The following is a 72,089-nucleotide window of genomic DNA, read 5'->3' on the forward strand; positions in this document are numbered from 1 at the left end:
GCATTCAAGGAAGTAGTCAGCACTGTTACCACATGCTGGTGGATGTAGCACTAGCCCTCTACCCCAGGACACAGAGTCACATATCTACTGGTATGATTATAGCGTGTGATATCCACATTATACTTGAGTGGAGTGTCTGATTCCTGATTCAAAAGATCCCTCCATGTGTCTCATCAATGCAGGTGTTGTCATGACTGTGACATCAGTCTCTGGTATGTGTTGATTCTATCTGTGTTATACTAATATCACAGTTGGAGTCAATGATTGCCCACAAGCTATAGTCCTTCAGGCAACTGTTTGGGTGCAACATATATATTTCATCCATGATGTTCATCATTTAATAATGGGCAGGAAAGGACCTCTGATGTACCAACCTGGTCATTGGACCTGAGATATAGGTCACTTCATGCATTTCGACATAGTGAGATACCACATATGTCATACACTGGTCTACCCATTTGGTGATATAGCTGTTTATGGCCACATATGACAGCCTTGATTGAATACCTCCATATGGATTTGTGTCAAATGCCTTGACCTGTTAAAGTTCCACAAGATGATACTGCTGTCATCATGCATGCCCTCAATGAGCTCTTTGAAGATATCTGTAAGATTTAATGGACTTAATACAGCAGTAACAACTCATAAAGGTTTGTTGCACACACGTGGAATATTACTAGTGGAAATGTAGAAGAGGTCCATGATGACATGCTGGTCTACCTCACAGTCAAGAAGAGTCAGGATATCTCCATACATGCATGCATCAGGTGCTGTCCCCAACTCAGGTTGATGTATGTTCATGTATAATCTTGTATGGGAACATAGGGTATGTGGAGGGTATGTTGAACTGTGTATTCAAGTGTATCAGGAAGGTGTATGTGCTGAGTCACACCATAGTCATAGCACATTGATTCCATGTGATAGACCTGGATGAAGATAAGACAGTGCATACTGCCTATCATGATCTGGACTATGGTTTTAACAATTGCACATGCAGGTTTCATTGAGAAACCTCCCAAGTTCTGGATTAAACCTAATGCCAGTTGATGGGTAAACAACTGGCTCACTGACAGAACACATTATGTGAAAGTTGGTAAATCAACTTGTACCAGTAGAGCTGTCACCACTGGCAAACTCCAAGGATCTGTGCTTGGCCCTTCACTGTTTGAAATGTGTTTCTTGACAGTTCAGGCTAAAGTATATGGCCTTTGGCTTACCATGTTTGATGATTCTCGCATATTGTGTACAACCATTGTGTCCACCAGCAGTGATAACATAGTACAGGAGGAGCTAACCCACACAAATGAATGGTCACAAAGGCACACAATGTACAAATAAATGCAGAAATGTGTGTTTGTAGTGTTGGCTGTGTGACTAGTGGAGTTCCATGTTAATCACATCATTGACAACAGTCCTACTACGCAGAAACCCAGAGATGCAAGCACTGGGATCACATGTAGATAGCAATTTGAACTTTGACCACCAAGTGTACACACTGATATTGAAAGCCTATGTTAACGTATAGGAGATGACATCGGCAGGCAATGTGGGAGACAAGACGTCAGGAGGCCTGCATGAAATGATAGTGAAGGCATAAGCAAGTATTAAAACACTGTCATTGTATGGCATTGAAGCAGTAATTGTGGGAAACCTACTTCTGCTTTGCTGTCTAGACACACACACACACACACACACACACACACACACACACACACACACACGCACACACACACACCAAGTTGGCTGCAGTGAGAACAGAACCCATACTCATCTAAGTACACCTACTACAGAACACAGTACTAAATGCAAGCACCATGGCACAAATCTGATTTACACAGGCCTGCAGGTGAAGTTATAGTAGATGACACGAGCAGGCCATGTGGGAGACAAGAGGTTGGGAGGCCTATATGAAATGTATATGTAAGCATGAGCAAGTATCAAAATGCTGTCATTGCATGGCATTGGAGCAATAACTGTGGGATGCACACTTCTGCTCTGCTGTCTAGACAAACACACACCAAGTTGACTGCAATGAGAACAAATCCCCTACCTAAGTAGACCGACTACAGAACATGGTACTTAATACAAACACCATGGCACAAGTCTGATTTATATAGGAGTTAGGTGAACATATAGTAGATAACATCAACAGGCCATGTGGGAGACAAGAAGTTAGGAGACTTATATGAAATGGATGTGTAGGCATGAGTAAGTATCAAAATACTGTCATTGCATGGCATTAGAGCAGCAACTGTAGGATACATGCTTTTGCTCTGCTGTCTAGATGACCACACACCAAGTTGACTACAGTGAGAAAAGAATCCCTGCCTAAGTCCACTGACTGCAGAACACAGTACTTAATACAAACACCATGGCAAAAGTCTGATTTCTATACAAGTGCAGGTAAACTGATAGTAGATGACATCAGTAGGCCATGTGTGAGACAACAGTTTGGGAGACCTGAACAGGCACATAGCTTCACAGGTCCATATGATGCGACTAGCCTAATAGTGCCAGCGTGTTTAGAAGCCTAGCTGAGTAAAAACACATATACCCTTATTGAGCATAGTTGGATGGTCATTTTTAGCAGAACAATTTTGTGACTAGCACCAACTGGCCATGAGGAACATTAGTGCCATTGCAGAAGTGACTTTACAATCACACAACCAGTTGACAAGGTTGTGCTTGAACAGGGTAACTGAGGAGCACTGCTTCACACTCAGTGGGAGCCTATTAGAGAGTAGTGTGAATCACTGTGGGATATATCTGTCTCCCCAGCATGTTCTGTTTGCATCACAGGTAGGTTGAGAACTCTGGAGCAAATTATTGTTGTCCAATTTGAATTGCAGATATCTATCATTTACAGAAGGCCAAGGTCTGAGACTGCTCTGCAGGGCAGCCACAGGTCACTTTTCATCAGCCTGTATGATACTGAGTACAGTGACAGGTATGTCAGCTTTTCTATGTATGTCATGTGTGGAGGCCTGGGAGTCTCCCAGGCACAATCCTGTGTTCTCTCCAATTGTGGCAGGTGTCTAGTGTGGTACAGAGAGATGTGAGCATTGTACTCCACTATTGGTGGGTAGAGTACAGCATAGGTATGACTACCCTGATCTTGAATATGATGCCCATATGTTTGATGTGCGCAATGCAGATTGCGTGTGTCACCACTATGGGCACATAGCGATGAAAATGTAAATTGCTATTAATTTGTGTTCCCAAGTCTCACAACACTGTGTTTGAGCTTGGGGGTGCTATGTATATTATAATTAACAGGGAGTCATTGTATGCTTAAAGTTCAGTCCGTGAGTTTGTCACCAATCATCAGTCTGTGCTGGCTCCTACTGTAGTATATTAACATCACTGGGGGGACACTATATGAGTGTGTCCAGTTAACACTGTTTCCTGTGCTTCAGGGAAGTATTTTTCTAAACAGTTGAGGGCCCAGCAGAGATGCTTGTGGTATTCCACTGGCGACTGGGCTAGTGGTAGAGATGCAGTCCCCAACTTTGAGCATGTGTATTCTGTCATTGAGCTAGTTGGCTATCCATATAGTACTGTATGGCCTAATTCCCAGATAGGAGATCTATACTATGAGACATGAATGGAAAATAGCATCAAAGGCCTTGGATAACTCAACATACGTGGGACGTCCTGTCATCCCTCATCCAGATCTTTGGGGTCAGTATCCAAGAAGTTCACAAGGGTCAATAAGCAAAACATATCCTTGATAAAACCAGAAAGGGTAGGGTCAAGTGTGTTGAAGGTCACTTATGTCCCTGTGAATATGGTCCATGCTGATTCCTACACTAGCCTTGCAGATAAGGTGTATGGATCAATAGTTATTGTTCTACGTGTTACCAGACTGATGTGTGTTGCATAACAGACACCATTTTATATTACATTTTGTAGTATGGTTGATATATGTGTGAAAAGAGTACTGAGACCATAGGGATGTAGTGCTTGAGGAGGGTGCCAACACATGGATGTATTTTAAATATGTGACATACAGTTAGATAGGGCCCTCAGTTTGTAATGTTTCTATATGTAATTTCATGTCATACAAAGGAAATGGACAGCAAAGAGCAGCAATGCGGTGTAATATATACATTTTCATAGAGAGGTGAGCAGCAGGTTTGAACAACATTGGTAAAGTGCATATGCATGGGAGATACACATGTATATCACCTACACTACAGAAAGTAATGTCAAATGTTGTGTTACATGCAATGTACGTCAATCTGGTAACATGCAGAACTATAACTCTTGACCCATAAGCCTAACAAGGCTTGCCTGGAATGCTAGGGAAGGGATCAGCATGGACCATATCCACAGGGATGTAGGTGACTTTCAACATACTTGAGTCAACCCATGCTGTGTTTGTCAAGGACAGATCTTGCTTATTGAACTTCATGGACTGCTTTGATCCCAAAGACCAGGATGACAGATAACAGGACATACCACCTATGTTCAGTTATCCATGGCCTTTGACAATATCCCCCATTCATGTCTCATAGTGCAAAATGTCCAATCTGGGAATTACGCCGTACAGTACTAGCTGGATAGCCAACTGGCTCACCAACAGAAAACACACTCTCAAACTTGAGGACTGCACCCCCTCACTAGCCACTTACCAGTGGACTACTCCAAGGATCTATGCTTGGGCCTCAACTGTATGGAAACTACTTCCCTGAAGTGCATCCAATGGTAGATGGCCTGTGGTTTACCACGTTTGCAGATGACTGTTAATTGGACACACTCATATAGATTCGCTCTGTGATGGCAACATATTACAGAAGGGGCTGACAGAGACAAATTATTGGTGCCAAACTTACAGACTGAATCTTACAGCAAACAATGCCTCATTGTCCCATTTGGCAATGAAGTAACCCTGCTAATTAGGATATATATATAGTACCCCTCTCAGCTCAAACACAGTGTTGTGAAACTTGTGAACACATGTTCATAGCAATCTACGCTTTCATCAGTATGTGTCCGTAGTGGTGAGATACAAATTCTGCATTGCGCACCTTATACATATGGACATTACATCCAAGACCAGGGAGGTCATAGCTCTGTTGTACTCCACCCTTATCAGACCACTAATAAGTACAAGGCTCCCTTCTGTCTGTACCTCGCCAGACAACTGCAGCATTTGGAGAAAAAAAATAGAGGTTTGTGACTGGGAGAATGCAGGTCCTCCAAACATCAAATACATGGAAAGACTAAGAGACCTGCCACTGTACTCAGTATCTTGCAAGCTGCTGAGAGGTGACCTATCGCTGACCTACAGAGAAGTCTCAGACCCTGTCCTACTGGAAATGCTGTACATCTGCAAATCAAATGGGACAAGAATAACTTGCCCCATGGTTCTCATCCTACCCTGTGACATAAACAGAACATGCTGGGGAGACAGATGTATTCCCCAATGACTCACACTCCTCTGGAATAGGCTCCTACTGCGTGTGAAGCAGTGGTCCTCAATGACCTTGTTCAAGTGCAACCTTCACTGCTGGTTGGGTGATTGCAAAGTCACCTCTGTGATGGCACTTATGTCCCTCACAGGCAGGCCCATTTTTTGCTGCTCACAAAATCACTCTGCTAATGGCCATCTATATATCCTTAATATGGGTACTTGTGTTTTTACACAGCTAAGCTTCTATTGCCTCATGTATAGTGATAACCATGTACTCCTAAAACTTACAAATACAATATGTGAGAGATGCAAGTATACAATGAATCTAGAATATATACTCTCACTCTCTCAGGTAACAACAAACCAGATATCAAACAGGTTGTCAGCACAAACACTTCACCTTCTCAACAAACCAAGTGCACAACACATAAACCCACGTACGCAGAGGTATTCATTAGACGCTTACCAAAAGAGCAGAGAACTTGCAAATGCAAACCTTCTTCATACATTACAGTCCCAACGGAACCCACTGCACATAAAAACAAATATATCAGCACCTCACACATTAAGCCCTTAAAGCAAAACATCTCAGAACCAATGTCTTGGTCATAGGCAAATCCATACTGAGACACACAGATGTTCTCTCACCAAGCTGTACAAGGAGAAAACCACAGTCATCTGCTTGTCAAGTGCCAGGATCCACAAAATCATGCATACGCTCAAGTTTGTCAACAACAAGCACAGTTACACTTCTGTCGTACTCCATGTTGGAGTAAATGACTTGAGAAATACCTCACTGGACTATACGAAGGGAGATATGACTGAGCTCTCAGATTATGTGTCCCAGACAGGTATGTCTGTAGCCCTAAGAAGCATTCTACCTTCACCCAAGATGATGCCTCAATACAAACAAAAGAATTATCAACTTAAACAATTGGCTTAGCTACTGGTGTCGATTCAGGGGGAATCCAGTATTTGTCAGCCTAGGATGATATGGTCGACAGACCATGCTGCTTTGCTAGGGATGGTCTTCATCTGTCACCTTTTGTCTTTCAGTTACTGGTCAAGGTGCTTGCCTCCCCACAGTGCCTTTTATAGGCAATGTCATAAGAACAAAATTCCTGGTGTAAAAATATTCTCAAAAGACAAATGCAAGGTTATGTTGCTTAATGCTAGAAGTCTAAATCAGAAACTACACTAAGTGGAGGCACTTCTTACTTTTGAAGATGTTGATGTTTGTGCAGCCACACAGACATGGTGTAGGGCCACAGAGACTACGCTAGCCATAAAAGACTATAATGCCTTCCACACAGTCAGGCCACAAAATGAATGAGAATGAACCAAAGGAGGAGGCTATCTATCTTCATAAAAGACAAATACACCTCAAGACTGTATAAGCAGTATGACTCCCAAGAGTTATTCCATGTCCAACTAACTATAGGAAAGACCTACCTCCATGTCATTGTTAACTACAGGTCTACCAACATGAACCATGAAAACCACACAGTGCATCCCTGGACCTACTTGAGTTACTCATAATACAGCCAAACACCCTAGGCATGGGTAACTTTAACTATCCTTCCATTGATTGGGATACATATATGAGCTTAAACATGCTCACCCTAAGGTTCCTGCACTTTGTAAACAAGAATACTCTGGAACAGTTATTTTGCACCCTCACAAGGGGCTCTTGAATGTCCTTGACCTTGTACTCACCAATGTGAGAGATCGCTGCACCACCCCATGTGTGAGATCCTCCCAGGTAAGGTCTTATCATAAATAAGGCATGTTCAATGCAACAATCATATCTCACCCCCCCCCACCCACACCCCAGGATCTAAAAGGTTGAAAAATTCCTTCAAAGCAAACTATAGCCTCCTAAGTGATGAGCTAAAATAAATCCACAAACGATTGACAAAAGAAGGATCCCAAAAACAATGAAGAGACACACGTTGTCCTGAACGCAATTTATTTGACTCAAACAGTAAAACGGCGTTTTCGCCACACTCATAAGGTGGCTTCATCAGAGGAAAGAGGGCAGCCAAAATCATACACCTTAAATACAAAACAGTTAATTAAGTGCAAATGCAGCCAATTAACAATAAAATATTAAACAGGGAAGAACTTTTATACATAATGAGGCACTAAAACACCAGGCTTTGACAAGTGCCTCGCAAACAAGAATTTTGCAGTTTAAGAATATTATAAATATACCTATAAAAGTATGTTTATAAAACGGTGATTAACACACCAATACCCAATTTTTCAGCAAGAGAAAAACAGAATAAAAAAGTACCTAGGTGTAAAGAATATAACACACACCTATGTACTAGTAATAAAATTTAAATAAAAAATCAAATGTTACAAAAAATGACAATCTCTCACTGGACATTGTATTTCTTTAAAATACAAAATATATACTATTTAAATACAAAGTTTTAAAAGAAAACCCTGCTCATGAGGAGAAGAAGTAACCCCATGTGTAATGTATTAATTTAAACATCTAGATATACATACTAAAAAAGTAGTTACATACTTAAGAACCAAAGACACTGACAAAATGCTTAATACTGCTCAAGCCCACAATGTAAACTGCTATAAAGAAGCCTTAAAAAAGGTATCATAGGGATTGAAAAAACTTATGCTCAAAGCACAAAATTAATAAAATACATTCTTTTCTCATATAAGATTTTAATTTAAGGTAAGGTGCAATATTGCAGCTCTCATTCAACCCCGGAGGGTTGAAAGCATTAAGCTTGAGCTGCCAAAGTAGCTCACATGTTTCAAGCATAAGGGCAGTCAGCCCTCCTCGAAGTGGAGTTGGGAGATGGTCGATGCCCATAAAGGAGAAAACATGCCCAGGGTAGGAACAAATGTGCTTAGCTAGCGCATTTTCACACCTCTTGTTTCTGACAGCATATAAATGTTGGTACATTCTGTCCTTAAGTCTTCTATCCGTCTTACCGACGTAGAAGACTGGGCAGCACGTGCAAAAAGCGATATAAACCACCGATTTAGTGTCACACATAATACGGTGGCGGATAAAATATTTCCGCCCTGCTACACAAAAAGTGCTGCCTGTTTTGATATATGTACAGAAATTGCAGGCACCACAAGAATAAGAACCACTAGATCTAGCACTACGTGCACTGGAAGAACTCTGTAAGAGTTCTTTAATGTTCCTACCCCTTCTGAACACTACAAAGGGCTTATCACCCAGTTTGTCACCTACAAGTCCATTACTGGTTACAAAAAAACAGTTTTTAAAAAGAATATTTTGTATTTCATATGAATTCACTCCAAACGTAGAAATGAAACAACAGGATGTAACCTTCAAGGGTGTTAATTCAGTAGAGGAGACAGGGACAACAACCAAGTTATCATTTACACTAAGGTTGGGGTCAACAACATTACTAGTTGAAACTTCTAAAGAAAGAAGAGGTCTATAAAATCCGCTGTTTCTTTTATTAAGTACCTCTTCTATTAATTCAGACACTAAACCTCCTGGGTAACCTCGGTTCGCAAAAAGGTCCCCCAAAAATTGACATTCAAGATTAAAATCTGTCAGTTGACTACACATCCTCACCGCCCTCACTAATTGCCCCTTAACTATAGCGTTACAGAATCCTGAAAGCCCAAAATCCTGAATACCAAAATCCTGAGACCAAAATCTCAAAAGTTCAAAATACTGAAAACTCAAAATACTGAAAACACACAGGATACCAACACTTACTATATTCCAGCACAAGTACATACAGAAACAAATAAAACACAAAACATATTACTCTTCTCCAAGTATAAGCAGGGGGACAAGCCCCCCTGATTCCCCCCATTCGGGGGGGTGCGTACCCCAAACCCCTGTTACTTAAATATATCAACTCCAGGATTGTACTTAGTGTAGTGAAGTGCAATCTCGGAGTTGATACATTTAAGTAGCAGGGGGTGGGGTGGGGTGCAGCCCCCCATATTAAGGTGCAGGGAGGCTTGCCCCCCTTTGCATAGTTGAAGGGTAATATGTTTCTGTATGTACTTGTGCTGGAATATAGTAAGTGTTGGTATCCTGTCTGTTTTCAGTATTTTGAGTTTTCAGTATTTCAACTTTCAAGATTTTGGTCTCAGGATTTTGGTCTTCAGGATTTTGGGCTTTCAGGATTCTGTAACGCTCCCCCCTCATCAGACCAATAATAGAGTAAATTGATGCCTTTTGAATGTACCTCACCAGATACCTGCAGCAGCTGGAGAGACCTCAGAGGTTTCTCACTAAGAAAATCCAGTGACTTCCAACACATTACCTACATGGACAGACTGAAGGCCCTGTCACTGTACTCTGTATCATACAGACGGCTGAGATGAGACTTGTGGCCAGCCTACAGAGCAGTCTCAAACCTTGCCTTAATGGAAATGCTGCACCTCTGCAAATCAAATGGGACAAGACTCACTCACTGTAGATACATTAACCTAGCCTGTGACATCAATAGGCCATGCTGGAGAGACAGATATGTCTCTCAGAAATTGTCAATCCTATGGATCAAATTGCCAGTTCACATGAAACTGAACTCCTCAATGACATTATTTAAGTATAACTTGGATAACTGGATGGGACATCGTAAATTAACCCTGGTGATTTCACCTATGTCATTCTTAGACAGAGACAACCAGTGCTGATCATGGATTCACGAATATGGAATACATATCTTGGTCTATAAGGGAACAATGGTACAACTTGGCTAGGTTTGAAAAGGCCCTAGGGCCATTAGCCTAGTAACTATCTATGAACCTATTACCCTAGGGCCATTATGGTAGTAGCCTCATATGACTATATGAAGATATGAACCTATGAAGGCCTGCCAACATCTTGTCTCACACATGGCTTGCTGATGTTATGTGCTATAAGTTCAGCTGCAGTCTTGCAAAAGTCAGACTTGTGCTGTGATGCTTGCATAAACTACTGTGTTCTGTAGTCTCTGTACTTAGGTAGAGGTTCTATTATCACTGCAGTCAACTGTGTGCATGTCATCTTGCTTGCCATCACAAACAGCATTTTACTTCAGCATGTGGAACACTGTTATTACCATATTCTCAACAGACACTGCTGATGTTATCAACTATATGGATATGCAGTCATCCCACCAAGGCATGGTCAGACACTGGCCTGGAGGCCAGACAGACATCACCTCAGTCTTTATCAGACAGATTACAGTAACATGGTTTCTAATCTATCCACATACATCATGGCATGATTTGTAGGCCCTGTGTTATATTGCTGAGAAAGCCTTATGATCTCTCCAGCTGTTGCTTATATCTGTTGACGTACATGTAAAATAGAGCATTATACTATACTACTGTTCTGATGAGTTTTGACTACAGTGCTGTCATTCAAACCTAAGATCTGAATATGATGGCTTGACTTATGATGTGCACCATACATTTGTCCTGGAAATCATTAAAGAGAGAAGTTTGAAAACAATGATACACATTGCAGTTTCTGACTTCACAACCCATACAAAAGCATTCACTAGAAAGTTGCGAAATATTAATGCTATCAACTGCCTAACTTTCCAAGGCCAATATAAGTCAAAGGTACAATGACCAGTTCAGCAACAGAAATGCAACTATACTAAGCACTAAGTTAGCTATGCACCCTGAGCATCAGACACAGCTTTTTTATTGCTGAATCCAAAAGATAGAAAACAGGGATATGGCACAGTTATCATCCTTTGCACAGGGTGTGGTGTAAGGGCCATAACGGAGATAAGATACAAAATAATGATACACATTGCAGTTTCTTGACTTCACAATCCTTACACGAGCATTCACTATAAAGTCATGACATTTTGATGCTATCAACCATCCAACTTTCCAAGGCCAATATAGGTCAAGTAAAGCAACAAATGGTCATTGAGACAAAATGAGTAGCTGCTTTGTATGTCTCTTTAGGGGTCCTCCATGTGAAATTGTTGTGTGAGTGTCTGCATGTACACTGCCAAGCTCTGTGCTAGGTCTGTGTCTTGGTCTGTCTGGCTCTGCCTGGAGTTGCACTAGGACCTCCACACCCAAGGTCAGATGCAGTGTTGCTACCTGACTGTGACTGATATCTACTGGATGATCTCCCTTCATGGTGATGCCCAGGACCACGACCCCATGATCTGCCACATCTGAGTGTGGACTGACCAACACCAATGATGATGCCATTCTTTGCTCAGTAGATGTTCCATCACAGATACTTTTCATTCCATGACAGACACCCCTCAGTCCATTACAGACACCCCTTGTTCCAACATGTCATTCATCCATTCCAGTGAATCGGCAACATGGTGGAGGCAGTCATGCATGTCAGACTGTGCCACATCCACAACCATGAGCATTTGTCTTGAGCACCTATGGGAACACACTTGTGCCTCTGTGATGGCCCTAAACATATGTTGCGTGGCACAACAGCAGGTGGAGGAGGGACAGCAGGCCCCCATACGAGCAGCCCTATTAATCCTCCTGTGTGTCACCTTGTCCACACTTTGGCTATGACCAGACTCAACAGACACTGAAGCCATGGTGGCCACACTTCCCTGACCAATGTCTTCATCCTCCACCTGTCCAATATCTGTGGGCTCAGTGGACTAGGTAGGTGTAGGTCTAATGGCTGTGTCTGATGGAAATGCAGGGGATGGCTGTATGTCAACCTCTGTGTCAGATTTAACCTCTGTACCCCCTGACTGTGCCTCAGTTTGGCCACCATCATCATCAGAGTATGCTGATACAATGGTATCAAGTGAAAGAGGGCTCACACTCCCACTGTCATGATCACCTGTGATAAAAAGCAAGAAACACAGGAATACATTAATACCTGCACTACCATAGTGCAATATATGCTAACAAACTAACAGTGCTGCTACTATTATAGACAGTACAACAAAACACACAACAGGCCTGAAATCTAAATCACACACTACAATATTTCTTTAAATTGCTCAGCAGTACTGATATAAAAATATTTGACTTACCATCTGCAGAAGACATACTGTGCTGTAGTCCAGATGGTCCTGGAAGAAGTTAAGCAAGGGGTAAGGACAACATCATCACAATTAACACTAACACAGGAGGTAATACATTTACCCCTTTATATGTGTATTAACTCTACTTTCAACAAGAATGCGGCTGATAACTCCAACCTAATCTTATAACTGTAGCAATCTTCAATCCCCCACATAAAAAAGACATGTGACACAGAATTAACTTATTAATTTCAATTGTTTCACTATACAACAGTATTTAACTGTTCAGATAACAAAGCCTACCTGGAAGCTCTTCCTGAGATATGTTTGCTGTCTCGGAAAGTGTTGCATCCACATCCAGGACATACTGTATTGCAGTTTCCTGGGAGCTGTCTGGATCTCTGATATTGGCCAGAAATTGTTCACTGGGGTTAGTGGCAGTTTCCTAGCAGGCCCTCCCCTAGTAACCATTTGGTAATGGCCCACCACAGCTGCTCACCTCCATGCAGATGTGATCATGTCAGTTGCCCTGTGCAGTAATTGTTCATATGTTCTTCTGTGGCTTCCCGCAGCGCTGACATCCTGTACAATCTGCTGTCATATTCATATCCTAAGTCCCATATCTCCCCATCCTCTTTCCAGGAGAAAAGTACCATGTTGTGTAAACCCATCAACAATTACTTGTTTTTTGGCATCAGTGAAAGGTGATCTCTGTGGATTGACACACCTGAGTGGCATACTCATAGGTGTCCTGAAAGACAAAAGAAGTATAATACTACAAAATAACTGTTTCCAGATAAAACAGACAAGGTAGCCAGTCAGTATTACCCACTGGAGAAACATAAAACAGTCTAGAGATGTGAAATACTAACAGGGAGGATGCAAAACTAAAGCAACATATATTTGTTTGTGCCATAACAATAACCATCTTTGCTCCCACCCAACAAAAGAACAGGCACCAAATGACCCATTTTGCTAACATAAGATCTCTGAAATGCTAAAAGTGCTATCAAAGGACATGTCCCTGAAACATTTGTACATATTTATCACACAGCATTCCATTTTCATGTATTGGCAATCATGTGTACCTCTGAAATGGCTTGACAAACATGCCCATGCCATCAGTACACTTCTAACTAATGCATACAGATAAAAGTGTAAAAGCCTTTGCTTCTCATTATACTTAAATACATTTCAGCATATGCAGTATGTAGGTGACAAAATGGGAGCATACTTGCTGAAGGTCAGTACTCCTCTGTATAGACATATCCTGAAGAAAAAGCATTTTTGCAGTCTTCCAAACATATACAGCTCTCCTCATTATCAATTTGGCTAGCTACGCAGTTGCCTTTTTATATGGTGTAGATTATTAATGGATTGCATCTGTCTTTGCCTGTGTTTTATATATGCTAATTACAGCATAAACAGATGAATTGCATGTTAATTAACAAATCCAACACAGTGGAGCTATTCAACAAGCTATAAAGCATCCGTGTAGACTCAGTGCTGGTTTTTCCTAAGGATTTCAAAACTTTTGGAGTTTACATGCAGAAAGTCTATGTAGATAGAATGTTAGGGGCTGCTGCTACTTTAATCCATTTGTATGTGCTACAGGCTGAAGCCAGTGCTGCTGCTACTTTAATCCATTTGTATGTGCTACAGGCTGAAGCCAGTGCTGCTGCTGCTGCTTTAATCCATTTGTATGTGCTACAGGCTGAAGCCAGTGCTGCTGCTGCTTTAATCCATTTGTATGTGCTACAGGCTGAAGCCAGTGCTGCTGCTGCTGCTTTACTCCATTTGTATGTGCTACAGACTGAAGCCAGTGCTGCTGCTGCTGCTTTACTCCATTTGTATGTGCTACAGACTGAAGCCAGTGCTGCTGCTACTTTAATCCATTTGTATGTGCTACAGGCTGAAGCCAGTGCTGCTGCTGCTGCTTTAATCCATTTGTATGTGCTACAGGCTGAAGCCAGTGCTGCTGCTGCTGCTTTAATCCATTTGTATGTGCTACAGGCTGAAGCCAGTGCTGCTGCTGCTGCTTTAATCCATTTGTATGTGCTACAGGCTGAAGCCAGTGCTGCTACTGCTGCTGCCAATAGGCTTAGACCAAGAAGGAGAAGACTTTTCAGGTTCCGTTTAACTTTTCACAACCTACATGACAAAGAAATTGTAGAGTGCTACAGGATGGACAGGGACACACTACAGGAACTCTGCAACATCTGCCACCCCCAACTCAGAGCAAGAGCCAACTGAACGGAACCCATCCCAGTGGAAACTAAGGTATCTGTAGCCCTTAGAATCTTAGCTACAGATACCTTTCAGAGACCAACAGGGGACATGCTGGGGGTGTCACAGGCATCAGCATCTAGGATCCTCTACCAATTCCTAGATGTTATGCTCCAACATGCCAGTGAGCACATATATTTTCTCCACATATGCTATATAAATGTTCTCTAATTCTATCCCTCAAGGTACTATCAGTTGTATTGTGTCGTTCTTATATAAGTCAGAAGCATGGGTCTGCAAACAACAGATTGCTTTTGCAGTGGCATAATTATCAGCTACGCCGAAGGATGTGTCATAGTTAAGGACATATGCTGGACATATATGGTTTCCACACTGGCAGAGATCATCAGCTGCTTGTATAACCAAGTGTTAACAGATGCCACACAGCTCCTTGTCTGGGACCTAGGGGACCATGAACATATTCTGTGCACAGGAGTAGAAACGTTTTGCCAGCTTTGATGGAACATTGTTTATTGAAGAGGGTAGTACTGCTGGAATGCTTGAAGAAATACTTGCAGAAATGGGTATTTGTAGCTAAAAAGGTGGCAAAGATAATTGCTGAGTTACTAAACACAGACTACAATGCCAGCCATCAAGAAATGGTTTATGAGGCAAGACAATATGCATAACTTGAAGAATATTTTGTACTAAACATAAAAATAAGGAAGGCACTTTAGAGAGGGTATGGGATACTTTCCTAAAGCTAAGTAGAATTTAGAAAGAATGCATTATTTTAATGAAAATGTCTGCAGGAGGGCTTTCCTTATCTTGGTTAAGAGACCATCTAGTCAATAGTATAACAGCGATAGGTGCTGTTGAACAAGTTAACATAGATGCATTCAGTGCCTGAATGGTAAGGGGGTGGGTGAGGATTTGGAGTAAGAAAGTTGTTGGTTTATGTGATATTATGATAGGGCACATGTAATTCGAAGACTGCTCCTTTCTCTTGTATGTGTGTGTGTGTCTGTGTGTGTGTGTGTGTGTGTGTGTGTGTGTGTGTGTGTGTGTGTGTGTGTGTGTGTGTGTTTCTGTGCAAATGGAGCACATGGTGTTTCTAGTGTGTGATAGCTGAAATATTACCACTGTAGGTTTTGGGAATTAATTCTGTAATGTATGGTGAAGCTACTTGCGAAACAAGTTGCTTAGTCAGACACCATAAGATATATTCATGTATCACAAGACCCTCATAACCAAATATTCTATTTAACTTTTTTGTTTGTTTGTTTGTTTTAATTTCAGAATGCTGTTGCACTTGATTTCTGTGAGCTAACTTAAGGTAGTTTCTCTTAGTTTTTATGAATGAACTGCCCATGTGAGTGCTTTTCCTACTGTAGTTCTGAATTACTATCAATTTTATTGATTTACCTATGTCAGTTCTTGTGTCTTTTAGTCATGTAGTATACCTGGATTGTGTTAAGAATTGTCAGTTTTATATTTTAGCTCTATATTTAATTAGTTTAATCTTAGGGTGGTGTTCATAGTCTCACTTCACATCATCCTAACTGCAATCTGTGAATAGTTGAGCTGTTCCTTTATTCAGTGACAGATTAAGTGTACCTTGGACCGTAGGTTTTCAAGCCATGATCCCCATATACACTTTTTCTTCCAGACTACATAAAAATGCATATGTTCTTTTGGATGCAGCTTTTGGATTGTTTTAAAGCATAAAGACCATTGAATGGTTGCCATTATAACACTAATATGAGTACCTATCAACTACAATAAATTGACAGTATATACTTCAAAGCCAAACTAATGGCTGTTTAACTTGATCATTAAAGTGGGGTTAGCCATCAATTACATTCTAATAGTTGACTGTGCTCATCATAGATATCTGATTTTAGTAAAAAGTAAATAATTAAATGAACACAATTATTAATGCATTTCAAGTTTTGTTTCTGTTTAAACTAAGCAAACAGTAAGATGATAAATTATTTTCTTCCACAGGGAACTCCCAATCAACCTAGCAGTTATAACCACTTAACTGTGGGAACACTTCATCTGATTATAACAACAGTTAATAACTCTCAGCCTCTTAGTACAAGAATCATGAAGGTGAACGCACCAAAATTAGGAACAGACTTTAAATAGTGCTTTTGCATACTTAGAGAGTTGCTGTAATACATATTTGCATTAACATGCATTTTCTGGAGAACCTGAAGTCTGAAACTCAAATGTCTGCCATGCTTAATGGCTGCAGTCTTCAGTGATTTGCCAGAAAAGTATGGCTTTTTTGTGAGGAACAAACCAAAATATATGAGGCAAAATCAGAAGCATTCTACAAAATCAAGAAATCAAAAGCTATGTAATTTTTACTTTGTTTCAAACAGTAGCAACACATATTCTAACTGTGTGTACACAAATGTACACTAGTCCTGCAAACTCAGGGAGTTAACTGAGCACAATAAGAGAGTAAGTTGTTTCCAGTCAGAAATAGCCACGCCTCCCCACTCCGCAGTTATAGTTACTTTGTTGTCTCCAGTCAGAAATAGCCACCCCCCCCACTCCGCAGTTATAGTTACTTTGTTGTTTCCAGTCAGAAATAGCCACCCCCCCACTCCGCAGTTATAGTTACTTTGTTGTTTCCAGTCAGAAATAGCCACCCCCACTCCGCAGTTATAGTTACTTTGTTGTTTCCAGTCAGAAATAGCCACCCCCACTCCGCAGTTATAGTTACTTTATTGTGTACATGTCATATGACTGCAAAAAAAAAGAACAAGAGAAAGGAAAAAATACCCATCAGCCTCTTATTGCAAGAATCGGGGGTAGCTGAGAGTTGCAAGTTATATAATTTCAACTTTGCGTCATGCAAATTAATAGCCACAAGTATTTCAACTTACTTCACATAGTTGCTCATTATACTAGTCCCAAAAATAACAAACAGTGAAATGAGAAAATGCTTTCATTCACAGACAGCTCCCACTCTCCTCCTTACTCTGCAATAACAAACAATTTTGTTTTGCTGGGTACACCTCATCTGACTGCGATTTAAGAAAAGTACAAAAAGTGTTTAGCCTCTTAGCACAAGAGTCAAGGACAAAGTCAAGAAATGAAGAAGGGCAAAGGCATTAAAATGGGAAGCTGCTTTAAATATTGTTTTTATATAATTAAAACATTTTTAGAATTACATGTTTTGTATTGGCATGCATTTCTATTGTGCAGTTCCCACATTATGTTAAAAAGGGGTGTAACAACAAGAACAGCTTCACAGAACACAGATCGTATACTTGATCAAATAACTTTAATAGAGGACAAGCTAAAAAAGCTGTCATAAACTGTGTCATCAGGTCTAATACAAACGAATTTAAAAGCAACAATTTAAAAGTTTTTAGGGTCACATGTCCAGATGACATCACATTCACATTTAAAGAGGAAACATCATTTCTGTTGTAGTAATTTCAAAATAGATTTCAAATTCACTGCTTCATTTAAACCAGGCAATGCATCAGCATGTAATTCATTAATCCACTTATATTCCAAATGTTCTTTTTTATTTACTAAATCACCTCCTCTATCCAATTGATTTACTATCTCAATGCTCATAAAAGTAAAAGAGTGCTCTTAACCTGCAATATCTAGATGTATAAATAATGCATTAGTTTGAATCTGTCTCCTTATATCAGATACATGGTTGCATATTCTGTCCTTCAATCTACAATTAATTTTACTCACATAAAAAGCTTCACAGGCTATACAAAGGGATAGGCATACCATATTCTTCATGTTACAGGTTGCAGTCCCATTTACCAAGTATTTTTTTCATCTCACTGAGTTGAAAAGTTGAGATTCCTCATCAAATCCTCTAAAGCTAGCTATGAAAACAGAATTTCAGCAGATAGTAAAGACAACCACAAGGCCTTCTATAGTTATGTAAAGAATCTCCACGGAAATACCCAGATTGCTCGGAGCTGTTGCATACTGGCACCTCCTATACTGAGCCAACAGATATTGCCAACATACTGGCTGACAGATTCAGTGCCAACTTTACCCCTCTCTCACCCACCAAAGGACCAATCACAATATCAATAGATTGCCAGGAACCCAGTATTACTGTTGCACAGGTTAAAACAGCACTGTCCAAGGTCAAGAATACAGCTTCTATAGGACCTGACAATATCTCTGGCTGTGTTCTACATGAACTACAGAGTGAACTGGCACCTCACCTGTGTGCCCTGTTCAATCACAGCCTCACCTCAGGCTTTGTCCCTATCAAATGGTGCACTGCTACAGTCATCCCTCCCCACAAAGGAGGAGTGACTACAGACCCTGTGAACTATCGCCCCATTAGCCTGTCAAGTCTGATATGCAAAGCTATGGAACGCATCATCATGGACCTAATAAAGATATAGGGAACCGCCATACTCTGGATCCCACACAGTTTGGTTTTGTAAAGGGTAGATCATGCCTGCTCAACCTCGTTGACTTCTTTGAGTCAGTCAGCAGAGCTATGGATGAAGGCAAGGTGGTTCATACAGCCTGCATTGATCTGGCCAAGGCCTTTGATACCATTCCCCACTCAGGAATCATAGAAAAACTCACTAAGCTAGGCATCAGCCCCTATATCATTAGGTACTGCAAACTGGCTCACAGATAGAACCCACAGTGTAAAAGTAGCTGAGTCCAAGTCAGACTGTTGATCAGTCATGAGTCCCACGGGGTTTGGTCCTGGGTCCTCTTCTGTTTGGTATTTTCTTCTCTAAAGTCCAGGCAAACACAAAAGGACTCTAGCTGACAGTGTTTGCAGATGATTGCAAGTTGGGAGCCATAATTAACTCCCCAAGTCATGTTGACATCCTACAGAAAGGCCTCACTGAGACCAATGACTGGTGTCAGAACCATGGGCTTAAACTCAATGCCAAAAAATGTGTCGTCAGTTCCCATGAATTATCACATCGATGGTAGTCCACTGATCACAGAAGGCATCATAAGAGATCTGGGAACACAGGCTGACAGCAACCTCTCTTTTCACCACCACATTGCTACTGTGGTCAGAAAGTACTTCTATACGGCACATCTCATTACTAAGGGTTTTGCATCCAGGAAGAAAGAGGTCATTGTCTCCCTCTACTCTTCCCTCATTAGGCCAATCATCGAGTACAATGCCCCATTTGGCATGTACCTCACTAGACACCTGCAACAACTGGAGAGGCCACAAAAATACCTCACAAAGACAATCTTAGGCTTTAAACACTTGTCCTATATGGACAGACTCAAAAAACACCAACTATTCTTGGTCTCATATCGCCTACTTAGAGGCGATCTCTGCTTGACTTACAAAGCCATGTCTGACCCAGCTCTGTTAGAAATGCTGCATCTAAAGAAATCCCAATCCCTCCACACTACATGCTCCAGAGATCTCAACCTCATTACTGCAATCAACAGAACAAGCTGGAGGGACAGGTTCATAACCCAGAGACTGCCCATGCTATGGAATAGACTTCCCATACATGTCAAGTGGAGCACCTCACTGGCTGTCTTCAAGAGAAATCTTGAAGAGTTGATGGGAAATAGAAAATTCTACTTGACAGAGGCACTGGAAACTAAGGTCAGGCGGCAAGATGCCAGGGTAATCCTATGGGCTAGGCTTGTAAAGGCTCCAGGTCCATTAGCCTAGTACACACCTATGAACATATGTTAAGGAACATAAATGGTGGATGCATACTAGAGCAATGTAAAAATGTGTTCTTTCTGACATCTTTTCTGAACTCTGTAGTAGCTAATTCTTCATTATTTAGCTTAAAATGGGGAGAGACATACTTTTTGTTTCTCCTCTTACTCATAGCACTCAAACTTCTGTCTTCAAAATATGGATCACTTCTGCTCATAATGTGGAAAATATAGGCAAAATGTGAGATATTTGCTAAAAACTTCAACTAGTAAGCTCACAGCATGATTAAAATATCACGGATTATATTTATACAAGTCATTTTGATGTAATATGATTTAGCATTATTTATCATCATGCCTCTCCACTTGTGTGCTCAATAATTCCGGGCAAATGCAAAAGTACTGGAGGACAAAGGGCCAAAATCAGGGACAACTTTAAAAAATACTCTAATGCACTTAAAAAGTGAATTGAAGAACAGATGTTGAATCAACATGCATTTTCAGAACAATAAGAAGTGTGAAACTAATGTCCAACATTATTGACTGATTGTAATCTTATCAGAGAATCAAACATTTTACAAGCAACAGGGCAAAATTTTAAGGCAAAATCAGAGATGTTCTGAAAACATTAGATACAATTGACAGGTCTATAACATCAATAGCAATTTTAAAAAGTTAAATATTGACTTTTTAAGAATCAAAACGAGGAACACTACTTGTAAAATTGAGATGTATGCACATATAACAGTGAGTGCAATCCACCACTATTTGCCACAGAACCATACTTTTTGAAGGGATGGACAAGCTAACATTCTCTGAAATCTGGAGCAGCTTACTTGACCACAGCCAGGTCTAATACTCACAATTTCTTGCCAGCAGCTCCAAACACAGACTGGTCTCATCTTCCCTGGGCTACACATGGTTGCATGTACTGAATGTGTGCAAATAGCAGATTCAGGCATTTGAGTGTGATTAGATATTAGTGGTGAAGTTTAAGCAGTGTATTAAAAAGTAGAATAAAACATATGTATAAAGTTATAGAACCATTACTTTCAGCACATAAGCTGAATATGATGAGTTAGCAGTGCTGAAAGTAACAAAATTACTTAAAATGATTAGAAGCCATTCTGAATTGCATGTTGTTTATTTCTGGTGTGTGCTTATGAAGCTATGAGTACCCAGCAGCTTCCTGATTCATCTCTATTATAATCCATCTCTGCTGAATTTAAATGAGGTATGTGCCAACAAGCAGAATTGAATTCAGAAGATCTCAGTCATACAACAAAATGCTCAAAACAGTTTTGCACATCTGAAGAGCATAAAATGAGTAGAACCACTCTACGTATGTATGGAATTGGTTGCATAAGAGTAAAATCACAAATAGTATCTGGCATTTTCTGCAGAAGGCTGCAGGTTTGAGCTTGCACAGATCTCTAGTGAACTTTCTTTAGAAGTTGTGCTAAGCAGAGCTGAGTGTCACTAGCCCACAGCTTACCCAAACTGTTTCAAGGCTTCTTCTGTTTACTATAAATGGTGTCCCCCAATCTCCAGCTGTTGGCCATACAAATTTACCAAAGTCCATACTATGCCTCTGTTTACTCTAAACCTGTCCAAGATTGCCTGATCAGAAAAGTTCAGATAAGTCTGCCTTTGCCTATATCCTTACCTTCTTGGAAAGAGAAGACCATTGGGGGCACCTGGTTTTGGTGAGACCAAGACAAGCACCTCATAATGGGAGGCAGCTAAGCTGGCAGCAAATGCAAGCATCTTCACAAACTGCAAAGTGGATGCAAAAGGTGTAACCTTGCATTTTGTAATATTCAAGGCATAGATGTACATCAAAAAGTGACTATAAATTACACAACGGCAGAAAGAGCTGCTCCTAATTTCCATAAGGTAGTGACAGATTTTTCACATATTCCTCATTTACATTTCAATATTACCTCATTTACATACTGCTTTCTCAGACTGGTTCAAACATGTCTCTTTATCATGCAACCAGTACAACTTCACCTTGCTCATAAGAGCATTGACTATTAATGTTGCCTTTACTTTCAACAGTTAGAACCAGACATGATCAGATATATGCAACAGTTGGAAGAAACACAACATGTTGTTACCAGGATCTAGAGTGTAAACACATTGTCCTATGTAGATCGCCTTAAAGTCCTATCTCTATACTCAGTCTCATACAGGTTAATGAAAGGTGATCTATGCCTGGTATACAAGGAATCCTCGGATCCAGCAGTAATGGAATTTTTGTGCATCTGCAAAATGAATAGCATCATAACCACTAGATCCAATTGTATCAATTGTGTTTATGACATATATAGGTTGGTAGGACAGATATATGTCTCAGAGGTTCCCCATGCTCAGGAAGAGACTCCTCATGCTTCTGATAAACAGAAGCAGAAGGTAACACCCCCCCCCCACAAACATAACCTCTAGAAACTTCCTAAGTAACATACCCCCCTCCTAATAAACCCCCATGTTACATAGAGGCGCAATTGGGTTGGGTTACAAGACTAGGCTTATTAAGGCCCTCGTTGTCATCAGCCTATAATATAGTTATGAACCTGTGATCTGGATCTATGCAGCTTTATGACTGGCAAGTTAGAGTCAGTTTTCTATTTTATATTTAATTCTTTCATTATTATTATTGTTCTGTTGTTGTTTGTTTCAAAGATGATACATTTCATTTCTAGGTGGATGATTTAGTTGAGAAGTTTTGTTTTATTTGGGCAGGAGAGTTGTGTGTGTATTTTATGTATCCAACATTCCAAGTTTTGCGTTTTATAGTGAAGTGAATGGAAAATGAGGCTTGTGTCTTACCTTTCTTTTCTTTCTAACTTTTACATTTAAATTAAATGTAGATTTCAGTTTAGCAAATAGCATAAAGATGGTGGGTTCAAGGAAGTTTCATTAAATTTAATAATGTACAAATTATATATATATGTGTGTGTGTGTGTGTGTGTGTGTGTGTGTGTGTGTGTGTGTGTGTGTGTGTGTGTGTGTGTGTATAAAAACTTGTGATCTTGTACCAATACTGAGGACAAACAAAAAATATCTATTCAGCGTACATGTATATGTTACTGTTCCATCCTTTATCTAGAGTTTACTTTTGGGATAAATACATATTGATAATACAAGTTGCCTGGTTGTCATTTTGTAATCATTTTCATATTGATCTCATTCTGCTTTCATGGGACATTATAAAATTCCACAAACTACTTAAATTAAAACAAATTTAAATCACACCTGCACAACTGGCTAAGTTTTATTCGTCTCTACCGTAGAACAGTGAACATCAGAATTCTGAAGAACCAAAATGTGAAAAAAAAACAGTGCAGAGCTCAAAAGATGGAAAAAATAAAATACAAGTGTTCTTTCTCTAATGTGGATATCGTACTGCTGTACATGCCATGAACTTTATCAACTCCATGGACACACTAACTCGAAGGAAGAAATGTTCCAAAACAAAGGATTCACTGCCAGTCCATAGTTAGAACTTCCAACAGCAATGCTTTCATATGGGAAACAGAAATTATTGTTATTGTGTTCCTTGACATCTTGTACTTCAAGCAATTGATGCTCAGGTAATTTCTCCTTGGCCACCTATAGATATACCATTTTATTAATTTTCTTTTTTAGCTGCACCGTCCCCCACACTGCCACCAAAAACTTTATAATGAAATGATTCTTGCTGATAAATGCATGCATCCACACTGGTCAGCACTTGACAGTATATATTAGCTTTAGAATTACCACAGTTATCCAAGTAACAGTGGCATGATCAAAGGAACCATACCTGATTAAATGAGCCAATCAGAGTTTCACTGTACAATTCATTTGCATTGAGATTTGCATGGCTTAATCGCTGAGGCAACCTTATGCTACTGGCAGGATTAACCATATAGAAGCATCTCTGAGTGCACATTGATGTGGGGATAGAGCCTGAACCTCTATGACTGAGGAGACATTCTCTCTATGCTGGTTGGAGGCCAGCCGTGTACCTTGGAGAGTTATAAGGTGCTCATCATGCAAGTGAACCTTATGGAGCATAGTAGCAGAGAGAGTGAAGCTCCCAAACACAGGGAAGCCGGCACAGAGAGGCACAGCTGTCAGGAACCACATGTCACACCCCAGTGCATGACATGGTCACTTCGCTATGGCCTGGGATAATCAGTCTTGCCTTGAGTGCCAGTAGTGTGTGGATTGCTCTGCACCACGACCCATTGATCACTCCCTGGGTGGAGAAGCCTAGCTCCATGTGCAGCGACCCAGAGAGCCATGCCACAGGGTCTCTCTTCCAGCAAAAGGTATTTGGCCTTATCCATATGAAATAACTGTCACCATTTTAAAATGAATGTATCACTTGTTTTAACTTAGCATACAGAAAATTAATGGTGTGATTATTTTTATTGCATTGCTTAGGTTTTGTGTAATTTTTTAATGAATCTATATTATAAATCATATTTTAGCAATGGCATAGTAATTGGATCCAATCTGTCAGGTGTAAACTGCTACAATTGTTGTCAATTTACTACTAATAACAGTAAAGAAATAGTTTATTTATAACAGTAATAGTTCGCTTCTGCATACAGAGTAACCTTTATAAGATATAATGAGTGATTTTTCAATCAGGCCTCAGATTCCTGAATATTAAAACATCAAAATGTATCTTCATCAGACTTGTGAATGAACATCTAATCAGAAGATAACAGTGAGCACTTTGTCAGAGATTTCTTTTGCATTATTACAGAGTAATTTTGAGATGTTCATGTGCACATCTGTATGTGTGTGTGTGTCTGTTTCAGATGTTCATGTGCACATCTGTATATGTGTGTGTGTGTGTGTGTGTGTGTGTGTGTGTGTGTGTGTGTGTGTGTGTGTGTGTGTGTGTGTGTGTGTGCATCCATTATTCAGCATTGTAGAGTAAATAATGCAAAATGCATATCATTCCATTAACTGAGCAATGGCTGTGATAGGGTACATGAAATCAGCTTTATTGATTTGATGGCTTAAGTACCTTTCTGTTATGAACATCCATCCTTGTTGACACTTGTTGACGCACTTAGCACCCATGTTTTTCTCAGTTACCTTGAAAGATTTCTCAGTGGTATCAGGCTGCATAGTTTTATTCAACTTGATGAAACATTTCCTATTCTGGAGAGATGAAGTAATTTATTTTTCTTCTCAAAAGATAAGGGACAGGTGTCTTATTAGGGATACAAAAATGCAGTGTAAAACACTTGATAGCAAAAACTTTATGTAGGAAACATACTGTGCAAACGTGAAATACAGCAGAACTGTGATGAGTGGAGGGGGTGATGTGATCTCCAGACTGAATTATTTAACTCACTTCCTTTCTTTCACCTTTTCCCATTTCCTTATCACCATATGCTACTGTTGTCTACACACATCTGCTGTTCTCCAAACTCTTATTTTCCTGTCATTTTGTGTTGCACTTCCTTCCTTCTCTCAATTCCCCAGTCAGTGTTTGTGTCTATGTGCATATGTATACATTATATGTAAAGGCACTTGCTATGACCTGTCAAAGGAGAATGAACAGAATATTTATTTATTTGTTTATTATTTATTTACAGGCATTTGTTTACTGGGAAAGTCCACTGGGCCAAAAGAACTCATTTTCAGTGGAGGCCCGGGGAGAAAAGCTACGCAAGACAATGAATATAGTGGTACAAAAACATTCAAAATGGGCAGTGTTTGCAAAGAGATACGGTAATACACAAGAACAACAAAGTAAAAAAGGGTATATAAGCAAGCTATGGACAGATATCAATTTAAGTATACATTTAACACAACTAACTTGTTATATCTATAATATCTATGATATGATAAAGGTTTGATACAGAAATGCAAGAATCCCATATGCATATGTGTGTGTGTGTGTGTGTGTGTGTGTGTGTGTGTGTGTGTGTGTGTGTGTGTGTGTGTGTGTGTGTGTGTGTGTGTGTGTGTGTGTGTGTGTGTGTGTGTGTGTGTGTGTGTGTGTGTGTGTGTGTGAACAAGTGTGTCTATATTCATGTGAAGTAAAGACACTTGTCATAACCTGATCAATCAAAGTAAAATGAATAAAATATTCCTTGAGACAATAAAGGCATTATACTGAACCACATTTACTCTGTAAAACTACCACTTGCTTCCAAAGCTTGGAATTGCTACTGTATAAATTATAACCAATAATATCTGTTGGGAAACAGTATAGCTATCATCCGTACAGTAGATTTTGGGAACTTGAAGACAAGCAATCATTTATTTATTTGTCTGTGTTTACCAGGAAAGTCCACCTAGGCAAATCTGATTTTCAAAGTAGGTGCAGGGAGAAAAGCTCCAGCAGATCATTTAAGATATTTATATATATATATATATATATATATATATATATATATATATATATATATATATATATATCTGTACGGGTCTACTAGTTTTGATCAGAAGTGCATTCTTTCGAAAAAGACTGGTAGACCTCCACTAGCGCGAAAGTGCACTTAAACGAAAGTGCACTGTTGCGATTATCAGTTCAACGAACCAACAAGAAACACTCTGGTGCCGAAGCACACTACAATGGGGAAAAGGGAATTTACCTGTTTCCCCACTGTAGTGCAATTTTCGAGTTAATATATTTAAGTAGTGGGGGTGTGGGAGGCACAGCGCCCCACATGGGGGCTGCAGGGGGACTTGCCCCCTATGCAAAACAAAATGTTTTTTGTATTTTTTTGTTGTTTTTTATCAGTTCGTTGAACTGATAATCGCGAAAGTGCACTTTTGTTTAAGTACACTTTCATGTTAGTGGAGGTCTACTATGCATAGTAGACCCATATATATATATATATATATATATATATATATATATATATATATATATATATATATATATATATATATATATATATATATATATATATATACTGAAATCTCGAATTTCAGTATCTCGAGCCCAAGAAGTGGAATCCACAAAATAACGAAAATTAAAAAACGTGAAATTCAAAACCTTGAATACCGGAAGTTTTGAATTTTACGGTTTTACTACACACATACACACACACACACACACACACACACACACACACACACACACACACACACACACACACACACACACACACACACACACAACACACACACATACACACACACTCACACACCATCTACCACACAAACACACACAATCAATCTACTACACATATATATATATATATATATATATATATATATATATATATGATTCTACTTCTCTTGTTTGAAATTTCACTTGTTCGAACAAGAGAAAATCGTGACCCACTTTAGCAAAAGAGCACTTAACTGAAAAGGCACTTTCGTGAAGCTCAGTTCACCGAGCCACTGTACAGTGGGGTCAAGGAACTATACCCTTTCCTCACCTTACTGCAATCTCAGAGTTAATATATATAAGTAGCAGGGGTGTGGGGGTCGCAACCCTCCACATGGAAGGTGCGAGCGTCTTGCCCCCCTGCTAAAATGTGTTTTTACTTGCCGGTCTGGACCCTCGCTACATATATATATATATATATATATATATATATATATATATATATGTACATAGATATAGATATAGATATATATATATATATATATATATATATATATATATATATATATATATATATATATATATACTAAATGCAAGAATCCAAACTAAGTTTCATGAAACTGCACTTTCGGTTAAATGCACTTTCGCTAATGTGGGTCTCAATCTTCTCTTGTTTGAACAAGTGAAATTTCAAACAAAAGAAGTACACCCATATATATATATATATATATATATATATATATATATATATATGTACATGTATATATATATATATATATATATATATATATATATATATATATATATATGTATACATATGTATATATATATATATATATGTTTATATATGCATGTGTATATATGGGTCTACTTCTAAATTTCAAACTTTCACAACTTCAAATTTCTTATGGTCGTGATCATAAGATCAAAGTTTGAATCTGAAATTTAAATAAAAAAATTAAATAAATAAATAAAAATCTTTTTTATTTTTTTGCCCCCTGTACCCCCCACACTCCTGCTAATTAAATATATCAACTCTGAGATTGCACTACAGTGAGGAAAATGATAAATATACCATTCTGCGCTGTATGGCAATTTCCATTTAAACAGTCTGAAGTTTCAAAACTTTGATCTTATGGTCTCACCCATAAGAAATTTGAAGTTTTGTTTGAAATGTGTATGTATGTGTAGCTATATCATTGATACACACACACACACACACACACACACACACACACACACACACACACACACACACACACACACACACACACACATACACACACACACACACACACACACACACGCACACACACACTTGTGTATGCATGTGACTATCAGTATACATGTTCATATATAGTTACAATTCACTTGCTCAAACAGTGAACTGCAGTGCAATGCAGTTTGTGCAAAAAGTTGAGTAAGTGATTTATGGGTAGATCAATAAAGGTAAGTGTTTTTTGGCAGGGTTTGTGTGCAACAATGTATGTGTTAGGGTTAGACTTGGTGTATATGGGTTAGGGTTAGAGTTAGGGTCAAGTAAGGGAGCAGGTTTACTTTATGTGCAGATGTGCATGTGGGTTAGTGTTAGAGTAAGGATTAGACAAGGAGATGGACATAGTGTATGTGAGAGTGCATGGAGGTTAAAGATTAGATTAAGGGTCAGGTAAGAGACTAGTGCTATGTGTGTGTGTGTGTGTGTGTGTGTGTGTGTGTGTGTGTGTGTGTGTGTGTGTGTGTGTGTGTGTGTGTGTGTGTGTGTGTGTGCATGTTTAGTGTCTGAGCTATCCTGTGCAGTGATACTGTTATTAATAGGGTCTTTTTAAGGTAAAGTGCATAGATAGGCTTCCCCCCTGCCCACATTACTAATACATGCTAATCTGTCTATTCATCAAATATACAGTTCTTAAGACAGATTTAACCATGCATCTTACCTAAAAAAGTAACTTTCCATAACACTACCATGAGTCAGAAAAATCTGAGTTGAATTTTGTTAGGTTAATGGTTATTACATTGGAAAAGAAAGCACACATACTAAACTGAGACATCAGTGTTTGGTCATGTTTATGTGTGTGTGTGTGTGTGTGTGTGTGTGTGTGTGTGTGTGTGTGTGTGTGTGTGTGTGTGTGTGTGTGTGTGTGTGTGCAGCAATGTAGAGTACACAACCTAGGCTTTTATAAGTCTCTAAGGCTGTTTTTTTAAAACATAATGAAAAAAGCTTTGATGATGGCCAGATCCAAAGAATTACAAGTATTTCTTAAGGATAAAGATTTTCTTCTTTTGTATCCCATATTAAAATATAGTTATGATGGGCTTAAATGTTTACATTATGAATGACCACTGTAACTGTGGTTCAGATAGTTGATTTGGAAAGTAGTACAGGGTGGTCCTATTCTCATGTTATGTAAAGTGAAAATGAATATGGCAGCCAAAGAGTGTTTATGTAAATAACATGGATATGTGGCACCCTCAGTGCTGACAATGAAGCCCAGAGATAAATACTAGCTATTTAACAGCTAAAACAGATCTGTGATGATGAAACGGACAGCAGGTAAGTGATAAGTTAGCAGTGGGTAAGCAAACAGTGACCATGCGATTAGACTAAAGCTGAGTTACATACTGTCTGGTTAAAATGCTTTCTTAAGAACAGCTTGCTTGAAATTGTATAAATTATAACACATCATATCTGTTAGGAATCAGTGCAGCCATCATCTGTGCAGTGACCTTGGGGAACTTAAAGGCTAAGCACTAATTTATGTATTTGACTTTGTTTACCAGGAAGGTCTGACTGGGCAAAGATAGTGCAGGTAGAAGAGCTTCAGCAGGTCACATAAGATACTCATGATAAAATTTTTTTTTTTGCATAGACATTTTTTAAGACATCTAGATAGAAACAGGTTCTGTAGTGACATTAGACAAAGATAACAAATATTTTTTTCTGTATTGACATTATACATAATGTTAAATTCCAAGAATAAAACATTTTCTATGCAAACAGTTCATGTGCAATATATGTGACAAGCAGACATTATTTTATTTTATTTTATTTTACATTTGTTTACCAGGAAAGTCCAGCTGGGCATGTGCCCATTTTCAGTGGAGGCCGGGGGAGAAAAGCTCCAAGTAATACAATGGCATGTACATAAATCAGCAATTCAGACAAGTATTCAATGTGAATCAACAATTCAGACAAGTATTAAACATGCATTATATCAACAAGACCTTTTGTTGTGATTACAGTAGTAATGAAGCTGCACAAGTAGCATTTGCAATACATACTTACATACTGAGAATTTGTTAATTTTTGTTGTCATGGAGGCACAATATTTAATGGTAGTTTAGAGAAAGACCACATTTAGTTATTCAGAGGGTATAGAAAGTGAGTTAGTGTTTAGGGTGAGGTTTATCCTGGAGGAATGTAGGGGCAGGGACAGGAGTTTGCTAGGTGATTTTTCAGGAATTATTTGAATTGTTTTTATGAGGAAATGGAGGCAAGAGTAGTCGGTAGGGTGTTCCATAGTTTGGAAGTGTAGTTGGAAAAAAGGCCTTCTCCAGCTGAGTTTTTTGCTCTAGTAACTTGTAATAAGTATTTATTGTCGGAGTGGAGGGATCGGGGAGCAGAGTATGGCTGGATTAGATGTCTGAGGGGTGGAGTTTTGTTTGGGTGGTGTAGAATTTTGTGGGCTAGACTTAACTGGTTAAAGTGTAGGAGTTGTGGGAGTTCAAGGCAATCAAGATGTTTGAGGGATTGGCAGTGATATGACCTGTATGGTGATTTAGTGGCAAATTTGGCTATTTTATTATAGCAGGCTTATAATTTGTTAAGGTCTGATTTACGTAGGTTGATAAGGATTGGGGATGCATATAAAATGTAGATAGCAGGTGGGTTCTGGCCATGGTGATTCTTGTAGTAGTTGTTAGAAATTGGGCATTTTTGTACAGGAGGCCTAGCTTCATGTGGACTTTTTTGATGGTTTGGTCTATATGGAGGTCAAATTTTAGACTGTTGTCAATTACTATCCCAAGTAGTTTGGTATGGATAGTTGGAGTTATAATGGTGTTATTTTTAGAGTAAATGTTGAAGGTTGGGGGGGATGCAGTCCTAGTGGGACAGAAGATTAGGAGGTTAGTTTTATTGGGATTTAGTATCAAGTGGGAGTTGGTTAGTTAGTTTTCCACTGATAGGAAAGCATCTTGGGTAAGGTTTTGGAGATGTGTAAGGGATGGGGCTGCACAGATCAAGGTTGAGTCATCAGCATATTGAATTATGCTGACATGGGGGTAGCAGAGTGTAGCTGGTTGGTAAAGAGTGAGAATAGGAGAGGGCCAAGGATGGAGCCTTGTGGGACCTTGATAGTGACTGCGAAGGTGTGAGAGAGGGTTTGTTGCCAATGAACGGCTTGTTGCCTATCTGCTAGGTAGCTCTGGATCCAGTTAAAAGTTGTGATATTAATGTTGAGGCAGGAAAGGACATTAATGAGTTTGTGGTGGTTGACCATGTCAAAGGCTTTTGACAGGTCTAGGAATAAGGCTGATACAAATTGGGAGTTGTTTCTATATTGGCTAACTTTGTTGGTAAAAGTCAGTAGGGCAGTTGTTGTACTATGGCAGGACGAAAGCTATGCTGGGTACTAGATAGTAGGTTTTGTGAGGTAAGGTATTTCATGAGTTGTGTGTGTACTATTCTTTTTAGGATCTTGGATAGGGGAGAAATAATGGCAATGGGGCAGTAGTTAGTAAGTTCATATGAGGTCCCGCCTTTGTGGAGGGGTATTATGCTTGATATTTTCCAGATAGAGAGTACATGTGCTTCAGCTAATGATCTGTTAATGAGTATGGCTATAGTATAGGAGATGGCTTATGCTGCAATTTTAAGATAATCAGTCGGAAGGTTGTCAGTGGCTAATGTTGTAGATTTTAGTTTTTTCAGATGCTTATTTATGTAACTGGTGGATGTTGTTGTGTCTTTCGGCTTATCCCGGTTAGGGGTCGCCACAGCGGAACTCCGGTCCACTAATGTTTGGTAGTGCATTTTTACGTGCCGAGTTACCAGTCCTGATGCACAACCTTCAATGAAGGCACGCCCATTCACGCATGTAACTGGTGGATATTGGGTGTAATCTAAATTGGGTGGAGGTATCTTGTGATGAGATATGACTTATAAGATATTGGTACAGAGGGTTACAGTATAAGTACAGTATAGATGCTAAGAATACATAAAATTGAGGTAAGGAATATGAAACATTTGTTGGTAGGTAGACAGCAGTTAAAGTTAGAAGAGGGAGAGAGGCATCCTGTAGCTGATGAGTCAATTATAGTGAGCGTAAGAATACTTGGGTATTTGCTGACACGGAACCTAGTTATAAGAGAATAGTGGAGAATATTTGAAGGGACTGGATAAAATGGGATGGTCAAGAAGAAATTAAAATGTAAAGTGTGGATTAAGTTAGGAAGGAAATTGATGTTGAGTTATACAAATGCTTGTTGTGCCGAAGGATATTGAGGTAATGAAGGCATAGAGGTAATCTTAAGAGTTTTCTTGCAAGGGACATTTCATCTATTTGTTTGCTGTGTTTACAAATTCATTAATATTGAACTAAAAGCACCAAAGGCCATTATCAGCAAATATTACTATTTTGAATTTATTGCACTGTAGCTCTTTGATGTTTCCAGCTGAAGTTGCTTGGATTGTGTTGGCCTTGTCTAGGACTAAGCCAGTGAAAAGTTTTATTTTAACTTTTTGAGATAAATTTAAAGTTTGACTACAATGCCTTTAGTACCAGAATGTCACAGACACTTGTTTTTGTCCAAGGTGTTTGTTCTTTACCCACAGTTTTGCAGTCACAGCGTGAATATACTTAAGTAAGTGGTTATGGGATAAATTTCCCTACATGTGGGGTGTAGGGGCTTTTCCTGTTAAAACTAATTTATTGTTTTTTTAAATCACATTCAGTGTAATGTCAGTTCTCATTTGTCAGTGCTACTGAATACAATGCTTCCACCCTTAATTTCTTGTTGTGGACCCTCTTTGGCAGTGCTCCAGAGGTAATGATGACCTCTGGGAAACAATGTTAAGGTAGGAGGGTGTGCCGATGCAACCATCACATGGTAGTGTCAGGAGGGGGAGTACCAATAGTAAACATCTTAAACTGCATGTGTAGCTTCTAACATTTACTTGTGCTTTGAAGAGGCTTAAAGGAACAGTCAGAGCTCCTTGTTTCAGAGTTTTAGCTCCATAAATTCACATTTTGACACAAGGAACTTTGATGCATCATAAAGGGATCCACAGACTGCAGTGGCAGATCTACTATGAAACTAACAAAGGTTAAGTTTCAGGACCCCTAATTCTGGAGGGCCCTTGAAGCAACTTTTTTTAATGAATGAATTTTTTAACAAAATCGATGGAATTTTTTTAAGTGGTTGTTATTAAAATAAGGCAATTGTAGTAACAGAATCATAAGCCAGTGGGGTTTAAGTACTTAATATTGACCTTAGAAATTCTAAGCTAGAATAAGCTCTAAAACCCATTTTATATGGCCTCAAAATGTCTCTGTAATTGGTCAAATTTCAAAAATTTCTTGGGGCTTTCATTGCCTGAACTCCCAGCTATATCGGCGGGCTTGGTGAGCTTGCCAGAATCTACATTTTGGCAGTTGAATCCTTGAATCCTTTGTTGGTGCACACATCTTAATATTTCTGCAGCTCAGCCCTTAGGCTAGAACCAATCGGAACCATAAAAAGACATCTAAATTCTCAATTAAGGCTGCACTTGTCTCGCGTGTTCATTTTAACACCAAAAATCTGATTTTCACCTCTTTATCCTAACAAGCCCACTCTGATGATCTTCTTCCAGCTTCCTCTCTAGTAGAGAATGAACCAATACTTTTTTCCCATGCATTGATGTTGGGTGGTCTGATTTTCTTTCCTCCAAATTTTCTTTTTCATCATTTTTGGTATGTTTTTAATTATATCTTTGTTAGTGTTTAGTGTTAAAGATGTACAGGTCAAGGTGTGCTTATAAGCTTGGGCCATAGTTAGCACGGAAGCATGATATTTTATGTGTATGTTTCTGCTGTTTCGTTAGCCAGAAACTAGTGCTCCAGTTCCCATACTTGAGATATTTCTGTTTTCTAGCATGAGATTTTTATATTTTGCTTATTCAGTTGAGTTTTTTGGAAGTGGCAGACCTGGCCTATTTCTCATTTATTATGTTTCTAGTGGTATAATTCTTTGTAGACAGTTCAACATAAGTATTCACATGGGTCATGTCAAGGGTTATGCCTTTATAACATTTTACCCAAGTCATGTTTCCTCATGGCATCTTCAGTCCTCCCTGGCAACATATATTGAGTTTTATATAACTGTTGTTTCACTTCTACAACATTTTTTTTCTATTCATTATTTATTTTGCAGAATCTGATTGGTTTTGGCCATTTTTGGGACAGTACTATTCAAATAAAATATATATATTTGATAAGGAATAAAGCAAAATGAACAACTACAATTGTATTTTTTATGTATTAGTCAATGCTTTGGCATTTGGGTGTACTTTATATTTCACAGATCAATCATTACAATATTACTCTATATCTATATGCTTGTGTTTATATGTATATTTGCCATATTATTTGTATTGTTGTTATTATTCTATTATTATTATTTTTACTGTATGTACAGTATGTTATTGTTCACTGCAATAGTAATTTATTTTAGCGATGTCATAGTTTACATTTGTTCAATCAAATGTGAGTTGAGCACTAATATTGTATATTTTACTTTTAAAGGGAATACTTTGTCCACATGCTGCCATAATTATGCATATATATAACATTTCCTAATTTTCATCCCCCATAACTTGAAACTATAAGGCATAGCCTAGAAAAATGTTGTTCACACCAGTGACTTTGACATGTGAGATAACCCAGTGCAGCAATTTTAATCAAAATCTGTGACGTAGTGGTTGAATTTTTTTAAAAAAATTGTGGTGATCTGCCATGGGACAACCCCATTGAAGAAGATAACAGCAATTATCCAAACAATGTTGCTGGTGGGAAGAGGCTCACTCTATAGCCCATTTTCAAGGACTCCACCCCACCACCCCATTCTCCACCATTTGGGCCCCAAGGTCCTTCAAGGCAGTGAGGCCTTTTGGCCCTTGTTGGATATTGCACTATTATTGCTGGTTGCAAAGGGAGCCCATAACAGTTCAAGCTTCAGGGTCCCAAAACTTTTATACAGGTAATACAGTAGGAAATGGGCCTCCAGAATCTTGAGATGAGTTGTTCCCTCTAACCAAATCCAAACCTTTCCTTAGTCCACACTGCTTTGTGTTCACTACCTTTTGACCTGCTCTACCCATGCTTCTCTTCCATGGAGCTGTCTGTGTGGGCTGTACTTGCTGCTCATCTGTTCCGTTATTCTCTTGTTATTATTGCAGTTATGTGAGGGAACTTTTCAGCCTGCCAAGGTTATTTTCATTCCTCATCTCAAGTTCATTTGTTTTCTACATTGTGTAGCTTCCTCAATGCATATCTTCTAATCTGACAGATCTCGTTCTACAGATGTCCATTTTGCCTTTCTTTTTTAGCTCATAGGCCTCCATTTTGCTTTCTGTTTGCTGTCCCTATGCCATACTGTGTGTGCGCATGTGTGTGTGTGTGTGTGTGTGTGTGTGTGTGTGTGTGTGTGTGTGTGTGTGGGTGCTGTTTCAATATATCATGGCTGTGCTTCACATAAAACCCTCTATTAGATCCACAAGGGGAGATTAAATTTTAGACTTTTCACCAACATAGGTGACCGCTGAACCACTCCCACAGTATGTTCATATCATGGCTGTTCTTCACATAAAACCCTCTATTAGATCCACAAGGGGAGATTAAATTTTAGACTTGGTTTTCACCAACATAGGTGACCACTGAACCACTCCCACAGTATGTTCATACCTGGTGAAATCAGATCATCAATTTGTCTCATTCGAAGTTTCTATCCCAGCCAACCCCCAAAGCCATAATCAGGCTAAAAAGCTACTCAAAAGCTGACTACAACCTCCTAAGGGAGGGTATCAGTATCTGCACATCACCGCCTCCTTCAGAGAATGCAGACAACTATGCCGAACAGTATGCCAATGCAGTATACAAGCACCTGTACAACTGCATGGACTCAACCATACCCAACAGAACTAAAACCTGCCCCTCAAGGAAACACAAACCTGTCTGGTGAACATCCTCTATCAACAGGCTTTACAACAAAAAGGAAGAAACTGTTGTCCAAGAGTAAAAAGGAACAAATTCCAAACTGGAAAAACTCCCTCCTTAGCCTCAACAAGCAAATTAGATCACTAGTGAAAATCTCCAAAGCCAATTATGAATCAAAACTAGCTTCTGAAATAAAGGGAAACCTCAAAGCCTTCTTCAGTTACATCAGTAACCTCCATGGTAAAATCCAGGTTTGTTCCAAATTAGTACTTAACGGTATCACTTACACTGATCCTGTTGACTTAGCAAACCTGCTAGCAGATACGTTCAGTGCAAACTTCACCCCCCTGTCCTCCCAAAGGCCCTTTTGAGATCCCTGATACTTGTCCTGCACCTCACATTTCCATAGATCAAGTGCTAAAGGCCCTATCCAAGGCAAGGAATACAGCTTCAATGAAACCTGATGGTATCCCAGGCTGTATTCTGCACCATCCGCAGCAAGAACTGGCTTTGCTATTGAGCACCCTATTCAACCAAAGCTTAAGTACAGGCTTCATTCCAGCAGAGTGGAGAACTGCTATTGTCATCCCCTTGCACAAAGGTGGTGCTACTACAGACCCTGGTAACTACCATCCCATTAGCATGACAAGTCTGATCTGTAAGGCCATGGAGCGTATTATTATTATGGATCTCATAAACAAGGACATAAGCAATCTCCAAGCACTTGACCCCACCCAGTTCGGATTCATCAATGGCATATCTTGCCTGTTGCACCTGGTTGACTTCTTTGAGACTGTCATCAAGGCCCTGGATGAGGGAAAGTCAGTACATACAGCTTATCTTGATTTGGCCAAGGCCTTTGACACAATCCCCCACTCGGGCATCATCGAAAAACGAACACAACTTTGTGTAAATCCCTGTCACTTCAGGTAGATGGCCAACTGGCTCACTGACAGGACCTACAAGGTCAAAATGGGCACATCCACCTCTGATAGCAGACCTGTCACTAGTGGAGTCCCTCAGGGATCTGTCATGGGGTGCCTACCATTTGGCATCTACTTCTCAAAGGTCCAGGTAAAGACAAAAGGGCTGTGGCTGATCAGGTTTGCAGATGACTGTAAGTTGGGTGCTGTCATTGACTCCCCAAATGATGTTAACATACTGCAAGAAGGTCTGACAGCAACTAATGAGTGGTGCCAAAGTTATGGGCTCAAGTTAAATACAAAAAAATGTATCATCATACCATTCAGTAAAAAGATGCCCCGTACTGATTACCACATCAACGGCAACTCCCTAAGTACACAACTTGTGGTCAGAGACCTGGGTGCTCAGGTTGACTAAACAATCTCACATTTGAGCATCATCAGAGCAGCAGCCTGCATTTAAAGTTGAACCTGTGTGTTGAGAGACAGCCTTACAAGACTATCTGCAAATATATAGAGCTGAGTATATTTTTCTGTATTATTCTGTATTATAGAGCTAAATTGTTGCTTAGATATCTGTTGTCTTACTGTTCTGCAAATATACAGAGATCAGTATATATTTTTTTGGCTTTATAAATTGCACTCTGATTCCTTACATCTCTGTTGAAACTTTTCCCCACCCCCACCCCCTCATTTTGGTTTCTATAGCTTGTGTGTTGTTAACTCAAGGTTCCCTTAATTTGACTTAATAGCAGCAGCCTGCATTTAAAGTGGAACCTGTGTGTTGAGAGACAGCCTTACAAGACTATCTGCAAATATGTAGACCTGAATATATTTTTCTGTATTATTCTGTATTATAGAGCTAAATTATTGCTTAGATATCTGTTGTCTTACTGTTCTGCAAATATACAGAGATCAGTATATATTTTTTTGGTTTTATAATTTGCACTCTGATTCCTCACATCTCTGTTGAAACCCCCCCCCCTGTTCTTGGTTGTAGTTTAAATTTGGTGGTTTTTGCAGTGCCCGCCCCACTGTAGATTTGATCTAGGACACTCCCCCAGTCCCATCTCTTTACCGCATTCTACCTAATAAACCCTTTCTGCACTTGCTTTTAGTCCTTTTTAATTTAATTACATTTTTTCAAACTGTGTGTGGACTAATATTGCTACACACTCAAGTGTGCCAGCTTGCATTGCATGTGAATTGTTTTTACTACTGTTTTTGCTACTTTTCTGAAAAAAAAATTGTAAGCCTGTTTCCTACCTTTCCTGTAATTAGTGTTCCAGATACAGATTTGCTGTATCCAGGACTATTTGTAAGCTTCTGAGCCCCCCAAGCCTTTTTGTGTTGGAGGGAAGCCTTCTAGCTTATCAGTGGGAGTGGTAAGCACTAGGTAACCTGTCAACCACATAAGGAGTGGTTCTGGCCCAGAATTTGTAGTTATTGGCCGTTTGGGCGGTCTTCCATCTCTCTCAACTTTCTGATTTGCAGGCCTGCATTTGCACTTGTTTCTGTCCTGTAACTCCTGGGCACATCTCATTTGCTCACTCAAAAAAAAAAAAAAAAAAAAATCTGCTTTTACTGTATTTGTGTTTCTTCCTACTTTATTTTGCTTTTGCGTCATCTTAAAAGTACTCAATTGTATTTATTACTGCTTGGTGTAACTCATTCTAAGCCTTTTAGTTTAAGCACTTGGGCTTCAGACCAGTTGTTTTACATTAAGAAGGTTTGTGGTCTGCACTGTAGTGGCAGAACAGGTAGCTTACATCCTTCTAAGTTGGGAACTGCTGATTGAGGGCTCAGTGTCTGTTATTCTAAAAGTGTATTAATTCTGGTTTAAGCGCTTGGGCTTCAGGCCAGTTATTTTACATTAAAAGGGTTTGTGGTCTGCACTCTTGTAGGAGGAGAGGCTGGACTCTGCCCTTCTGAGCTGGGAATTTCTGGTTAAAGGCTTATAGTGCCTGCATATTTGAACTGCTTCTTACTGAAATTGGTACACCTTGTTTGCTGTAGCATAGACTAGATCCAGGCCTGCTGAATCTAGCTTTGTTTGTATAACTTGAGCACTAATCCAGGCATTCTTTAAAGTATTAAATTGTATTTATTACTGCTTGGTAGTAACTTGATTAAAGTGCAGCTATCATTCTAAGTCTTTTGGATTAAGCACTTTGGCTTCAGACCAGTTGTTTTACATTAGGAAGGTTTGTGGCCTGCACTGTGGTGGCAGGACATGTAGCTTACATCCTTCTAAGTTGGGAACTGCTGATTGAGGGCTCAGTGTCTGTTATTCTAAAAGTGTATTAATTCTGATTTAAGCACTTGGGCTTCAGGCCAGTTGTTTTACATGGTTTACTATTGAAATGCCGAACCGACTATGTGCGACTCGACTTGCGCGAAGGCTGAAGAGCGAATGTCACTGTGGTTGAATCCGATTGTGCGAACGGCAGATCCTCGCCCCTGCGTGAGCCATGGTAGCATGGGTGTGGAGGTGTTGTGCGGCCAGTAATGTCGAACATCGAATGCCTGTCAGTTGCGAACAATTTTCACGGTTTCAGTTCGCGTAAATACGTCACAGAAGTGGCCGTTCGACTAAGTTCGATCGCAATTTCAATAGTAAACTGTTTTATATTAAGAAGGTTTGTGGTCTGTACTGTAGTGGCAGAACAGGTAGCTTACATCCTTCTAAGTTGGGAACTGCTGATTGAGGGCTCAGTGTCTGTTATTCTAAAAGTGTATTAATTCTGGTTTAAACACTTGGGCTTCAGGCCAGTTATTTTACATTAGAAGGGTTCATGGTATGCACTCTTGTGGGAGGAGAGGCTGGAATCTGCCCTTCTGAGCTGGGAATTTCTGGATAAAGGCTTATAGTGCCTGCATATTTGAACTGTTTCCTACTGAAATTGGTACACCTTGTTTGCTGTAGCATAGACTAGATCCAGGCCTGCTGAATCTAGTTTTGTTTGTATGCTTGTTGTTTGTTTGCTTGTTGTTTCCCTGAAATGCTAATTCCACCTAAAATGCGGCTTTTCAGCACTTCTGTGGATCCCTAGTGATATCTGCATTGCTTACTGTACTTATTTCCTTGTTTCACTTGAAAGAAAGTTACTGTCGTTTTTGCATTTAAGTTACCTGGCACTTGCTCATTAAAGCAATTATATAAGTCAGCACTAAAAAATTAAAAGTACTACACCCTCACAAACTCCCCTTGAGTACCTTGTTCCCCACTGGCCCTTTTTTTCAATTATAAAGGAATTCCCAATACTATTCTAGCATGTCCAAAGGTCAGTTGTCAATCTCCTCTCCAGTCCAGCTGGTGAATCTGGGAATCTTGAGGCAATGTTACAACTGCCTCATGTACACAGACAACCCTCTCCTCCTCCCACCAAATTCCAACACATGTGAGAGATGCAACCATATAGCCATACTGGAGGCTAAGCTCTCTCAACTCAGTAATGGTGAAACCAGTCAGGAGGAGAAGGAAACCACACTCACTACAATTCCAGTCTCACATAGACCTACCACGACAGCAAACCAAACACATAAACACACAAAAACATACTCGGAGGCTCTAAATAAAAATCTGCCTAAGCAGCAGAGACCTCCAAAGCAGACAACCAAGCAACCGCTACCCCAACACAAAACACGTGCAACACATAGCTCACAAAGCCAGTGTGCCAAACAGTCACAGCCCTTAAGGCTAAATAACACACCTGATACACTTGTAATAGGTGACTCTATCGTCAGGCACACTGACGTCCCACTCACCAGGCTGAACAAGTAGAAGGTCATGGTGAGCTGCCTGTCATGCGCTAGGATCTGCCACATAGCATAAGCATTCAGGTCACTCCAAGGCAAGTACAAATATGGCTCAGTCATTGTCCATGCTGGTGTGAATGACCTGAGACGTACCTCCCTGGACTACAAGAAAAGAGACATAGAGGAGCTCTCTGAGCATGTAGCTCAGGCCAGTATGACCCTGACCTTGAGTAGCATCTTACCCTCACCAAGAATGATGCCACAATATGATGACAAGATGGTCAATTTAAACAATTGGCTTAAGTATTGGTGTCATTCGAAGGGGATCCAATGCCTGTCAGCCTGGGATGACATGCTCGACAAGCCACGATGCTTCGCTAGGAACGGCTTGCACCTGTCACCCCTGGGCTTTCGGATATTGGCAAAGGCTCTTGCTACCCCCATAGTGCCTTTTTTAGGCAAGGCTCAAAAGACAAACCCACCTCCTTAGGTATCACAAGGGATAAGAAACTTAAGAGTAATGCTACTCAATGCCAGAAGTCTAAACCTCAAGATGCACACACTCAAAACTCTCCTTAGCATGGAGAACATCGATATCTGTGCAGTAACAGAAACCTGGTTCAAGGCTCCCGAGAGCACCCCAGCATGACCAGGTTATACCTCATACCATGCTTTTCGTCCCCAAAACTTGGACCAAACCACAAAAGGAGGGGGAGTATCAATATTCGTCAAAGATACCCACACATCCAGGTTGGCGGCACAGCACGAAGCATCAGAGACTATCCATGTGCAACTAACAGTGGGTAAAACTGCCTTCCAGTTTATAGCCTGCTACAGACCTCCCTACCAAACCCAGGAACCCCCCTCGGCCTTCCTGAGAACACTGGAAAATATGAAGGTCTCTCCAAACACCATTATATTGAGTGACTTCAACTACCCAAACATAGACTGGGAGCATTACTCTAGCTCCAACAACCTAGCCCAAAGGTTCCTAGAATTTATTAACTCAAATGCTATGGAACAACTTGTTACCTCTCCCACAAGAAGGGAAAACATACTGGACCTGATCATCACCAACATGGGGACTCTATGCTCCAGACCAGAAGTGTATCCCTCACTGGTAAGATCAGACCATAAACTAATCTCACTGGATGTTCACATCCCGACTCCACACCCTGCCCTGAAAACCACAGTGAAAAACTTCTCTAAAGCAAATTTCACACTCCTCAAAGCTGAGGTGGAATCCTTCAAAGCCCCCAGGCCTGTGGAAAATACGGCCCAGACCGCAGAACCCTTTATAAACGCATTCTATGAACACCTTCAGGAATGCATGGATCATGCAATCCCGAATAAAACCAAGACCCAATCCTCCAAAGGCAGATATCCTGTCTGGTGGACCCCAGCCATAAACAAACTATACAATAGAAGGAGGAAGCTACTACATGATAAAGCAAAATCCCAAAAAGGGAAGGCATCTCTGATCAGTATTAGCAAAAAACTGCGGGCACTCATAAAATCGTCTAAGGCCAGCTTCGAGAGAAAAATTGCACAGGACACTAAGGATAATCACAAGGCTTTCTTTAGTTATGTTAGGAACCTGGGTGGGAATTCCCAGATATGCTGAGAATTAGTCCAAAATGACAAAAAATACACCGAACCCGCAGACATTGCCAACATCCTAGCTGACAGGTTCAGCACAAACTTCTCCACCCCTCCCCACAAAAAGGGCAAATATCTATCCCAGCAGAGTGCTGCTCCCCTGACATCTCATTTGCTCAGGTAAGATCTGCCCTCTCCAAAGCAAAAAACACAGCATCAATGGGACCAGACGGTGTCCCGGGCTGCGTCCTACATGAACTCCAAGAAGAGCTAAACCCAAACATAAAACTACTGTTCAATCTCAGCCTTACTACAGGATATGTACACAAAGAGTGGCGTACAGCAACAGTGGTCCCTCTCCACAAAGATGGTGCCTCAACGGATCCTGGAAACTATCGCCCCATAAGCCTGACTAGCTTGGTCTGCAAAGCTATGGAAAGGATCATCATGGACCTCATAAATAAAGATATTGGGGACCTACAGACACTGGATCCTACCCAGTTCGGCTTTGTTATGGGCAGATCCTGCCTCTTAAACCTGGTTGATTTCTTTGAAACAGTCACCAAGGCCATTGATGAGGGGAAGGTGGTCCACGCAGCCTACCTGGACCTCGCAAAAGCCTTTGATACAATACCCCACTCGGGCATTATAGATAAGCTCAACAGCTTAAATATAAACCCCTATGTCACTAGATGGGTTGCAAACTGGCTCAAGGACAGAACCCACATGGTTAGAATCACTGGAGCCATGTCAGACTCTAAACCAGTTACAAGTGGCATCCCACAAGGCTCAGTCCTGGTATCTCTCTTGTTCGGTATATATTTCTCGGAGGTACAGGCCAACATGGAAGGACTGTGGCTGACCAAGTTCGCAGATGACTGCAAACCGGGAGCCATAATTGACTCTCCAGCCGACACAAGCATCCTCCAAAAGGGCCTCATAGAAACAGACAACTGGTGCCAGAGCCATGGCCTCAAGCTAAACGCCAAAAAGTGTATAGTCATCCCCTTTGGCAAAAACAAAGTGCCCACAAATTACCACATAGGTTGTAATCCATTAAGTACAGAAGAAGTAATTAGGGACCTGGGGACCCAAGTTGATAGCAAAATCTCATTTGACAACCACATGGCCAAAGTGGTTAGAAAAACATTTTATATAGCCCACCTAATCATGAAGGGATTCACATCTAGATCAGGGGAGGTCATCATGCCTCTTTACTCATCCCTCATCAGGCCCATAATTGAGTACAATGCCCCTTTTGGGATGTAACTTACCAGACACCTGCAGTAACTGGAAAGACCCCAAAAGTACCTCACCAATAGGATCAAAGGGCTCAAACAGATGCCATATACTGCCCGGTTAAAGAAACTCCAGCTCTACTCAGTGGCATACCGCCTGCTCAGAGGCGATCTGTGCCTGATGTATAAAGCCATGTCCAACCCGGAATTAATGGACATGCTGCACCTCAGAAAATCCAAATCCCATCGAGCTACATGCTCGAGAGACTTGAACTTCAGCACTGAAATAAATAGGACATGCTGGAGGGACAGATTCATAACCCAGAGGCTCCCTTCACTCTGGAATAAAATCCCAGTCCAGGTTAGGCAGAGTCCCTCATTGACTCTCTTCAAGAGGAATCTTGATGAGTGGATGGGAGATCGTAGGTTTACCCCGGGTATCACTTCTGTGTCACTGTTAGACAGAGGCACAGTATACTAACTTTGAAAAAGGGCATAGCAAAATTAATTTAAAATGGGTGGCGAAAGCCAAACACACTCTGGCTAGGCTTATAAATGCCCTAGGGCAGATAGCCTAGTATGAACCTATGAACCTATGAACCTATGTAGCTGCAGTGGTCAGAAAAGCCTTTCACTTGCTTCATCTCATAAGGAAAGGGATTGCATCCAGAAAAAAGGAGGTTATTACCTCTCTATACTCCTCTCTCATTAGGCCAATAATTGAATATAATGCCCCATTTGGTATGTACCTCTCCAGACATCTGCACAAACTGGAAAGGCCACAGAAATACCACACAAAGAGAATACATGGCTTCCAACACCTGTCCTATGTGGACAGGCTTAAACACTATCACTCTACTCTGTATCATACAGATTGCTCAGGGGTGATCTGTGTCTCTCACACAAGGCCATCTCGGACCCTGCTCCATCTCCGCAAGTCTAACTCCTCACACATTACCCACTCAAAAGGCCTAAATCTAATATGCAACATCAAAAAAACCTGCTGGAGAGACAGGTTTGTCTTCCAGAAGCTGCCCCATCTCTGGAATAGAATTCCCATACACGTTAAACAGAGTACCTCGCTAACCCTCTTCAAGTGGAACCTTGATGAATGTCTGAGACACCACAAATTTGTACCATCTTACAGGTAGTAATAGAGCTATTTTTAACATATGCATGCTGATATATGGCTTCAACTACCAAATTTTCCATTTCTGACAATAACTTATCCAGTATTACTTTCTCCATTATTTTTCCACAACATGAAAGTAGACTTAAGGGTCTGTATGACTCTGGGTTTGTCTTACTCCCCTTTCCCTTAAAAATAGGTTTAATAAGCGCATGTCTCTAATCTTTAGGAATCTTCCCATATGTATACAACATAGTAAGTAATAGATATAATATTACTGCAAGCTCTTGCCAAAGTGTTCTTAGGTCATTATTACTAATTTCATCTTCTCACTGCACTTTGTTTAGATCCAGGTTGCATAGTTCTTTTTCAATATAATTTAATTTGATTTCAGTTTTTGAGGTTACCTAAATACCACTAGGATCACCTCCTTTGTGGAGCCAATCTGTTTTGCATAAGATTTTGCAAATATATCTCTGATATGTTATGTCTGAGAATACATTTTAGAATCTACACACAGTTTATTAGTGTGTATGTCTTTACTCCTTCTACAGCTTATGTATCTATAAAATGATTTCCTATTATGCTCAATATCTTTTATAGATTTTCTTCAAATTCTTCTTGATCTTGTCTCATAGTATGTTTAATTTCTTTTTTTTATTTTTGTCCAGCTTGCTTATTTCAGTTTTCAAAGTTGTAGTGTGACTTGCTTTCCATTAATGAATGTTTTTTATCTCTCAACTTAATCATGTATCTCCTTCTTATGGAAATGTACCCTCCTAACATTGTGTGCTTAGATCCTAATGTTAATTTTTGTATTATTTTGCATTCAATTTCTCTTTCAAAACATTCTACATTTTTTCTGCAGTTTCTCCCCTGAACACATCACTCCAATTAGTTTTACATACTGACTGTTTTGCTTGTATTTAATCTGTAATTAATCTTCTGTGCATTGGTTTAGATTTCAGTTTGGCAGAATTAACTAGCAACAAACTAACCTTTATAACCCCATGATCACTGCACATCAGTGGTGGTAAAACTTGACATGGAATAACAGCAATTTCTTTATGAACTCAAACAATGTCTAATATTTTCTATTCCTTGGTAGTTTTTATCTGAAGCAAATGTTATTCCTGAACATACATTGTGACTAATTTTCTTAGTAATATTGTTGAATTAATATTTTCCAGTCTGTTTCTGGTAAATTTAAATCTTTAGCCACTATTTTTCTTCCTTCTTGTGTTTCATGCAAGAAATGCATGAATTCCTCTAGGTCATCATCACTTGACTTTGGTGGACTAAACACTCCATCAATCTATAAATGTTCTAGGGTTGTCTATTTTGTCACAGTTACATTTATTTATTTATTGCTTTGCCATTTGTTTACTGGAAAAGTCCGACTCTGCCAAAAATAGCCCCTTTTCAGATGAAGCCCTGGGGTGAAAAGCTCCATTTTACAAAATGTAATTGCAGAATAAACAAAACATAAACTACAAATGCAATAATTATAATGCATCTATATCACGTTATCAAAATTTTACTACATCGAATCACTAAAGGTCGGCCTCTAGTGATCGATGTAGTAAAACATCAAATAACATTAAAAAAAAAAACAAAAATAAAAACTAACTAGCATAGGCAGGGGAGCAAGCCCCCCTGCACCCCCCACATGGGGGACTACACCCCCCACACACCCCCTACTTAAATATTCCAACTCCAAGACAGCACTACATTAAGGTAAATGGAAATCTCCCCCTACGGAGATTTCCGTTTACCTGCACGATGTTCTGCACTTTCATTGTTGTGCTACTGATAATATCAACTTCGATATTGTCGGCTTTCAACATCGTGAATTAGACCCATTACAATAATAGTAAAACTAGTAAGAGGAAACCAATAGAGTACAGTAAAGCAGTTACAGTAAGACATGTGAGAAGCAAGTAATGCAGTACATTCTTTAAGCTACAAAAGGTATTATAGTAGTCTTGATGTAGTACAGTCTTAGCGATGGAAAAGGCATTCAAGTACAGTCATTTAATGTAGAGATGTAAACAAGAGAGGGGGGGTTAAGGAGAAAGAGATTGTTTGTGCTTTGAAGTTACAATTGGGTGATCTTGGCATGTGCACACCATCCTGTCTGAACGGATCTACTTCATTTCATTGAAACTCATTTCAGTGAAACTCATTTCGTTGAAAGCTCATTTCACTGAAACTCAGTTGCCTGGGCACAATTCACTGAAAGTTCACTTCACTGAAAACTCATTTGACTAAAACTCATTTTGTAGAAAGGTATATGCCTTGCTCCCCACTGTAGTGCGATGTTGGAGTTAGTATATATAGTAAGGGTGAGGGGTCAGGGCACAGCCCTCCACATTTGGGGGTGTGGGGGGCATAGCCCCCACCTATTTTAAACATTGTAAACCATAGATATGGATACTTACAAGTTGAGTGAATAACTCTTTCCAAAAGACAATATATACTCAAACTATGTAGGAGGCTACTCCCCCACACCCCCAATGTGGGGGGCTGTGCTCCCCACACCCCCCTTACTATATATACTAACTCCATGATTGCACTACAGTGGGGAACAGGGCATATACCTTTCTATGAAATGAGTTTCAGTCAAATGAGTTTTCAGTGATGTTTGCTTTCAGTGAATTGTGCTCAGGCAGCTGAATTTCAGTGAAATGAGCTTTCAACGAAATGAGTTTCAGTGAAATGAGTTTCCAATGAAATGAAGTAGACCTGTCTGAACACATATGTACCCAAAATTAGGCTTGTATGCTCTACACATTTCCATGTTTTAAAACGGGACATTTTTACGTAATCTAATTGAACATGGAATAATCACAGGTCTCATAACTATCTTTAATCCCTATCATAACACCTCCACCTGAGTTTTTGTTAGAATGTCTGTTAAAGGAAAAACATTTTATACCCAGACAGAAGCAGTTTCCAGTCAGTGTTCAACCATGTTTCACAAACAATAGTAATGTCAATCTTGTGGGGAATGTGGTAAGTTTTCCAGTAAAATAATATATTATTAATGCTCCTAGGATTAACAATAATAAAAGATGCATCAAATGTTGCTATCTGTGAACTGGCAGAAATCCTACCTTGTGTTTGTTAAATACTGCAAAATATTGGCTGCAAAAATTCTCTTCCCTGATCTTGACAAGTGCACACCATCCTGTCTGAACACCTGTTCTCAAAATTAGGCTTGGATGCTCTACACATTTCCATTTTTTAAAATGGGACATTTTCTCATGTAGGTATTTACCTAAGAAATATTTTAGTCATGGTGACATGACTCTCCTTTCTTTGTGTGATTTGTGAAAAATATGTCCTAACACTTGTACAAGCCATGCTAAGAGGACTGTAAGATCCCTATTAACAATCGACAATTCTTGCTGATGAGATCATTTGTACTGACATAAATAAAAGCAGATCCATACTTCCTTACATTAAAACATTCTAAGGCCTGTCTCACATCCTCTATTTTTGCTCCTGGCAAGCATAACACTATTCAATACTCATAATCTTCTCTGTAAATGCAGGGGCGGCTCGTGCTACTGGACTGCAGGACTACAGCCCTCCAGCTGTAAAAAAGAAAGAAAAAAGAAAAAAAAAACAAAGTCCTGGAACTTCGTGCATGTGCACTCGGGCATTCCCAATATCCGGACTGCTGCTGAAACAGTCCAGAGCATGTGCACAGGAATCCGGACTGCTGGTGAAACAGTCTGGATTAGGAAGACAGCATTCAGCAGCAGAGATCCCGCAGGAAGAGATTTGGACTGCAATGTCTGCAGGCTGGGTAGCAGCTGTGTATGTAATGCCCCAGTTAAATATACCTGGTGTCTAGAGAGAAATCAGGAAATATACCTGCTGACTAGACTCAAACCCTGTACCTTGGGAGCAGCTAGCAAGAGCTTGAATTCCCTACCCACCACCACTTGTGAAATTTTTGCCTCATATTTTTGTTCTGTTCTGTTCCTCATAAAATCTGTGGTTTTCTGGATTTTTAATTCACTAAATAATGACAGGCATTTGAATTTCAAACTTCATATTCTTCAGAAGGTAAATGGTAACACAAAACCTTTTATTCTAGCAATTTTCTGTTTATAAGATCAATATTTTAAATTTGTCCCTATTTTTTGGGCTGTATTATTGGCTTTGTCTAGGTTTCTTGTGCTAAGAGGTTGAGAGCTATGGTGAGAACTGAATTCACTGAATATCTTTGGGGGGGCTGTATTCCCACATTACTGGCTTTGTCTAGTTGTTTTGTGCTAAGAGGTTGAGAGCTATGGTAAGAACTGAATTCACTAAATGATAGCCATTTAAGTTTCAGTCCATCCATCTTTCAAGAAAAATCTGATTTGGCGTGGTGGTACATTGCTTAGACTCTAGTGGACAGGGTCCTGGGTTCAAGTCTTGGCAGTGAAATGCATGGTGGTTATACAGTATTTTATTCTAGCAACTTTCCAAGATTATACAAGCAATGTTTAAAATGTGTCTCTAGTTTTGGGGCTTTTGTCACCCCCCCCATAAATATTGGCTTTTTCCAGATTTCTTGTGCTTCAAAGTTGAGAGATACAGTTAAGTGCCGAGTGGATTTTACAAGGATCTGAGAGCTTGAAGAGAAGTTTAGTGCTGCTTATGCTGAGTCTGCTTGCATTAACAGCACAACAGGTAGTGCACTTGCCTTTTGATGCAGAAGGCTGTGCATTTGACTCCAACAGTATATAGATGCATTGCTGATACTGTACTGTGCTGTACTTCTAAAGGGGGTAGATGCTGCAGTCCTGAGAATGTCCTCTTTGGCGGAGATACCTTGTAATGATGAACCTGTTATCAGTTTGCCATCCATTCCCTATTGCGATATTACTAGCTTATCATTTTTTAATGTAACATAGGCAATTTATTCCTCAAGGGCAACAGGCACTTTATTTGTAGATGAAACAATGAAATATAAAGTTGTTTTCTAGCCAAAACCTCTTCGGTAGTTACAGATCTCTTTAATGTGGAATTATTTAGATGACTTTTACTTCTGCAGAGATTGTGCATATTTACTGATACTGGTGGATTGTAGAAGTTTGAGTAGACTTTTATGATGAAAATTTCTGAACTGGGCAGTTTTGTCATTATTGGTGTATGCATTTTGTTTAATTGTTTACTGGAAAAATGTTCAAAACAATAAATTTAAAATGCCCTCTAACTGTACTGTATTATACTAGGAATATAATTTAATACAATCAGTAAGGTGTATCAAAGAACACATGTATGTTTCCTGTGCAAGTGGCCTAAGATTTGAAAACAGCCCAAAGTTAATCTTTATCTGCCACTGGCCAGCTGTATTTTCTTTGAATATAGGTTTCAACGCTGTTTCAATAAATGTGAGTTTCAAGGGCAGAGAAGTTTTAATGCTAAGTCTATTTTCACTGTGAGACTTCATTGCTTTGTTTAACAGATGTCTATTAGTGTTTGTGCTGTACAATAAAACTTTTAAAAGAAATACAAATCATCATAGAAGTAAATCAGTATGCACAGTACAGTGTTATGGTAAATGGGGCAAAATAGCCAAGTAATGGGACATTGGAATAGCTGCAGGGGGGAGGCCCCATTTGACCATGATTTTTTGAGGGGGGAAGGGTGGCAAACCCAGACAGCCCTGGCTGAACTATACCTCTTAACTGTCCATATTTTTGCAGAATGAAAATATTTTTGCTTCTTATTTTCGGTTTGTTCCTCATAAAAATTTTTTCTGGCAAATCATTTAGGAATAAAGTCACTAAATAATGACAGACATTGAGTTTCAGACTTTACACTCTTCAGAAAAATGCATGCTAAAGCAAGACCTGTTATTCTGTCAACTGTCTACATTTTTACAAGAGCAATTTTTAGTACTTTTTGTATGTTTCCCCAATATATTTGGCCTTGTCCAGGTTTTCTGCATTAAGCGGTTGAGAGGTACGCACAAATAAATCACTTTATAGAAATAGGTATATCCAAACCTCTCAACTGTCCCCAATTTTGGCTCAAAATGTTGCTCTCCCCCTAATAATCCCTCTGCAAAATAGCAAATTTGGAAGAAAATGTGGAGGGTTTACAATTAATAAATAATTGCAATAATAGGAGTTATAGATTACTTTTAATTTCAGAAATGCATGTAGATTCTCTTATTTTCTCAGCTGCTCAAGTTAACAGTACTAATATTAAAAAAGTGTCCCTTGTTTGATAGGTTCCCAGCTGTATTGTGTGGCTATTTTATATTTTTGCATCACATTTTGGTCCGTTTTTTTAATAAAATTGTGGTTTTCTGGCAAATTAGTGGCAAATCGTTAAAGATTGAAATTAGAAAATAATGACAGACCATTTGAGTTTCAGACTTCATACCCTTCAGAAAATTCATTCTAATGCAAGACCTACTATTCTATTATCTTTCTAAGTTTATAAGAGCAATATTTTAAAATTGTCATTATTTTTGGGCCTTTGTCCCACTTCTGTTTATGGCTTTGCCCATATTTCTTGCTCTAAGACTGAGAGGTATGACAAATGTGTCAGAGTCATCACCGTCAGCCAGAGACATTTCAAATTGTGACATACTTAATGCAACCCACTCCCCCACGTAGTGTCCAAGCAAGGCAGGGAGCAGTTAAGCTTTGTAAGTGTGCAAAGTATCTCCCCATCTAAGGTAGACACAAGTACTACAGTGTCTTTTCATCTGTCCTTGATTTTGCAGAATGGTCTGGGTTTCTGTCATATTTTGTATACTGTTGATTTATGCTTCTTCTTATTCAAAAAATGCATGTTGTTGCAGTGCCTATTGCTCTGTGTTTAAGTAGTAATGCTTTAATAACCATCAGGTAAGCTTGTCTGAGACTGTAAAATGCAAGTTAGCTTTAATAAACATACTGTTAAAGAATTGCCAACATTGAAAGCCTTTTTGTTGTTGCCATGCAGAGAATATTTACATAACTAGATAGCATATAGGCCTTAGGTATTGAAATGCATATGACAGTATTTGTAATAAAGGACAGGATTACAGTATTTTCAGAAGCTCATTACATTTGTTGGAGACTTGCAGTCATTTTTGCAGGCTTTACTTGTAAACTAAACAGAATGCCACTCTATCATGCATGGTCCATAACCTGTGCAGTAATCCTTTAAGCAATTTGTCTTGAGCTTGTTTCATGTTTGCTGTTCATTTTTTTATTTGATCATGTTTTCCCCATGAAACAAGTAGATAGTTGTTGTCAGGCAGCAGGTCTTTTCTGGATAAGAAACATTTTTACAAGTGGGGGTATCACAGAGATTGCTACTTTCAGCATTTTACTTGGTACTTTTATAAAGCTGAATATAAAATATAATTAGAACTGCAGTGCAAGGAGAAGTAGTTTGAGTTGAGTGCTGCTTGTTTTTTTATACTTGATTTTGACTGGCATTCCAGTAATGTATTTAAAAAGTAATTTATTTTTTCATGCCTCATAACCTTTTTGTTTCCATCTAGATATTAAGTAAGCTGTCATGTACCCAATGTACTGAATTTTTTTCTGCTACAATTCATTTTGTCTTGATTGGACTCTCATAATGATGATTTGGCACTCAGGGCATTCCATTTAATTAAAGTCACAATTTTTATGTTTCTAAGCATAGCCCTACCCCTTTCTAGTTGACCACACCCCTTCATGTTGGCCACACCCATTCAGCTGTCTCCTGCAGCCTCCCTTTGATTTGAAGTCACCAGCCACCACTGTACAAATGTAAACATCAGTTCCTCTAATAACTGAATCTCCATTTATAAGAGTATCTTTTCTAACCAGATCTGAAGAATCTTCAATTTTTAATTTAGTTATATCTGCTCTACCAATTGTTACAAGTAAATGATCTTCATCACCATTAGTCTTATTAATCCCACTGTTTTCATTGTGTATTACATTTCCAAGCATACAATTCTCATCCAGCTGACTCTGTAATATTCATAGCTTGAGCCATGTTGTCAGTTTCTTTCTCCTCTTTTTTCTTACAGTGTTCTTTAATCCTTCCACATTCAGTTTTGATTTCTTCCTTTTCAACTTCCATTGCCTCTTTTTCCATCTTTTCTTTTGGAAAAATTATGCTTTGTTCTGTAGACTGACGGTTTTCTGATAAAACAGTATTAGCATTCATCGTAATCAGCATGTTATGTAACACAGCAGTGTCCATTTTAGTATGTATTCTCTTTCCTTTGCAGATATTTACCAGTTTCTTTTTCTTTCTTGTTATTTGTTGTCAACTTCTTCCTTTCTTTTTTTTATTTCCTTCTATATGCTCCGAATCCTCTGATTGCTGAATACTTGTATCCAGAATTCCAAAGTTGTCAGTGGCATTATATTGCTTCGTAGGGGCTGACTGATCTTTACAGACAATAGAAACATCCTGTCCTAAATGTGTTTTATTTGCCCATTTTCTAACATTTATCTCATCATTCCAGTCATTAATATATGTAACAAACATTCTCCAAGCCATGCCAGTTGCATAAGTGCAACCATCATCAGTAAATCTAGATTTACTACTAAGCAAATCATCCAACTTTTAACATGAGTAACATAGACTACCAGTGTTATCAGGTGTTACCTTTAAATATGCATAACATTTATTACACTGTACAACATATCTGTGCTTTAAAAAATCATTAGTGTCATACTCATTTAAGGAATACATATTCAGCTGCTAATGAATAAAAAAAATATAAAAGAAAACAATAATCACAATCAGTTACCACAGAATTCAATGAGAAATTAAATCAACTTCTATGTGAAAAAACACATAGATAATATACAACTAGATATTCGACTAAGTGCAGTAAGTCACACAAAAGCTGGAATTACTTTACATCACTTGCAAATGTGTGCAGTAGCATCTGCTCACTGTTGCTTGCAGTCACACCTCTTTTTAACATTAAAGATTAGTTAGTCACAAACCAAGGCAGGATTGTTTAGATAACCTCTGCATTGTCCTTTCTGCAGTTTGTGTGAATTTATAGCTAACTAGACCCCTTTGGATGACTAGAATTTGTCTGTCTAAAACCTATCACTTTCGAACACTACCAGTGAAGATTATAGCAATAACCCATGCCTGGGTGTGGGTAATGCTAAATTTACCCACGGTTGGCGTGGTTTGGTCCCGAGGGCCCGAGGACCAAACAAAGCCAACCGTGGGTAAATTTAGCATTACCCACACCCAGAAGTGGGTTATTGCTATTATATACGACATTATTTAAGAAAAGAAACTATTACTTTTCTTAAATAATGGCATAATATAATGCCTGTTTACTGCCCTTCCGCAGATGTCTGGCATCCGGCAGTTCTGATGTACTGCGCGCCTGCGCGGTACATCAGAGTTGAGCAAAAGCAACGGAGAAAGCAAGCTCTCCGTTGCTTTTTAGTGTTTCACTATGTTAAATGAGTTTAACATAGCGATACAGTTTTAAAATAAGCAATGGACATCTCCGTTGCTTATTTTAAAACTGTCTCGCTATGTTAAACTCATTTATCATAGCGAAACACTAAAAAAAAGGAACGGAGATCTTGCTTTCTCCGTTGCTTTTTTTTAAAACACTGTCTCGCTATGTTAAATGGGTTTAACATAGTGAGACTGCTTTAAAATAAGCAACGGAGATCTCCGTTGCTTATTTTAAAGCTGTCTCGCTATGTTAAACCCATTTAACATAGCGAGACAGTGTTTTAAAAAAACGAGTTATACTAATGGAAAAAAGTCCGGGCGACCGGACCTTTTTCCATTAGTATAACTCGATTTACAATGGGCACGCTGGCCAATCAGCGTGCACGTTTTGGGGGGGTCATGGTATAATAAAGGTTAAACATCAAAATAGGACTCAGAGTTAATCTCCTTGTATACAAGCTATACCTTCCTTCTTCCAAACAGTGGAAAAACAGTGGTAAGAAATAAAATATGAAATTCAAATAAAACTTCTCTAACCAGACATCTGCACAGTCAATCACAAAGACAGGATTGTTTACATAAGCTCTGATTCCACAGGACATCATAATTTTGTCTTCTCTCTTCCCATGTCCTATTACTGGTTGTGATTTATGCCAGCACCTCAGCCAGGTCATGTCACCCGACAAAGTTAGTGAAGGCAAGATCTTAGGGACTAAGTATGCACCCCAGTAACGGGACAGAACGCTACAGCTTAATCTTCTTCTTCTTCATGGACCATGCATAAGCACAGGCACTAACAGAAGCTGCCACAGTCTCCTAATTGTCTACAAAAATAATATCAATTTTGTGAGTAAAATAATAGCCGTGAATCATGGGTAGTGAAGCAGTGCAACGTGTAGCTGTGAAACAGTGCAACGTGTAGCTGTGAAACAGTGCAACGTGTTGCTGTGAAGCAGTGCAACATGTAGCTGTGAAACAGTGCAACGTGTAGCTGTGAAACAGTGCAACACATAGCTGTGAAGCAGTGCAACATATAGCTATGAAGCAGTGCAACATGGAGCTGTGAAACAGTGCAATGTGTAGCTGTGAAACAGTGCATTGTGTAGCTGTGAAACACTGCAATGTGTAGCTGTGAAGCAGTGCAACATGTAGCTGTGAAACAGTGCAACATGTAGCTGTGAAGCAGTGCAACATGTAGCTGTGAAACAGTGCAACATGTAGCTGTGAAGCAGTGCAATGTGTAGCTGTGAAACAGTGCAACGTGTAGCTGTGAAACAGTGCAATGTGTAGCTGTGAAACAGTGCAACATGTAGCTGTGAAACAGTGCAATGTGTAGCTGTGAAGCAGTGTGAAGCTTGTACTCAGACAGATCTCCATCATGAGCTCATGGTCATAAACTGTCAGAGACACAGGAAGCTGCAGTTGATGTCACATGCACAGCAGCAGAATAAAGTAATTCATAAATATTCTTGAATCCTGACTAAACTTGTCTACATCACAGAAACAGGAATAAAACTGCATTAATTTAGATGTATGCTGCTGCTTTGCATTCTAGGTCATACAGATTTGGGAAGCTGAAGTAGACATCTGGGCAGCAACATTAAGCAGAATGTCAGATTTTTCTTGATCTATAGTTAGCTCTGTGAAGGTACACTGTGTGTGTTGTAAGCTGCTTTTGTCTATTTTCCTCAAGACGTACACCCTTGAACAAGAATTCACATTACAAAATGTTAGCAGTATGAATATGCATACCTGCATTTGTATATTATAAGTAGAATGGATTAGCAACAAGGTATCCCAGATATCACAAAAACTTGTTCCTGTACACCACTGTACAATCTGTATAGTAGCCTGTTGTGGTGAATATGGCAGTCCTGTGCCTACAGAAGAGTATCTTCTCCAATTTACTAGAGTAGTATGGCCCTGTATGTTGACTGCCTTATCTATATATACATGTTGGCCCTAACACATTGAATGAGCCCCGTGGTGAGTGCATATTTAATGGTGTGTGGAAAGGACACTTGCTGCATGTATTCCTATACTTGTCCCTACATCTCTCCTATAGCAAATCACACATGTGCCCCTTTGACTATAGTAAGGTGTAACTATGTTATCTCTTTGTCCACAACCATCTTCAAGTAGTATACAGCCTATATTTTCACATGTGCCAGTATGTCTGGAGGATGAGGTGGACAGCAGAAGATGGACAGTTTAAGCCCTGCTGAAAATGAGGTTCTGCCACAGGAACTCAGAAAACTTGGATGGTGCCTGTTGGTGAGAGGAGTAGTAGGACAAATAGTGCTCCATGGCATATATGGCTGCAATCATATTACAGTAGTAGAGAAAGAGTCTTACCAATATCCAACACCATGGCAAAGCAAAAGCACATTACATAGCAGCTTGAAGTCAGCCACAGTGGAAGGGCTCCCCATGAGCAGAAGGATGACAGATATAGAGGGTTTTTTGGCATCCCAGCAGGGGGAATACAGTGCTGGAATCATCTGTGAAGGATTGGACACTGGCTTACACTGGCTTAAAGATGGACTCATCCTTATACATCTTCCTGAGTGATGTCCCGGGTTAGTATCATATTCATCATGTTTCTGTACAGTACAGAGAGTACACACAGAAACTGTCAATTGACCACAAAATATGTTTTCGTATAGGAACTTCTAGTGTCTGGCCAACAAAATGGGAGCAGAGGTTTAGATTAGGATGTATAGAATATTGTGCATGTGCACCTCTAGCATGAATGCCACTAGGACACAGATATAGCACAGGTGTTCATTCTCATTCTGGTTTGTCTTTCGCTGCATATTTACATTGTATCTGCCTGTTAGTACAAAGGATTAAAAATGAGTATGTGATAAGCTGTTTCCTGCAATCCAAGGTTTGATGCCATCATCCTCAGTTTCTGAGCAAGTCACTTAACCAGTCAGTGCTCTAGGGAAATTGGGAAATTAGGCTAAGCTCCTCAATGCCTCTCTGAGACTGAATTTCTAGCAAATATCTATGGACCTATAGGTCAGAGGACTGACAGAGTGACACCAGTAGATGATGGGGCAGGATAACAGGCTGAGTGCGGCAATTTATGATGATAAAGAGATAGAGGTTCCCATAACATAATCTCATGACACAGCAATACTGTCTGCCTCCATCCGGGATGAGTATGCACACACAGCATAAGACGTAGGTGGGCTATACAGTCAGGCACATTCTGAAATGGGGTGTTGTTCACCAAGGCTCTGAGTACCAGTGATGCTCCCTCTGTAGCTGCAGTGCCAAACGAGCACAGTACATCTGATGTGGGTGTTCCCACAACTACAAAGTCCCACAACTGTACCCAACACCATTACATATCATAGTCGTCTTTCAACCCAGTGTATGTGTGTGTGTGTGTGTGTGTGTGTGTGTGTGTGTGTGTGTGTGTGTGTGTGTGTGTACATGTGTGTATATATATGTGTGTGTGTGTGTGTGTGTGTGTGTGTGTGTGTGTGTGTAGATAGCCATGTGTCATTGTGTACCTAGCCATCTGTGCACATAATGAAGATGGTTACCCACCCTCCCTCTTGTGTAGTGCAGTGTATTTGGGACCAACTGGTACACAATGTGGCTTGACCAAACACTGACCAGTGTAGCCTGGTATTAAGATTGTATGAGTTATATTTGCTCTGTGTGACTTAGAACTGTCACAATATGTTCATCTGACCCATAGGTCTGGATAGATTAGATCATAGGATCGTATGATCATAGGAAGTTATAGGCTATTAGCCCTGAGGCCCTTACAAGCCTAGCCAAGAATTTAGCCCATGTTCCGACAAGTCAGCACCCGGTGCCCCTGTCCAGCAGGGACACAAGTGGAATCTCAGGGGTGTATTGTCTATTCCCCATTCAGTTATCCAGGTTGTGCTTAAATGAGGTACTATGCTTGATGTGGAAACAGAGTCTATTCCACAGAAGGGGGAGTCTCTGGGACACAAATTTGTCCTGCCAAGAAGTCCTATTAATGTCACAGACCAAGTTGAGGTCACTTGTGCAGGTTACCTGAGTGGAGCTTGATTTGCAGATATGCAGCAGTTCCATAAAGGTTGGGTCTGAGATTGCTTTGTATGTAAGACAGAGGTCACAATGGAGGAGTTTGTATGAGACTGAGTAGAGAGACAGGGCTTTTACCCTACCTGTGTAGGGTAGATGTTAGAGGCCCTGGATTATCCTGGTAAGGAACCTCTGGTTTCTCCAGCTGCTGCATGTGCTTTGAGAGGCACATCTGAAAGGGGCATTGTAGTCAATGGGTCTTATAAGGGAAGAATACAGGAATGTTATGACCTCCTTGTCCCTGGATGAGATACCCTGACTAATGAGGTGAGCCATGTAGAATGCTTTCCATACAATGGAGGCAATATGGCAGTCAAAAGTCAGTTTGTCATCAACCTGGGTGCCCAACTCCATCACGACTGATTGTGTGCTTAGGACCCTGTTATTAAAGTGATAATGTGTGGGGATGTTACTCTCCTCAAATTGGATGATGATGATGTGTTTTTTGGCATTCAGTTTGAGGCCATGTTTCTGGCACCAGTCATTTGTTTGGGTGAGACCCTCTTAGAGGATGTGCACATCATTAGGGTAGTTGATGACAGCACCCAGCTTGCAGTCATCTGCAGACTTTGTCAGCCATATCCCACTGCTTTTGGCCTGTACCTCAGAAAAGTATATCCCAAACAACAGAGGCCCCAAGACCAATCCCTTGTGTACACTTCCCGTTACAGGTCCACTGCCTGAGGTGGCTTCCCCTATTTTGACTAGGTGGGTTCTATCAGTGAGTCAGTTTGATATCCATCTGGTAACATTAGATTTAATGCTAATTTCAGAGAGTTTATCTATTATACCCGAGTGGAGAATAGTATCAAAGTCTTTGGCCAGGTCAAGGTAGGTGGTATGCACCATCTTCCCCTCATCCATGGTTCTGATGACTGTCTCAAAGAGGTCAACCAAATTTAACAGGCATGACCCTCCCTTGATGAAATTAAACTGTGTTAATGAGGTCCATGATAGATCTGTTCCATGGCCTTGCAGATCAGGCTACTTAGGCTGATAGGGTCTATCATTTCCTGGATCAGAGGGTGCTCCACCTTTGTGCAAATGGATGACAGTGGCCCTCCTCCATTTGGCTGGGATGAAGCTGGTACTCAGGCCTTGGTGAACTAGGGTGCCTAATGGTGCAGCAAGTTCCCGCCTGAGTTCATGTAGGATGCAGCCTGGGATGTTATTAGTTCCCAAGGAGGCTGTATTTTTTTTTGCCTTTGAGAGGGCAGTGATGGCTTGCTCCCTAGTGATAACTGGAGGGGAACAGGTGCTGGGGATGTCCTGATTTATTGATGGGGGGACAGAGGGGTGAAGTTTTCACTGAACCTATCTGCCAGCAGGTCGGCTATATCTACTGCATTTGTGTATGTGCTGTCCTTGACCACCAGTTCTGAGCAGATCTTAGTGCTTCATTTGAGATTGTGGACATATGTGAAGAATGTCTTATCATTGTCTTTAGTAGATGTGGCCAATTTGGACTCGAAGTTTGCTTTGGAGGATTTCACTAGTGCTCTTATTTGCTTGTTCAGGATAAGGACAGATTGCTTCCAATTAGGCACCTTCTCCTTCTTGGTCCCGGGCAGAATATTTTTTCCTTTTATTATAGAGTCTATTTATTGCAGATGTCCACCAGACAGATTTACTCTTCTTCGAGGAGGATGACTGTGTTCTGTCTGACATTCCTGATTCCATGCTGTTATATAAATGCTTATATAGTACCTTGCTGTAGGTTTGGACATATGTGCCAGTTGCTATGGAGGGGGTGGGGGCTGTGAAGCTGTTTATACCTTCCCTCAGGAGGTTGTAATCAGCTTTGGAGAAGATTTTTTGTTTGACTCTAGCTGGGTGGGTGGGGGAAGATGGTGACTTTGAAAGTGACCACTCTGTGATCACTCAGATCCGGCATGACTCAAAAACAAAACCACAAACTGATAAATACCACCGTTGCAGGTTGCTGCACCTCTAAAAAGCTCCTAGTAATCCAGAGGTTATATTCAGGACTCCTAATAATCAAAAAAATGTCTGTAAAGAACGCCAATAAACGAAAATACCAAACAGGAATTTTATTAAGCTTAAAACCAAGCTTTTTGTCAGCGCTCTGCACCAACTTCTTCAGAAAGCAAACTAAAAACAAAGAACAATACATCTGTCCCATTATTTAAGCATCATAGCTCCACTCAAACACTCCCCCTTGTGGACACACCTGAAAATTGCACATCAATGCACTTAAAAAACTTAACCACAGAAAAACTGTGCATCACCATTTGTATAAGATCAACATGACCAGCCCTGAATATTTGTAATCAAACTAATACTCTAAATTTACGCCACCAACATAGCATGTATACAGTCTTAAATACCTGGTAGACACTATAAACACACAAGTGGTAAACCCAGGAAAAGTATATGTGTGTAGCGCCTGTTTTAAAAAAGTCATGTAAATAAATCAAAATGCCATTCAGATGTTAACACAACTCGATGGAAGACTACAGACTATGAGTTGATGTAAAATATACAAAATACATCTATGAGTATACCTTGGAAATGTATGCTTAACATTGTTATGTTGTTATCATAACCATCTGATAATAGTAGCAGTATTAGTAAAAAAAAAAAAAAGTAAGTTATATATTATATATTGATTGTATATTGTGTGTAGCGGCCGGTACTAGGAGGCTGACATCCCTTACATAAAAGACTATTGTGATGAACGATCAAACTACACATCCCCCGATTAAAATAATGGAACACAATGTAACCATTGATAAAGACATTAAAAAATAAAACCAAAAATAACAAAGACAAAACGTAAGCGCTTTCACGGACTTCTAACCACTTCTTCAGACGTAACAATTAACAACTCTATCATGCTCACATATATAGAGTATTCAAACTTCTAAATTAGTTAATTAATACACTCTATTTAAAGTGATGCGCCCTTCAAAAACAATATAACATCTTATATTCTATTAAACTGTGCCTCTATGTTATTAAAATTCCTATATACAGCGTTAAATATATTGTATAACATTTTAAAATAACTATTTAATAAAACCAACAATGTTTATATAAACATATAAAAAAATCTATAAAAACAGAATAACTAATAATTGCCCATCTAATCATTTATTCTACGTTTTGATAAGGGGCAAGGAAACCTAAATCCTATCTCAGTGTCCTGGCTTTAAGAATGGGTTTAATCGATACACTATCATTAAGTCCCCTTACTCTATGTGCCCCTAGTCAGAATATCCATTCCAACTCAGCACATTCCGTATCATTTGTAATATTTCCTAACCTCATATTTATATATTTAATATGTAATATCTGGAAAGTAAGTTTATGTGCTTCTCCTTCATTCAACACGTTTCGCTATTGCATTATAATTTTCCTTCCTAGCTATACTGTAAATATGATCCCTAATTCGCTCTCTTAATGAGTGATTAGTCTTTCCTACATAATAACAATAGCATACTTGACATTGGGCCACATAAACTAAATTCCTAGATGTACAAGAACCATTGACCCTTAGTTCCCATAGGCGTCCCGTGTCCGGGTGCCTAAAGAACCTAGACTCATCTATGTATTCACACTGACTACAGCCATTACATTTCTTAGTTCCTGTATATCTTGGTATGTCCAACTCTACTCCACTAGATCTCAAAAAATTGTTGCGATAACACAACCGTTGCCTAAGAGTTGTGCTATTCCTATACACATATTTTGGACGTTCCCCAACTATATTCCTAGTTTTTTCATCGGCCATTAATATATTCCAATTGCTTTCAATTGCTTCCTTAATCCTACCAATATTACTACCATAGGGCATAATAAAACTTAACCCTACACCACTATCATTTGCATTTCTTATTCTAGCATTCCTCTTCGAATAATAGGGTCTGGCTTGTGTATTCCTAACAGCACATACCTGTTTACATATGCGGTCTATATTTTTTCCACATAACCTCTAGTCATAAAATCTTCCTTTAACTTTCTTAGTTCTATTGTCAATACATTATCATCACAACACAGCCTGGTGAGTCTCATTGCCTGGCCCTTCACTATGTTATTGAATAAAGCTGGGTTATGCATGCTGGTGCGATGCAGAAAAGCGGGGCAGTAACAGGGCTTTCTATAAACACTTGTTGTTATCTTTTGCTCACTCTTGGTTAGTGTAACATCTAAAAAACTAATAGTTCTACTTGATTGATTCATGGTGAATTTCAAAAACTCACTCGCTTGATTTATATAGTCAAAAAAATTCATTAATTCTTTTTCAGTACCATTCCATACTAAAAAAAGATCACCTACAAAGCGTCGATGAAACAACACTTTGTCTATGCCCATTATATTCTCCTTCTCCCAAGCAGCCATAACTATATTGGCGTATGCGTTGGCACAACTCGTGCCCATCGCCACGCCTTTCTTTTGTTTATATATTTTGTCATGAAACAGGAAAACATTGTTGTCTAGCACAATCTCTAGCAAAAAACATAGGAAGTCTGCTTTCAAATTATCCATCCCTCCCTCAGTTTGTAACAAATTGTTCACTATGCCTATTCCTGCTTCATTAGGTATGCTAGTAAAAAGTGACTCAACGTCAAAGGTTGCTAGGATCAAGTTTGATATACCATCACATGTCTGTATAAAGTCATAAAGATCATTCAAGAAATGTTCTGTATCCTTCAGTACCTGTTCATACGATGTTAACACTTTTTTTAACTCATAATCCAAGTAAACAGAGATAGCCTCCGTCACCCATCCCGCCCCCGCTACCACTGGTCTAAATTTGGGGAGTGTCGGATGCTTATGTATCTTCGGGAGGCCATGTAACCGTGGTATTACCAGATAGTCTACTTTGAAGTAATTAAACAAATCTTCAGTCAAAACTTTCAGGTTGAGGCATTCCAATAACGCCCTATTCACACCTTCAATCACATTATTAACTTCTACCATGTCAATCATATCATAAGCATCTGATTCTATCATATCAAACATTGAATTTAAATAGTAAGTAGAATCCATGATAACAATTGGACCCCCCTTGTCTGAAGGTCTTATTGCTATATCTACATTATTCTTAAGACTATTTAATGCCTGCAGTTCTGCTTTGTTCGCATTGGTTTCAGTTAATCCTAAATTAAATGTTACATTATTATAGACTGTGTTCTCAAATGCTTTTATAAAAACATCTACATTACTAGGCAATTGTGGAAGAAAAGAACTTTTTTTCTTAAACATCATATTATTTTGTTCATTCATACCTAATGACATTTTTAATGCTAAATTTCTTGCAAACATACGCACAGAAATAATGGCTTCACTCACGTCAATGTTATCTGTTAATATGAATCCAAGTCCTTTACTCAAGAGTCCAGTCTCTGCCTCTGACAGAGTATAGCTTGAAATATTCCAAACTATACTTTTTGTGTCCACATCTTTTTTATCGTACGCACCTGATGATGAGGTGCTTCCTTTCGTTTCTGGCCTCTTTGATTGTCTATATCCACTGATTTCTTTCTGCCTACTCATATAGGAAGTGGAAAAACCGGAAACTGTTGTTTCGGTGCCTCCTCCGCCAACAATTGCCTCCTTACTTCAGTATGGAACTAAGAAATGTAATGGCTGTAGTCAGTGTGAATACATAGATGAGTCTAGGTTCTTTAGGCACCCGGACACGGGACGCCTATGGGAACTAAGGGTCAATGGTTCTTGTACATCTAGGAATTTAGTTTATGTGGCCCAATGTCAAGTATGCTATTGTTATTATGTAGGAAAGACTAATCGCTCATTAAGAGAGCGAATTAGGGATCATATTTACAGTATAGCTAGGAAGGAAAATTATAATGCAATAGCGAAACATGTGTTGAATGAAGGAGAAGCACATAAATTTACTTTCCAGATATTACATATTAAATATATAAATATGAGGTTAGGAAATATTACAAATGATACGGAATGTGCTAAGTTGGAATGGATATTCTGACTAGGGGCACATAGAGGAAGGGGACTTAACGATAGTGTATCGATTAAACCCATTCTTAAAGCCAGGACACTGAGATAGGATTTAGGTTTCCTTGCCCCTTATCAAAACGTAGAATAAATGATTAGATGGGCAATTATTAGTTATTCCGTTTTTATAGATTTTTTATATGTTTATATAAACATTGTTGGTTTTATTAGATAGTCATTTTAAAATGTTATACAATATATTTAACGCTGTATATAGGAATTTTAATAACATAGAGGCACAGTTTAATAGAATATAAGATGTTATATTGTTTTTGAAGGGCGCATCACTTTAAATAGAGTATATTAATTAACTAATTTAGAAGTTTGAATACTCTATATATGTGAGCATGATAGAGTTGTTAATTGTTACGTCTGAAGAAGCGGTTAGAAGTCCGTGAAAGTGCTTACGTTTTGTCTATTTGTCTCTCTGTCGTTTATTAAATCTATTTTTACATGTTAACAAGTGGATTTATTGATTTTCTACGTACTTACAATGAATTTGGATATCTGAAAAGTGGTTTGAAGTTCATCTGCTGCTATGGGTTTTTATATATATATATATATATATATATATATATATATATATATATATATATATATATATAAAATTCATATTGGCTCCACTATCTAAATTGTTACAAGTGAGAGTGAATATAACGGGAAGTGGAACAACAGTAAACATGTATGGAATATCCTGTATTAGAACCCAAGACCCTGTGTATGGTAGCCCTACACTTACACTTGTTGCCACAGAAATGTTGAAATAACACTTGTCTAGTTTTCAGTTCATTGCTATAAACTGCACTGTCACAATAGTAACAAAAGAGGTTGTACACCCTCTACTAGAACCCAGGACAATCTGTACTTCAGTTTTATAGTTACACCTGCTGCCACAGAACTAGTTACATGACATTACCTAATGTATTAATCATTCTTAAGGTCTCTGTGTTAACCACTGCACAATACCACTTAGTGGGTTTGCGCCTTGCCCAATAGAATTAATTAAATGTATCTGGTTTCAATTATTGGCTGTCTGGGTCCTGTCTGCAGGTGTTCTGTCAGTTGTCCAGTTTGGCCACTGCTGTGTTTCGTGCAAGCAAGATAATCAGAGCCAAACCTGACATTCATTTTACTCCATTTCCCATGTTTGCACTAAGTGGTGCATTGCACAAACACTGCCCACCCCCCCCCCAAAAAAAAAAAAAAAACAAGAAAGAAAAGGAAAAAGAAAAAAGGGACAAGTAGTTGAAATGAGGAAAAGCAACCTATGACATACACACTAGAAAATGTTGGTTCACATGAGATTTCTCTACATAGGTCTAGATTTGAACTCTTACTCCAATGAGCCTTCAGAACACAGGAAGGGTGCCTTATCCCTCATTGCCACACTAACATCTTTGCAACAAGGAACTGAAATCATTTTGCATACAACCAACTGCAACATTATCTACAGCAATATGAAACCATACAAATGTTATTTTACATTTATTACTTTTGGACATAGTGCACTAAGTGATCACACAACCAGTTATGAATATTGCTTGCAAATACCCAGCTCTGTCTTACCTCTCTGTGTTTGCTGGTCATTTTTCTCTTATTTGACCAGTAATCTGAGACATGCAGTCTGTAAGCCATTCTATATCAGTGACCTTAACATGTGTGAGGATATTAAATGGCAATAATATCATATGCAGTTGCCAACAAATGAAGGAGAGTTTGGATGTTAATGAACAGTACCTGAGAATTGTGTGCTGCTTACTTACATTTCCAACCTTACGTCTAAGACTTTGCAAGTCTAACCTGACACACACACACACACACACACACACACACACACACACACACACACACACACACACACACACACACACACACACACACACACACACACACACACACATGCAAACACACGCACACACTCACACACATGCACTCACACACACATACACACACACACACACACACACACACACACACACACACACACACACACACACACACACACACACACACACACACACACACACACACTGGATGTTGGTCAGCCTGCAGTGCAGTTGTGGTTTCCTTCTCCCAACTAGTAATCATTCACAGTTGCAATACATTAAAAAGAAATACTGAGGGAGTGCCTGCATTATGTTTACATCTGCAACATGCAGCCAAGAATTTGTGATGCAGCAATATTAATCAGTTTAAACCTGAGTTACATCTTCACAGTGCTAACAGACTTGAATTTACACCATAAAAAGGCAACTGTGTAGCTAGGAAAACTGAAGGTGAGGAGACTATTTTATGTTAAACACAGAAAAGAGCCTATTAATTTAGGATATATCTGCACAGATGATTACTGAACTTGAGAAGGTATGCTTTCATTTTGTCAGCTACATACCGCATATGCTGGAATGTAATTGAAAAGATCTTAAGCAAAGGCTTATACACTTTTATCTGTATGCATTAGTTAGATGTGTACTGATCCCATGGGCATGTATATCAAGGCATTTCACAGGTATACATGATTGTTGATACCTTAAAATGGAATGTTCTGTGATAAATCTGTTGACATGTTTAGGGACAGTTCATTTGATAGCACTTTTAGCATTTCAAGGATGGCTTGTTAACAAAATGTGTTATTTGTTTGTTTTTTTGTGGGGGAGCAAAGCTGCATTTCTGTTATGGCACAAACAAAGATATGTAGCTATTGTTTACTCTTCTATTTGTGCATCCATCCTGTTGTTCACATTTCAAATCTAGACTATTTTATGTTTCTCCAGTGGGTAATACTGAGATGCTACCTTTTTTGTTTTATCTGGGAACAGTTATTTTGTAGCTATGTGATACTTATGTGTATTATCCTTCTGTTCTCTTTTGGTGCAGCTAGGACTATGACACCCAGGTGTCGCAATCCTCAAAGACCACCCTTCACTGATGCTAAGAATCAGGTTATTGTTGACTCTTTTAGACAACATGGTGCCTTCTTGCTTGAAAGTGGACAGGGAGATATGTCATACAGAATGCAGATTTGGTGGCAGATTGTCGAAGATGTTAATGCCATGGGTGGCCATGGAGGACATATGAGCAGGTGTGCCATAGGGCCACTGACATGATCACATCTTCATGGGGAAGAGCAGCAGCAGTGGGCCATAATTGGATGGGTATGGGGGGGCTGCTACAGAGCCACCACTAACACCCAATGAAGAGTTACTTTCCATTGTTGTGGATCTGGACAGCTTCCAAGAAAGTGCAGAAGAGCATGTCCTTGACACTGGTGTACTGTTTGTGGGACAGTAAGCATGTCCCAGAAAGAGCTTCCAGGTAGACTTTTGTATCTCAGTTGTTGAATACTGTTGAATAGTAAAACAATTTAAATCAATACATTACTTCTCATTCACAAGAAATGTTTCCTTTTTGGGGGATTGAAGAGTGCTACAGTTAACACATTCTGATTAATTAGCTTAGCTTGGAGTTGTCATCCAAGTTCTTGTTGAAAGTATAGTTAATGGACATATAAAGATATAAGCATATTACCCCTGTGTTACTGTTAATTGTGATGATGTTGTCCTTGCCTTTTTCTTAACTTCTTCCAGGACCATCTGGCATGCAGAGGATACCCTCATCTGCAGATGGTAACCCAAACATTTTTATATCAGTACTGATGAGCAATTCAAAGAAATATTTTAGTTTGTGATGTTGATGTCAGGAGTGTTCTGTGTATTGCTGTATGGTCTAATAGTGGCAGCACCATTATTTTGTTAGTATATATTGGAGTATATTAGTTTAGGTATTAATTGTTCCTGTGTTTGTTGTTTATTATCAGTGGTGATCCTGACAGTGGAAGTGTAGCACTTCTACCATCTGACGTCAGAGTATCAGCAGACTCTGATGATGATGGTGGCCAAACAGAGACACATTCAGAGTGCAGAGGTTGATTCTGACACTGGGGTTGACATCCAGCCATCTCCTGAAATTCCTTTGGATGCAGGCAGTTGGCCTATCCCTACCCATTCCAGTGAGCCTTCAGATATTGGACAGATGGAGAGCAAAACAATTGATCAGGGAAGTGTGGTTACTGCAGCTTCAGTGCCTGTTGACTCTGACTGTAGCCAAAGTGTGGGCAAGGTGCCATGCAGGAGGGTTACTAGGGGTGCTCAGAAGAGGCTTGTTGTCCATCCTCCATATGATCTAGGTGTCACTTCCGATGCCATTCAACGTATGTTTTTATGGCCATCATGAAGACACAGGCATGTTCCCATGGGTGCTCCAGAGAAATTCTTAGGGTTGTAGATGTGGCAGAGGTTGACACGTGTGACTGCCTCCACCATGTTTTCAATTCAGTGGATCGAATGAATGATGACACGTTGGAACAAGGGGTGTCTGTGATGGAACGAGCGGTGTCTGTGATGGAATGTCTGCAGGGAGGGGGATGGCATCCTTGTGGGCATAGGTCAGCCACATTATCTGCTGTTAGCCAATGTGGCTGTGCTCAATCATGCTCCCATAGTGGCAGTACTTCCACTCCTCCATTTTTGCATGAGCTGTCCACACCCAGACATGGAAGGCCATGGGATTGTGTTCCTGGGAGTCCTAGTGAGGGGATCTCATCCTGCAGACATTAGTCATGTTCAGGTAGCAGCAGTGCATCTGACCAGGGGTGGGGATGTACCAGTGCAGCTCCTGGCAGAGCAAGTTCTCATGGTCTTGGATGACAATGATGAACTGCCACCTCTACCATGCATGGCTCACACTTGTCTGACATACCAAGATGTAGAGCTAGCACAGAGCTTGCCTGTGTTCATGCAGACACTCAAACACCAGTTTTACCTGGAGGACCCCTACAGACATGCAAACAGCAGTTACATGGTTCAGCTCTGCAGCTTAAAACTCAGTTTGTCTCACTGGCCATTTGTTGGTTTATTCAAATGTCTACCTGATTCTCTTTCTTACTCACACACACTTACTGACCTTTTATGTCAGCCTAGGCTTTCTTTCCTCCCACATCCCACACACAACACCCGTGCAAGTGATAACTGTGCCATGTCCGTTTTTTGCATCTTTTAGATTCAGGGATACATAAGCTTTGTGCCTGATGCTCAGGGTGCATAGCTGACTTAGTGCTTAGTATATCTGCATTTATGATGTTGAACTGGTAATTGTACCTTTGACTTATATTGATCTTAGAAAGTTAGACAGTTGATAGCATCAAGATTTTCCACCTTTATTGTGAATGGTCTTGTGAGGGCTGTGAAGTCTGAAAGTGAAATGTGTAGTATTACTTTCTAACTTCTCTGTTTAATGATTTTCCAGTACAAACATATGGTGCTAAACTGAGGGCATCCAGTGACCATCACTACTTTTAAGAGGTATGACTGTGTGAATATTTGATGCTTGAGGCCTGCTACCTAATAATGGACACATATAAGTCAAATAAGTATCTGTTATCACGTTAAGGTAATTTCTGTACAAATCTCCCACCTTTTATTTGCTTACACTACCAAGAAATGAAATGCAAGGATACTCCACTCATTCATATTATTACACAATACACTCCAGGTTCAGCACTTACCTTGTAAATCCAGCAGTTGCAGCAGTTTTATTTCAGAGCTGTCTCTGTCTGATGCAAGTAGTACACAGCCAATACATGGGGAGGTAAATGTTGTGAGAGATGCCTGGCATCAATGTTACTATATGCATGTGCATAAGAGAAAGGTTGTAGACCCTTAGGTGGCGAGTGAGTGTGCTATGTGCTGTCTCTTAGCCAATGTGAGGACAAATTGAGCATGCCTACATCTGCCTACACCCACAGCAGCTGGTGGATCTCCCTCTGACTCCTTATCTGCATGTGACTGTGGTGATCTTGGCATTAGTGGTGAGATGTGTACTCTTCCCCCTTGTTGATCCTGCTGAAGCTGTTTTCTCAGGATTATGTTGTGTAGCATGGCACATACTGTGGATATTTCATTACATGTCCACGGATTGTACTGCAGGGCTCCCCCAGATGTATCTATGCAATTGAACGATGACTTTAGCAGCCCAAACCCATGCTCCATGATATTTCTGGTTTGAGTGTGTGCCTCATCATGGCATTCTTCAGCTGGTGAGTGTGCATTTTGATGGGTGTCATCAACCATGGTTCCAGTGCATAACCTGCATCCCCCAGTAAATGGCCCTATGGGATATACCCCCTAGCAAACATCTGATACAGTTGGAAGGTGTGCCAGATATCTGAGTCATGGTAACTGCCAGGGTTGTGAGCACAAATATTCAAGATGATTCCCTTGGTATTACACATGACTTGGGAGTTAATAGAGTGGAAGCCCTTTCTATTAATATAGAGCCTTCCCTGTTCCCTTGGTGGTACCTTAATTTCTATATGTGTGCAACTTACGACACTCAGTACTTCAGGGTAGTGTCCTACGGGTAGAACTCCTGCATATTTCTGGACCTATCCTCAGGAGTATGGGGAAAATATATGTGGTCACTAGCATGTTTGGAGCATAGCATTCAAGAACTGGTGGAGGATCCTGGATGCTGATGCTTGTGACACCCCCAGCATGTCCCCTGTTGGTCTCTGAAAGGTACCTGTAACTAAGATTCTAAGTGCTATGCATACCTTTGTCTCCACTGGAATGGGTTTCCCTCAGCTTGCCCTGGTTCTGAGTTGAGAACGACAGAGGTTGCAGAGTTCCTGTAGAGTGTCTCTATCCACCCTGTAGTGCTCTACAATTTCCACATCGTGTATAAGTTACCTGGGGTCTGAAAACTCTTATCATTCTTAGCCTTGATCTATTAGTAGCAACAGCACAGAATACAGCCTTTTGCACAATGAATTGAAGCAACAGAAGCTCCTAACATTGTTTCTGTGTAAACTCCTTTTTGTGGCTGTATTTCACTAGACTTTGGAATTCACAGGGAAAACCAGGACTGAGTCTACGCAGTTGCTTTATAACTTGTTTACCTTGTTTGCACACCACTTACTGAATCCAAAATGGTACACTACTGTGTGTGTGTCCCTTCGCAACACACACACATGGTGTAAATGGACTGTGTAGGCTTTATTAAATCTGGCTGTAGGACTGTATCCTCATATTACAAAACAAAATTATTAAAAGAAATCAGCTCAGGAAGCTTCTGCTAATTAATGCAGTCTAATTGTGAATAAAATTAATCTGTACATTTATGTCTGACTTAAAAAATAAAATGCAACCTATCACAATTTGTCTGGCTTTAATTATTAAAGATTTTGTCTGTGAATAGTTCCTTCCATTATTTTTGTCTGAGGTCACAGATGTCTTGAGTTTTACAGCTAGCTCTTTCCATCAAGTGCCGTTCAATAATGAAATT

This window comes from Protopterus annectens, chromosome 13.part0 (assembly GCF_019279795.1).
Source record: "Protopterus annectens isolate FY-2018-M chromosome 13.part0, PAN1.0, whole genome shotgun sequence".
Taxonomy (NCBI): Eukaryota; Metazoa; Chordata; order Ceratodontiformes; family Protopteridae; genus Protopterus; species Protopterus annectens.